General features: G+C 31.8%; 1 protein-coding gene and 1 long non-coding RNA gene across 2 annotated transcripts; one reads left to right on the forward strand and one right to left on the reverse strand.

Moving 5' to 3' along the window:
* Positions 1-13,159: 13,159 nt before the first annotated feature.
* LOC125068249 lies at positions 13,160-47,592 on the forward strand. Its single transcript, XM_047677336.1, has 9 exons — positions 13,160-13,290; positions 23,122-23,214; positions 42,335-42,409; positions 44,031-44,141; positions 44,715-44,828; positions 45,258-45,366; positions 45,926-46,013; positions 46,815-46,913; positions 47,196-47,592. Exons 1-9 carry the CDS (start codon positions 13,272-13,274, stop codon positions 47,517-47,519), a joined length of 1,032 nt encoding a protein of 343 aa, XP_047533292.1. The 5' UTR covers positions 13,160-13,271; the 3' UTR covers positions 47,520-47,592.
* Positions 44,012-46,064, reverse strand: LOC125068250. The gene is made up of 4 exons (XR_007119770.1): positions 45,907-46,064; positions 45,234-45,379; positions 44,731-44,789; positions 44,012-44,125 (listed from the first exon to the last, which is right to left on the reverse strand). It is a non-coding gene; the product is annotated as an uncharacterized LOC125068250 (long non-coding RNA).
* Positions 47,593-72,089: the final 24,497 nt, after the last annotated feature.

Consider the following 72,089-nt stretch of genomic DNA (forward strand, 5'->3'; position numbering starts at 1 on the left):
CGGATTTTATTGTGGTGTTCATTTATAAGCAGAGTGATTCAAGATAATTGCGAATTGAAAGTTTTTTAGCAGGAAAAAAGTATTTTTCTTTTTATGTCAGTTTAATCATGTCATCACCCGTGTGATGCTGAGGCGGGTAGCTAGTATTATTTTTATATTTATCAATTTCAAACCCAAAACTAAAGTATATTGTTTTGCACGAATAAATTAACTTTAATATCTCGAAAATAATATTGCTATCGGAGATATTTCTTTTCCTGTAAATATCTCACTGCTGTGTAAAATACTCGGATTGTCGAGGGCATCAATCTTCTCGAAGGATTTTATTGCACAAGGCTATTTTACTGGCGGCTTATGCCGAATGTATGTGTAACATTTTCATTCATATATTTTTTACATTTATTTCTTTATCAAAAGATATTTCCGTCCGTACTTTTCAGAATTTCATATTTGTAATATATTTATTAATCTTTCATGACATAGTTTAGTTTAAATCACTTTTAAACAAAAAAAAAATCAAGATGCATATTATTATACATAGCATTAGCATTAGCAGCCCGTAAATGTCCCACTGCTGGGATAAAGGCCTTCCTTTGAGGAGAAGGTTTGGAGCATATTCCACCACGCTGCTCCAATGCGGGTTGGCGGAATACACATGTGGCAGAATTTCGTTGAAATTAGACACATGCAGGTTTCCTCACGATGTTTTCCTTCACCGCCGAGCACGAGATGAATTATAAACACAAATTGAGCACATGAAATTTCAGTGGTGCCTGCCTGGGTTTGAACCCGAAATCATCGGTTAAGATGCACGCGTGCCATGCGCGCTAGCCACTGGGACATCTCGGCTTTTATTATACATTACACATATTAATTAGATTTTCTCGTCATCATCTCTCAGCCGAAGGACGTCCAGTTCTGGACATAGGCCTCCCCCAAAGATCGCCACAACGACCGGTCTTGTGCAGCCCGCAACCAGCGGGTATTTTTTTATTTAATTAATATTAGATGTTAAGTAACTACTAAGTACTTACATGAAATTGCACCCGCAACGTTCGGTTAACAACTATGTGTTATAGTTACCGGCCCATCTTGATTGTATCATTTCGATTTAGTTTCGTATAGTATCGGTAACCAATAAACCCCACCAAAAGTTATTGTATCCCATATTAAAACATGAATCTCTGTAGGAATTTGTATATATATATATATTTTCTAACCCTTCCCAAATAACCAATAAAAGCTTCTAATGTCCTTCATGCCATGGAAAACGAACCATCAATTTCACTAGCCATTCGTTCATTACAATCATTAACTTTATCTTTTGAGTAATAAAGTTCAAAATTGAATGCAAAACCCTTATTCGACTAATAAAATGTTTGTTTATCGAGCTAATGACCACTGAATCAATAGTAACGAAGAAATAATGTGTATTTAAATTCAATGTAGCGTGTAATTTCATTAGCTGTTCTTTTGTAATATATCTATAATATTACGTGTGTATCTTTAACACGCTTTCATTAGCCTAATCTGTAAAGGAATCGTGCAACTTGATTTCTTGGTGGTAGGGCTTTGTACAAGCCCGTCTGGATAGGTACCACCCACTCATCAGATATTATACCGCCAAACAAAAGCAGTACTTAGTATTGTTGAGTTCCGGTTTGAAGAGTGAGTGAGCCAGTGTAACTACAGGTACAAGGGACATAACATCTTAGTTCCCGAGGTTGGTGGCGCATTGGTGATGTAAGGAATGGTTAATATTTCTTACAGCGCCATTGTCTATGGGCGGTAGTGACCACTTACCATCAGGTGACCTGTTTGCTCGTCATATATCCGACCGATATCATAAAAAATATATATATCATATTTAAGACGTCTGATGAACTTTATTGACACACGTACTAATCACCAATGATTATACGACAATTTAACAATTTTGTCCTCTTATTCTAGCCAGGAACTGCGTAGAGTTTTCTAAGAGTCAGTAAATGTTATTCTATTAGATGTCCTTTTAGTTTTTTAAATCTATTTTACTACATTTTGCCATTAGACATCTATAGATAGTTTTATATTTGAACGGTGAAGGAAAACATCGTGAGGAAATCTTAATGTGTATTAACCAACTCACATTGGAGAAGCGTGGTGAAATGTGCTCTTAAAATCTTATCCTCAAATTGAGAGAGGGCCTCGCTCAGCTGTCAAACTTTTAACTTTAGCTAATACCTGTTATACGAGTAAAAAATGCTTAGGAGAGCCTAGTTTAATAATGAATATTTTGTTTTTATTATTAAACTATAAGATAAAATTCGACTTCAAACAAATAAACTGAGACAAAAGTGCATAGAATAAAATATTTATATACAAAGTTTACACTCGATCGCGGTTCGTCTCAAGGTACTACGAGTGTGTACAGCAGGCATTATCTCGTTTCTCGCTAAGACCCGAGGGCGAGAGCTTTACGTACACACTCGGTAAATCGTTTTCAAATAAACAGAAATTCAATCGAAAGGCTATTTACAGCGTGAAAGCAAGATATATATTGATTATATTGGTGGCTTCACCAGCTTATGTAGTAAAGGAAATATTTTTTATTGTTCAACGTTCGAAACACTTCATATAAATTTTATTCTTTAACATTCTATCCAAAATAATGTTGACTTTAAAATACGTAAATATAAATACAAATATATATAGATCTATTTATTCTCTCCCGCTCACATTCAATTATCGGCGTTTTAATAAAATAAACTTAATATAATCTAATTGACTCTAGTTACAATGTTTTTTTTTTAAAATAACGTATATGCTGTTAATTTGATAGGTCAAAATCACTGTATTCGCCCTTTAGCTTCTGAATTATTCAAATATTTCGTGTCCTCATAAAAATCTTATATCGATATTTCTAAAGTATCATTCAGTAATGTGAATTCCTCGACGTTTTCTCGTAAAAAGTTTTATTTGCGAATTTATGATTGAATATTTTATTACGGTGAGGTTAGTGATGTTCATTTTTTCTTTGTTTTGATATTAAAAAATATAATTGGTTTGGTTTATTTGTTTTATAAATTTATTAAGTCTAAAGTTGAGTTTATATTTATAGGGATACATAGTATAAACCATTATGTGTACAGGTCATTTTTTTATAAAGCGTAGTCGTATTTGCCTTAAATTTTAAACGCCTTCCCCTTCTTCATGATCTGTGTCTATTGATTTCTTCATATATTTTGTTCTTATAACGTACAAAAAAAAACAAGCTACACTAAGAGAAAAGAACGTACTCCACGCTATTCCAACTTTCAAAATTTGATTATTACTTTTAATCGTTTGCTGATAGCTTATATAATGTTTGAAACTATGTGATCAGATTTTGACCACAGCGGTATTCACGAACCAGACTGCCAAATAAGTCTTCATAATAAGAGTCTAGTCCAAGAGTGAGAAATAATTATTACTAAAAAATTTATCTTTCGAGCAATTAATTCTTAAGAATAATCACAAAAGAGTATTTTCTTTCGCCACTCTCGAGTGTATGGAGTACATTAACGCCATATGGCTAGCATTACTTAGAATACATAATATATTAAAGTCAAAGGGATATTCCGCTACTCTTTGTATGCGCTAAGACTCAAAAGATTCATTAACATACGAGTATATTTATTCATAGTTATTTTATCCTAACGACCTTTGAAATTTAAAGCTAAAATTACAATGATTCTACATTTAATACAAGTTATAAGAGAAACTGACTTTGCAAAATAGCATAATTACTTATTATGTCAAGTGGTTGTATAAGCGGACAAATAACTAACATTTTAGTTAGGTTTGTTACCTAATTATGAAGCATTCAGACTTCAGAGTAACATATGTTGAGGTTTTCCCGACTGGTTTATAAAGAATAATGTACTCCCGCGAAACAACGCGTTTATTAAAAACAATTTTTGGGAATTTCGAAACTTATGACAGGTTTTGTTTTGATTTCATTTCATTGTAAACTGCAAGTCATATTTGACGCCAAAATATAGAAACCTCTTTTAAATGAAATTTTTAATATCAAATAGTTTACTTCATTTGGAATGTTTACTTTTTCATTTTTATGCTTATACGGCCTTAGTACCGCTCTCTAACTGGTCAGTAACTTTTTTCCGCTCTCTAAAATTAAATCTTTATTAAAGCGTAAACATTTAGTAAATTGCAATCAAAAATCCTCTTTAATTTTTTGCACATATGGCTGGAGTCCTTCAAAATGAGACTATAACCGATCTTTTGGATGCAGCTATCGTCCCATATTCACTGGGACAAATATCGTCTTACGCTATTAATATATAAGATGAACATGTTTATTTATTTATAAGGCACTAGTAGTTCAATAGAAGACATTGGCACTGTAAGAAATTATAATCATTCCTAACATCACCAATGAGCCTCCTAATTTGGTAACTGAGAAGTTATTTCCCTTGGGCATATGTACACTGGCTAAATCATCCAACAAACACGGTGATACTAAGTAGTGCTGTGTAGCGGTAGAATATGAGTAGGTGATACCTGGGTAGGTATGGGTATCGGGACTTGCACAAATCTCTACCAAGTGATGTGTAAAAGCAAACAAGTGCACTCTTCATTGACTTTCTCCCGCTATCCGACAAGACAAAGACTGTGATACAGCATTTTTTTTAACTAAGAGCTGTTACTGAGGAATTTTGCCAAAAATCCTGATAATGTTTGGTCTAACATTAGGTCGAGGTCCAGAGTTTCAATCTAGTACAGAATTATCCACATAATGCGCAGGCAATCCTGAAATATGTATTGTTTTATAGTAAATGTATATGAAATATTTTGTTTTGAGTTAGTAGAATGTAAATCACTTCATCCTTTTCATGAATAAATTAGAAAGTTTGACGAACTTCTATCGAATTGGATTATAAAATTAATATTTTGCATTAGATGATTAGAAAATAAATCTTCGTGAGGGACGCTTGTATAATACTTGTATATCATAAATAAAATTAGCAGCCTGTAAACGTCCTGCTGCTGAATTTAAATCATCTTCTTAGTTTAAGAAGAATATAGATTTTCAAACATTAGATCCCTTCACGATATAACGCTGACGGCTTGGAGGAGTTCTCCTCGCGGGACGAAGGATATACAAATGACAGATTTTCACCTAAGACCTGGATGGGTTCACCACGATGACTTACAGCGGCTAGTGAATTATTATAAAGTATTTTGGAGCTCGAGCCGGCATAAGATCATCACGGTAGCAGGTGAAAGTGATCCCGTAGAGTACTGGTGTATTTTAGTGCCTGTTATGGTGTACTAGGGTGCACTCGCCGATGGCGAGTCCCACATACCTAAATAAAATAAAAGACATTAGATATTCTGCTGAATGCGTTTAAGACTGGCATATATTCACCTATGTCGCCACCAATATATTTATTGCTCAGATCAAAACCTTAAACTCGAGCAACAGTCAAAAGTTACAAACAAAGGTACTCAAACTTTACCTATGGAAACATAGTGCTCTAATTCGACCTTGAACTTTCTCTTCAATAAACCTTACGATCATACATTTAAATAACATTACGAACGTGTGGATTTTCAAATATCTCCAGTCACATTGATGTTATTAGTCAACGTCAAAGTACGCACAGGTGATGATATCTTACAAATTGCGAGATGGGAAGGAAACGCAAATGGATTCACATTTTTTAGGATTCCGTTTTCAGCTAAACCTCTAAATTTCTTCAAGTTCACTTATTTATAGGTAGATGATTATGTAATAATTGATTTATGACAAAATTAATTTGCTTTTTGCTTTGTAATAATATTTTGGTCTTTGTAGTATTTATATATGTATATATATTTGGTGATACGCTTTGTGCAAGCTCGACTAGATAGGTACCCACTAATCAGATATTCTACCGCCAAACAGCAGTTCTCAGTTGTTGTTCTGGTTCTAAAGACGAATGAATTAGTGTAACTACAGGAACAAGCAGCATAACCTCTTAGTTCAAAAGGTTGGCGCATTGGCTATGTGAGGAATGGTTAATATTTCTCACATCGCCATTATACATGGGCGGTAATGATCACTTACCATCAGGTGGCTCATTTGCTCGTCCGCCTACTAATATAATAAAAAAAAAAAAACAAATAAAAATATATGGACATGTATAACCTTATTATTTATGTTAAAAACGAAGTAAATATAAAGATTTAGTGTTATATTATTTACTCTTTCTATTGACAGCCAAGGTCCCCGCGCCGTAGAGCAACTTTAAAATAAATAGGTAAAGCAAACCCTCTGTTTTAGTCATTTTCTTGAAAACCAAACCTTGTTCTTTAGGTCCACTTTGATGTTACAATCTCTTATGTTTGTATAATGAATCGTTTATTGATTTTGCGTTTCTATTTTCGAGTTCTATTTCCGATACATCCGTTTGCTACAAATATTATACGTGAAATTTAAATTGATATTATTTGTTCAGTTTATGTCAATGAAGTGTTTCTTTCTCATTTTATCGCGTTACGTGGAACATCTTCGACCTTTTTATAGCAAGATATAAAGACGATTGTATCGATACAGTTTTAAATAACGTTTGAAATTAACGGGTTTTATTTTCTGAATTCATCGAAAATATCATTGAATTTTGTTGAAGCGATTCGTCTTTCGAAATACGCTATTTAACTTGAAAGTGTTTGGTAATGCAACGCGAAATGATCGTTATTACCATCACATAAAACCTAACTGCCGTACAAAATGCCATTTTGAGAATTGAATCCCTATTTCCAGTAGACATAAATATACCTGACGTGATCGGGAATGGTTATTTTATATTTGAATATACAATAGAAACAGCTGACTGAGTCTACGATTTCTATTCATAATTCTATATGAGAGAACTTGGGAAACCACATATGTTTATATATGGTTAGTATATAATATACTATGTTTATTTTATAGTATATAGTTTAGTAGGTTTATATAGACATTGTATTTTTTTTGGCTACAATGTTAAATTGGAGTGAGCATAACTAGATCTAGGTATATATTGCAATGTATGGTGTTAGCCAATACCACATACATATATTGTTCCATAACTCCATTCCATCCCATTTCCAAAGCAATTTATCTATGAACTTATATAATCATTGGACAATGACGTTGTATGAAATATTAACCATTCCTTATATCACCAATGCACCACCAACCTTGTGAACGAAGATGTTGTTTGTGCCTGTAGTTACACTGACTCACACACCCTTCAAAACGAAACACAACAATACTGAGTACTGCTTTTGAGTTTGGTGGTAGAATATCTGATGAGTGGGTGGTACCTATCCAGACGTGCTTGTACAAAGCCCTATCACCAAGTAAAGGTTGCCTATGTCCTTCCCGGGGACTCAAAATATTTTGTGTTTCATATAAATCTATTCAGCGATTAAGCGTGAAGAGAAAACAGGGTATATTTTTACATTTATGTTATTAGTATAAAAGTTTAAGAGGAGGTACATTTTCTATAAACATTTATTTAATTTAGTAAATAAGTTAGTAGTTCTTAATAATTAGTTTACAGAGGCTATAACCCGTTTTCGAAGTATTAATTCGTTCATTTAAATTCAGACTCTTCTAGTGGGAGCCATTGAAGAATGAAACGCCCGATCTCAGAAGACTTATATGGGTAGGTAGTTCTGAGAAACAAAAAATCGATTTGTAACTTTTTTTTTAACTGCTGTACTTAATGTATTGATAACTAAAACAGCTAAACTTCCAACCGCATATTACTACTATATTACTACGTACTATATTATTTTTAAATTGTAGAAATATTTTGTGATCCCTTTAATACTATATACAAACAATTCTATACATTCCAGAATTTTAAAGATGTTTTGTAGTTCCTAAATAGATTTAAGCTTATTTTTGTTTAGTTTTTTTTTTATAAATTTTATTTTTACTAAATTTTATCTCTTTCGTCCTTAGTATGTTTTAGTCAAATTAGTATGAATATTAAAAAAAAAAATAATAATTGTTAAGCAATTAGTGTAGATATAAGCGACTTGGTGTAATTACTGTAATGCTTATATTTTTCAAATAAAGATTATTATTATTATTATTATTTAAAAAAGGTAAACGATATAATAGGCGATACAATCATTTGAAAAAATACGTGTGCGTTTCGGGACGCCCCACAGAAGTGTTGTGAACTATTTAATATTGAATTTTTTTATCTTGAGTGTAGCTTAGGTTATTACTTAAATTTTATGTGTATTAATATGATTATGTAAGGTTATTTCTTAATATAATCTTTTGTTGATTATAAAATATATTTTATTTTTAATTAAAAGTAACTAATGTAGTGAATGTAATGAATGTAGAAGATAAAGGGAAGCCAGACAGCTTGCGCCCTAACGCGTTACGTAACGAAGCGGTTAGCCCCCCCATACGAAGTTATCACTTCAAAATATTCTATTTTTAATCTTAATAAACATTTTTATATTATTTATATTGAATACATATTTTTAAACTGATTTAAAGTGAAATGTCGATTTGTCTACAAATTCAACGTAGAAGCTGCTGTTTTCACTCAGCATTGTGTAAACGATTGCTATAACCATAATACTACAAAGAAAACTTCGCGTACGTAGAAACTCCGTATTCATGTAATATAGAACAGGCTAACGTTTATACAAGTGAAACAAAGAACGAACTAACATCTTCAAAAGAAAGCAAAACTGTTTTTTGTACATTTAGAAAATTCAATGTTAGATTGAAACTTTAAAGAATTTTCATTTAAGACTAATAGAACGCGATATTTTTTTGGAATACTTGTCTGCTGTATGTGTGTATGTGAAGATACTTGTTTTCGTCTACGTGTGAGGGGAACAGTTGTGGGTTTTAGGTATTAAAGTATTAATTACATTTTTGTTTATCTCCGTAAATCTAATATTATTTATAAAAAAATACAGATTTTAATATCATAATCGTTTCGTAATTTTTTTATGACATTTATATAACTAATTAGACAGATTCGCTTCGGTTTAGGGTATGTGGTCAGGTATTAGGTCGTTCCTTGGGGTTCAAGATGCTTCATACCATTTCATCAGAGTGAGATTCAGTGGTTTAGCGTGAGAGCGTGCAGGCAGGCAGACAGAGTTACTTTAGCACTTGTAGTTTTAGTATAAATGAATGTAAACAAAAACTTTGTAGTAATTGTTAACAAAATGTAAATAGATTCGTTCTAAATAAGGTTTTTTTTTTTTAGTTCTGTATATTTTTTTCTTCGTGTAAGTGTATCTGTTTGTCTACTTCTCACGTCTTAAATATGCTTGGTATTACGTTATCAATGATGGTCAAGGTAAACCATACCTTACTTTTACTGTTGGTACCTTTTTTCAAAAGCATTAGTATAGCATTTTAGCATTAGCAGCCTGTAAATTTTCCCACTGCTGGGCTAAAGGCCTCCTCTCCCTTTGAGGAGAAGGTTTGGATCATATTCCACCACGCTGCTCCAATGCGGGTTGGCTGAATACACATGTGGCAGAATTTCGTTGAAATTAGACACATGCAGGTTTCCTCACGATGTTTTCCTTCACCGCCGAGCACGAGATGAATTATAAACACAAATTAAGCACATGAAATTTCAGTGGTGCCTGCCTGGGTTTGAACCCGAAATCATCGGTTAAGATGCACGCGTTCTAACCACTGGGCCATCTCGGCTCAAAACATTTTTTCACTAATACAGATTTGTGCTATTTATGAATTTTGTCCTCACAATCGATCATATATGAAAGTTATTATTTCACATAGTATTACAAACATATATATCGGGAGTCTTTTAAAATGAAGGCAAGAAACTTAGTTAAATAATTTTATTAAATAAAAAAACAAAACATAAAAAAATTTGTTAATGTACATCAACACAAAAGACTGATTATTATGATTATAAGCAGTTGTAAGCAGCATTTGAGTTCAGTTGCCATTTGATGGAATTCAATTTAACTTATTTGCATGTTAGAAAACTTGTAAAAATGTCATGCATAAATTAATTAATTCAGCTAGTATCAGATACGCGCTGTAAATATTTTTACGGTTGACCATAAACAAACTTTATATTTAAATGCCCGTGTTTCTATCGAATTTATAATCAACAAAGTGTAATAGATTGTCGCTGTGCCAAGAGGAAACGTATTTATTGTATAGAACGTATACGTATACGTTACGGTAACATGCAAGTAATAATTAATGCTCCGTTTAAATATTCAGTTACTACTTTTTGCAACATATTAAGTGTACGTGTTTGTAAGCACGAGAATTATAAACAAAAACCACATGAAAACTCTATGGTGTTTGCTTGGGTTGGAAGTCGGGTGTTACATATTTAAATCGTAACTTTAAATAAGGAAGACGACCGACATTAAGTTCAGTACGGCGATTCTGTAATTCACTACGTATCTCATTCGTGAATTTTGACAACTGACAGTGATACGCCATTTTGATACGCGTATCCCATAAATTTTATAAGTATTATAAGTAGTTAAAATTCAAAATATACTTTATTCAAGTAGGCTTTTACAAAGTCTTTTGAATTGTCATTTAACAAACTATATTAGCGGCAAGAAACTCAGTAGTTACTCTTTTTCAACATTTAAAATACAAAGTTATGTATATTATTATATACCCTGCCTGGAAGTCAACAAGTATTAGCTCCACGCTTTTCTGTCATCTATAGAACCCTGTATTGAATAAAAACCTTTTTTATTAATGTATTTTTTACAAATGATTCGAATTTACGAATCGGCAAAGTTAAAAATAATTATATCGCAATGTCGCATTCTCACATTTCACACTCATGTTCCATGGTGAGATTCGAGTTTCTTATTACAGAATAGACTGGGCCGAAATAACAAGAATTTTTCATCTACTTATTTGTTGTCTAAAATAAAAGTTTTATATAGAACCTTATTCTATCTGTGCGAAGCCGGAAGGATAATGAAATAAAAATGGATCGCGCAATCTTTTGCGTAAGCGAGTTTCATTTAAGAACGCAACAACTCTCACTAAACTTGGACGAAATAAAAATAAATGTTGCTATTACAAAAAAAGTTAGATCAAACAATCAAAAACATTTAAATTAAAATTTTTAATTTTCATTATAATATAATAAAATAAATATTTTATGAAAATTAAAGATATTCTATACAATAAATAAACCATCGGGTGACATTGGGTACTTTTTGTTAAGCTTATTCGACACCGCTGTAGCAGTACAAATACAGCCAGTACAGATAAGACAAGACAAGGAAAAACATCTTAGTTTTACATCCCGATTATCAATTATGAATTTATTGGGCGACGATGATTCCATAAATCAAAAACAAAATGTGCTTTATTCAAGTAAGCCTTTACAAGCACTTTTGAATCGTCATTTTACAAACAATATTAAGTGAAGCTACCACCGGTTCGGATTGCAGATTCTACCGTGAAGAGCCGGCAAGAAACTCAGTAGTTACTCTTTTTTCAATATTTAGAAATACAAAGTTATGTCAGTTAAATACAATTATATATGTATATAATACATCCTGCCTTGAAGTCAACAAGTATTACGAACAAGTATCCCATTTGTCAGTCCACCAATCTTTTTTTAAAAAATAAATAGACTAACAATCTTTCATATAAAACAAGTAATCGAGATATTTCAGAAGATAATACATAATTTCAAGATATTCTACGTACGAATTCCTCTGGGTCATCTTCTCCCAAATTTATACTAAGCTAGAATATCCTTGATAAAATACGTCAGGAGTCAGTTTCCAAGCAAATTAGCATTCAAGTCAGACTCAAGTTGAAACTTGTAACCCTAAGTTCAAAGGTAGCTTTAGTGCATTTGAAACAGCGAAGTCCGTGTTCATAATGATCACATATATGTTTGTTATGCTAGATCATATTTCATAGGTGGTCAAGTTAGACTATTCGGAATATTTAGTCAAAATGTATTACTTTAAAAAACTATATCTATAACTATGAGCCGAGGTGGCCCAGTGGTTAGAACGCGTACATCTTAACCGATGATTTCGGGTTCAAACCCAGGCAGGCACCACTGAATTTTCATGTGCTTAATTTGTGTTTATAATTCATCTCGTGCTCGGCGGTAAAGGAAAACATCGCGAGGAAACCTGCATGTGTCTAATTTCAACGAAATTCTGCCAACCCGCATTGGAGCAGCGTGGTGGAATATGCTCCAAACCTCCTCCTCACAGGGAGTGGAGGCCTTTAGCCCAGCAGTGGGAAAATTTACAGTCTGCTAATGCTAACGCTAAAAAACTATATCATAAATATGGCAATCCAGTATCATCCATATATATATAAAAAATATGGTAATTCAGTATCGCGGAGAACGTATTTTTAGCAAAAACACCAATTAAACAATAATTCCTAAATTGACTAATTGGATTGCCAAAATTTGTTGTATATATTTTTAAGTGCAATTTATAAAGGAATTGTTTATGAATTTTATTCTAAATACGATAATATAAAATATATGTTTAGTAACGATATATGTCTCATAACAAATTAATGTCCTTTTAGGCTAAGGCCCCTCCTCTTTTTTTGTTGAAGGCTTTTTACATCATGCTACTCCAATGCACGTAGGAGATAGATTCTCATCCGTTACATGCTTTTCCAAGTTTTCTTTCATGGTCGAGATAAAATAAAAGTGAATTTAATTGGATTCCAATCCACAACACTCGTATAAGACTTACGTGTTCTAACCACTAGCCTATATCGACTCTTCATTGTAATCAAAATTATTTACTAAAGTAAACATTGCTCTTGTCCAACAACCTGTCAATGATAACATAAATAATATTATAATAAGTACTAGTGTATGTTTGTGTAAATGACGTTCATTAATAAGATAATCAATTCTAGCACCAAGCAACACTTTGTGAGGATAAATGACGCAATTCACGAAACACAAACAAATTGTCAGTTCCCTTTGACGATACGGTTGGCAGCGCATTGTAGAAGCAAACACGTCCATTCGCAACCGCTGATATTGCCAAAGTCCATAAATAGAGGGAATAGAACAACGTCAAATAATCTGCTCGTTTTATAGTATGAGTTGTTGACACTTTACTCAACAAAGATTAGTATTGTGTATTTCTCGGTGGCTGATCCAATGATTTTGGTAGTTATTAAGTTCGAATTTTGCGAGTGTTTTGTTTTGTTATTAAAGAATGTTCAATATTAATTAAATTAAAAATAACCAATAATTATGCATTCTATAGATGCACGTAAGTACACTCTAATGCTTATCATTAATTATTTGTTTTTATGTTTTTTATTTTGTGCATACAAAAATATGTTCATTTATGTAGTTTATTAGATTATATACTTTATTCGAGAAGAATTTTATTCAGGAAGAACGATTGAATCAAAATATTGTAATATAAATTTATTATAATGCTACCAATTTAAAGTGGTAACTTGTGAGATTGAACAGAAATGAATTCTATATGAAGATCGACAAATACTAACTCCAAGTCCTACTTTTATCGTTAGAATTTTGTACAATTTATATCTGTCTTATTTATTAATACTTTTTTATCATGAATATTAAATTAATTAATGAATATTGTATTTCTGAATCTATACTAATATTATAAATTCGAAGTAATGATGTCTGTCTGTCTGTATCTCTATATTGAATTTACTATGAAGTAATCTCGAACCTCAAGTCACGTTTTATATGTAAATAGTAGCTTATGTGCAGGATATATACTCCTTTTTATATCAAAAGCCCGACGATTAACCCCTAAGACCTAATTAAAGCCGCGGGCGATTACTAGTATATTAAAAAAATATTTTTGCTTTTTTTTTAAATTACGAAATTCTTGTACATAGAAATTAAATGCAATTCCAAAATAAATGTAGCAAAATTTTATTAAGCAAAGCTTTGTTTTAAAGAATGGTTGGATTAAAATAATCACTGAAGTCTCAGATTGTGTAATAAAATTCTTCTTGGCACAGATTTAAATGCGAAGATAACCCTATTGTTGATTTTACCATAAAAAATGTTTTAACAATAGTATTCGTTCTATAAAATCTAGTAACAATACATCAAGCGAGCGAGTTTTTATTTTGCCAACTGTTTTTTTTTTAACAAAATGTATTTATTCAAACCCAGTTAGTATCGCAAAGCTGTCTGATATGGTGCAAGAATATTTAAAATAACGAACACATTTTTTAAATATTTTAATATATAAAGTGGACGGTAGTTTATGTTATTTATGTATAGCGTTTAGTAATACATATATTTTTAAACGCATATATATATATATATATATATATATATATATATGCGTTAAATCATTAAAAAAAAATCATTGAAAAATGCTTGTTATATTTCTTATCAATAGATCAGTTGGTAGTATTCTGTAATAAGAAACTCGAATCTCACCGTAGAACACGAGTGTGAATTGTGAGAATGTAATATGCGACATATATATATATATATATATATATATAATTGGGATACTCGATAATCGAGATTTCCGTATCCCTGGTCCATCAGGAGTTTCATTTCCTCCTGCGTATGGGCCAGATATAGGGTTTTGGTTTGGTCGGATGGTATGTTGGCGTCAGTGAATCTCTCCATTTTGAGGGAATGGACGATGGGGCTTGCAGAGTAGATGTTACGGTAGACCTCGCCAATGGCGTATGCGACGTCCAGGGGGTTTCGGTGCGTACAGGATAACTCACGGGTGATGTTTGTTGTCAGGGTTGGTCGGCAGTACCTCCTTTGTTGCTTTATTTTTTTTGTTCTAGATTTTCCTATAAAACTATTTTTCATTTTTAACAAAGATTAAAGGATGCCTGTGGAAGATTATTTGAAGGAATAAACCGTCTAAGTACACCCAATTTATTATTGTGTAGTCTATTTAAATTTCCATTTATGTATTTAGCGTGCTATCAGACAATTTTCTTTCTTTCTTCAGCTATAGAGAGTGAGGAGAGCGGTCCGTAGTGTAATCCGTCTGTACAGCAAATAGTTCAAATTATCATTTTAATTTCAATATTACAAATTAACAGAAAGTTCGCCAAATTGAATAAAAATATCTATACCAATATTATAAATGCGAAATTACATTAATTTAGCAAATTTTTTAATCCACGTAAGAAGGGACGAACGATTATAATAAAAAAAAAATCTATATGTGCAGATAGTCGATTGTTTTTCTTTGTTTTAGCATTAGCAGCCCGTAAATGTCCCACTGCTGGGATAAAGGCCTCCTCTCCTTTGAGGAGAAGCTTTGGAGCATATTCCACCACGCTGCTCCAATGCGGGTTAGCGGAATACACATGTGGCAGAATTGCGTTGAAATTAGACACATGCAGGTTTCCTCACGATAATTTCCTTCACCGCCGAGCACGAGATGAATTATAAACACAAATTAAGCACATGAAATTTCAGTGGTGCCTTCCTGGGTTTGAACCCGAAATCATCGGTTAAGATGCACGCGTTCTAACCACTGGGCCATCTCGACTCTTTGTTTTATTTCTATATTTTTAATATATTATAAATAATAAAATTGGCTTTGTAATGGAACTCTTGGCTTATTATAATAATTGGCGAAGTAAGGAGCCAAATGAGTTTGAACATAATGTTATATGAACACGAATATATTTACATAAAACTACATCCTCCTATTAAATCGTGTTATGATTTGTTGTAATGATATAAATAACATATATTATATAGTTTATATTGAGCCCCGATTGTCAAGTGGGTAGATCACGTGAGTCTTAACCAAAGATTGCGGATTCAACACCACTGAGTTTTCATATGCTAAATTTGTGTGTCCTTACGGTCGCCGGTGATGGAAAACAACCCGAGGAAATTATACCACATATATTTCTACCAACCCGCATGGGAATGTCGTGGAGAAACAATCGCCAAATCTACTCCACGATAGAAATAGGAGCTTCAGTCCAGCAGAGCAGAAAGCTTACAGACCTTAATCTTACTTTTTTTTTTTTATTAATACAATCTTTGTCAGAATTTTATGCCTGCTCTTAAGATTGTTATTGAATTTGGTTCTTACTTAAAAAATCTATTATATTGCTTGTTGGTTGTAAAAAATTGTAGTTATTTTTTTTATAGCCTTACTTTTTATCCCGCCTTACCTCGCGTGTGAGGGGAGCTTAAGTATTAATTAACCAATCACCAGTATGATCCTGGACGTGACCAAGTGGGTGTAAAGTTTAATGATGCTTGACTAAGTTAAGACGTTAAAGCGTAACAAACAAACTCTTTTTCGCATTTCTAATTATAATCTGATCACATAGTTTTATTTCTAAACTTAAGACGGTCAGATTTTCTATTAAGGTACTAACTTACGACTTATATTTCCAACTGTTTGTAAGATTATTACATGAGCTTTTATTCCTTTTAGCTTGAATTGTAAAGTATATTTTGTTATATTGCTTATATTAGCTTGATAAATCCTTATCAATTGTAAAATGTCATTAATAAAGTCATCTTACTGTCATTGTATTATATAAATTATATGTGTTTGTATTATACACTTCAAAAATATATATTTTCATTTTATTTTTGGAATGCGTTTCAGTAATAATAATATTTAAACAAATATTTAACACATAGACAAAACTCTTCTTTTGGAACGAAGTGTATTTACGAGATTTACGGTAGAGTGAACGAGCAGAAATAAAAAATAATAATAATCAGAAATAAGGAAAAGGCGTTATGCACCCTTTAGCCGTTCTTTCTCTTTCTGGTTTTATCTCTGTCTCTTTCTGTTATGCATTGTTTTGTATAATGTTACTTACACTCATTTTTTGTTATTGTTTTAATTCACACGGAATTACAAATTAGCATTAGCAGCCCGTAAATGTCCCACTGCTGGGATAAAGGCCTCCTCTCCCTTTGAGGAGAAGGTTTGGAGCATATTCAACCACGCTGCTCCAATGAGGGTTGGCGGAATACACATGTGGCAGAATTTCGTTGAAATTAGACACATGCAGGTTTCCTCACGATGTTTTCCTTCACCGACGAGCACGAGATGAATTATAAAGACAAATTAAGCACATGAAAATTCAGTGGTGCCTGCCTGGGTTTGAACCCGAAATCATCGGTTAAGATGCACGCGTTCTAACCACTGGGCCATCTCGGCTCATATTCGGGCAATTACAAATAACAATTTTATTTCAGATTATATTATTCTCAAACAATGTTAATTTATTTCATTGTGCCTGTCATTTAAAACAAATTTTCAGCGAAAGCAACTTTTTTTGAACCGACTGTCCCCTGATCCCTCTTTATTTTATCATAGATATTAAACCGTGGGTATATATGTGTATATTATACATAGTTATATGCGTACTTCCAGCCTCTTACTGATCTTTTAAACTCCATCCATAAAACATTCAGCCCCAAGACTTCCCCTCCATCAACGAAGCTTCGTCCTTAGTCAGAGAATTTTCTTTTAAAGATGTTGTATAATCGAATTCAATTGTACTTTTTGAATTACTTTCGTGTTCAAAGAAACTCTCGTAAGAATGTAATGGAACACAATAATAGTGATTACTGTTGTTTGGCGGTAGAATATCTGATGAGTGGGAGGTACCTACCAAGACGGGTTTGCACAAAGCCCTACCACCAACATATTACGTGAAACTCACAAAAACATAAATAATGAACTATACATAAATCACTTGAACCATATGATTATAGTATCTGGCATATTAAGATATTATATAAATATTTAGTTGATAAATGTATAGTAAATATATTTAAATTATATGTATGTAATTTTTTGTATTACACAAACGTTATACGTTATGCAAAATTTTTACAAACGAGCCGCACCAACGAGCACTTCAAGACTGGCTGGAAATTGAAAATCCGACCTTGCTGATTTGAATGGAGTCGTTGGACCTCTTGCCGCGATTGGCCCGATTAAATTATTTTGTCCAGCTCGGTAACACTATTAAATAACGAATCGTTTTTTTTATGTCACGAGTCTTGTCCTAGATATGCGTAGATTTAATGTGTTTCTTTTTTTTTCATTTTATATTTTGTGTTCGAAAACGAACCAATGGACCATCTGATGGTTAGTCACCACTGCCAATAGATAGTGGAACCCCCTTTGCACCACCAACCTTGGCATGTGACATGTAGGTGGTACCTTCTCAAAGGGCCTTGTCTCCATACACAAAAGCCTACCACCAAGTAGAAATGTACATAATTAATAGTATTATTTTTTTAATTTCATTTTTATATTAATGACTGAATAATGCTTTTACTTTTTAACTTATAAAATTTGAGGTTTAAGAAACGAAAGTTTTGTAATTATTATAAGAGAAATGTTGATAAAATCCAAAGAAGATCGAGAAGTCTTAATAACTCAGTGTCGTGCTCATCTCTGAGCGGACTAATGCACTGGATTAAACTGCGGGGAATGTTATTAATCATTTTTTATATCAAAGTTATGTTAATTGACTCGAGTTTACTTGGGGATAGAGGTAGGGATTCAAGCTCGTCTAGGTACCACATACTTATAACATATTCTATTGTCAAACGCCAATACTTTGCAATGGTGTGTACCAGTTTGAAATGGAACCAGTTTTATTAGAGGAACACGGTACTTCATATTTATTTATCGAATTCAATTTTTTGCAGACCTGTATATCACCGTGTAGATTTACCCAAAACACAATTTAAGACTATATGGGCGTGTTAATTTGTAATGGCCGGCAACGCACCTGCAACCCCCCTGGTGTTGCAGATGTCCATGGGCGGTGGTAATCACTTTCCATCAGATGAGCCTCCTGCTCGTTTGCCCCCTTTAACATAAAAAAGCATACTATTTTAAGATATTATCGTGTAATAATTTTATTAGAAACAAAATTGTAAGAAATGGTCATGATTTTAGTATGTTCCAGCAACCCGCTCCTTTTGAGTATATTATTAATAAAGCAAATGACACAATATATACATTTTTATGAAATGTATGTATATTTACATATACCCTTATAATATTTACGCGAATATTCTAATCGTATCAGCCGTATCTTTATTCTACTTAACATTAAAGCGCGTCGCGTAATATGGTCCATTAAATGTAATTGCAAAGGATCACATTATATCTGAACAATTAAAAATATAAAAATCGTCATGAATAGATTGAATTATTTCTTATATTTTAACATCTCGCCCCCTCTCTCCACGGCTTTAGGACGACTCCGTTCTGAATATTTACAGCTTGACGACAGGTAGTGTGTATGCGTATGTATGTGTGTAAATATTTTTTGACGAAAGATATCTCAAGACCGATTCAACCGAACGAGATCCACGGCGTTTGACAGGGTTTATCGAGACTTAGATCTGATTGGATTTGGGGTCAATCGGTTGAACTGTTTCGAAGATATTCGAATAGTAAAAATTGTACTATTTTTTTATTTATTTTTTATCTTATGATATACACCGCCAATGCGTCACCAACCTTGGGAACTAAGACGTTATGTCCCTTGTGCCTGTAGTTACACTGACTCACTCACCCTTTAAACTGGAACACAACGATAATGAGTATTGCTGTTTGGCGGTAGAATATCTGACGAGTGGTTGGTATCTACCCAGACGAACTTGCACGAAGCCTTACCACCAAGTATTATTGTTATTCTTTCATATGACTTCAAAAATTCGCTCCGATTAATTTTTTATAGTAAATCTTTTTATTTTCATTTTTAAAAACTACATCGAATTCTGCAAACTTAACCAAACAATTTGTTATAAAAAATATACATATAAAAAAAATTACGAAATAAGTGTCTTTCCATCGTAATTTCTAGACTTTCCGACCAATTTATTTAGCAGAGATTGTGATTACGATTGTAGAGATGGCCTGCTGGGTCGATCGGTTTTTGGTGAAACCGAACCGTCATTTTTTTTCATATAAGTATGTTTGAACGATGTAATTGTGTATTTTGTAAATTTGTTGCAATCTAGACATCTATACAATATATAAAAATATTGTTGGTACATCAAAATTAGATTACACTTCAACATTGTTTTACCATTTATCATAAAATTATCTGTGTACATTTGTATTTTTCATGGAGAGCGTTTTTATATAATACCTTTTATTGTAACTCGTCAATAAATAACGAAACAGCATATCAACTTATTTACCGACCAACAATATTGCCGTGACAATATTGATATATACATAGACTATGTATATATCAATATATAAATATAATAGGAGAACAAACATAAAAAGAAAAATTCTTGTTTTTTCTCGCGTGGAAAGTTAAATTCGCGCCTTATTTCTACTGTCATATGCATGTGATGCCGTCCAGCCAATCTCGGTCAGGGTGGATAATCTCATGGGAGATCAGTTACACAGGATATATTTTTATAATGCACAAGTATGTGCGCAAACACAGGTGCGCTTGATATTCCGTCGTTCTCATAATCCGATGGAAAGGCAAATCGGACACAACTGGAAACAGTTCAGGTGCAGGACTAACGGCTTTACGTACTTACCGAGGCACGGGAGTGTACGAACTTCCAACATGCAGACTTTGGGCTGTTACTGAGAAATTTTTGAAAGAAAATACTTGGAGTTTAAACACAGAACCTTGTGATTTGTGGCCTTATATATAGCTAAGACCAATGAGGCTCCCAATGCATATCTTATACACATAAACCTTCGTCTTAAATCACTCTGATTGATAAAAACCGTATTAAAATCCATTGGGTTTCAAAAAACTGAGCGTACACACGACGGGAAGCGACTTTGTTTTACACTATGTACAGTTCGTTACATATGTAGTATAAATGACTGTCGTAATATAGAAAATATTATTAACAAAATCACCGAATATTCTAAAAGTACATTCGTACTAATTGGACCAAATCCTAGGAGTTTTGAATCAAAACGAAGCTTATTGTTACAATAGTTAATTTGTAAATTAAAATTAAAATCAGTCAGGCATTCAGCGCACTATGTCTAGACGTATAATAATAAAAGTTTATACGTTCCTTATCAAAGGAGACGAGTTAATATATTAAGTTACGATGTCTGTTGCATTTTCTTCTTAGAAATTATCTATAATTTGCTTATACATATATAAGCTATAGATTTAAAAAGATTTAATAAAATGTATGCAAGATACATTCAAAAATTAAATAATTTATCAGTATATATGTTACTGTAAATGCTCGAACTAAGGTAAATCTTAAGATTTTCCAGTAAAACCTATGATTTACCGACATGAGTTGGTAAATGTAAGTATTTATTATAAAGGGACGACTTTTTCAGACAATTACCATTCCAACCTAACCTAACCTAACATGTAAATCCTAAGAACGATGATCGATGACGATCCTAAGAACACTTTACCAAGTGAATGATGGTAAAAGTTCGGATCCCAAGTTTTATGGACATCTACCAGTCATAATCGGTAAAACTTAGGTTTTACTGGATAATCTTAAGATTTACCGTAGTTCGAGCTTTTACAGTAACATATATATATGCTATCGCTTTCGCTTCGATCTGTAATTCACCTGTAAGTCCTAATTACCCGCGTTCGATTGTTTTTTTCTATAATTTATAAAAAAATAAAACTCAAAACTAAATTATATAATGCCGTTAAAGATTCAATTATAAATTAAGTATGGAAGTTGAAGAAACGAGTCGAGTTATGTTTATGTAAGTTCAACTTTAGTAAGTTCGGACACGCGATCTTAACTAACTGCATCAGATACGCTGTTAGACGATACCTACCCTGACAATAATATATTTTCTATACATAATAAAACTGCAACAGTGGCTAGTTTCCAAAACGGTGGTAGAGTTAAAACATTGACGATTCAAACACGCTTTATCATAAAGCTTACTCGAACAAAATACATTTATTTTGATTAAATTTGAATGCAAATTAAATAATTCTTTCTGTTGTATTTTGAAATAATTATTGTCTCTTCGTCTTTATAAGGATCGGCCAGAAATTAAGGTAGCAATTTGGGAAAGAAAGCCTACTTGGTGGTAGGGTTTTCTGGGTAGGTAACAGTCTTCACATAGTCTACCGCCAAGCAGCAGTACTTAAAATTACTGTGTTCCAGTTTAAAGGGTCAGTATAGGGAATTGTGCTTAACTCCCAAGGTTGGTTGCACATTGGCGATTTAAGGAATGGTTAATATTTCTAACAGCGTTAATATTCATGGACCATTAGCTCGTCCGTCTACTTATACCGTAAAAAAATACACAAGCGATTGCTGCTGCAATTCTTAAGATGAAAGCAATGCAACCAAGATTTATGACGTAAAACATCAAGCAGTTACAGCAAATAGCGTCATAACCTGCACAAATTAGCGCCTCTTCTGAAAAATTGAGCTCCAGCAATTTTGTTATTATTTCCTTTATATTTTTTAAAATTTTCCACTTCAATATAGCACGTTACCTTAGGAATTGAGAAATTATAAGCTCTTTTGTTTTGTTTATCTATACTAATATTATAAATGCGAAAGTAACTCTGCCTGTCCGTCTGTCACTCTTTCACGGTCACAACACTGAAACAAATTTGATAAAATTTTATATCAAACGAGCTTGATCTCCAAGGAAGCACATAGGATATTTTTTTCTACCTAATTATCATTATAAAAATATTTAATTTAAAAAGAAAATCAAACTTCGTCTACAAATTAGATCAAAGCATAAACTTTAATAATATGTTTTGCTATTCAATTATCGTCCGCCATTTTAAATTTCTGTTGTCGTTGTTGTCATAATATATTTTAATATCCTGAATACTACAAATATATAACTAATTATTAAAATTAATTACACTTTAATTGACATTCAGATAAATGATTAGAATTTAAAAACCATTCATTACGCATAATATAACATACAAAAAACCTAAGATACTAATTTTAGGCAAATTTCTGAAATTAAATTTTGGTACCATTTCTAAACGAACTCTTAATTAAATTCCTACAAACACATAAGACGTATTAATATATTAAAAACGTTAACGTTTAATGTAGAAGGAATTTTTAAATCTATTTTATCTGAGATCATTAATTTTCATTGCAGATGGCGAAGGATGGGTTAAAAGGAAAGAAATTCTACGTGCAAGAAAAGGATCGAAATACGGAATTAGGAAAGAGAGAGCAAGACGAGAAATCGGTAAGTAGAATCTGTCGTTAATAATATTTTGCTAAGGAACTGATACAGCTAAAACTTTAAAGGTTAGAATAACTGATGAGTCATAAAAAAGAATGAAAAACATTAAAGTTAAAAAAATATGTAACATATCACCAATTAGAAGCAATGCTACCAGACGGATTAATCAGACCCCTACACGTCCAATTAGAAGAGTTATTTCGCCCAGTTGTGGGTATTTTTAGGATTATTATCCGGAACGTCGTTAAAATATCTATTACGACTTATTTTTAAAAGAGTACGAAAGAGTATGAACTCAACTGTGATTGATAAAATAAATAGAAATACTGTTTCATAATCATAAATAAAATCTTATATATTTGATTCGTTTGTAAAATTAACGTAAATACCAAATTCGTGTTTTCGTGTCAATTTTTGAATTCAGTTTGTGGTTTAAACACAACACAGTCAAACAAGGCAAATATTTGCAATGACCAAAAATCACTACATATTATAAAATTAATTCATCCGCCGTTATATGCGGTTAACTCAAAAACTAATCAACGGGATTATATTCGGTTTTCACAAATGAACGGTAATTCATGATTTATTAAAATTTTGTGTAAATTGTAAAAAAATATAATTGTGGTGATGAAAAAAATATGCCGATCAAAAATTTACACCATCAACTTATCAATAAGCACTTAAAATTAATAACTGATATAGTTAACATTCAAAGTGATACGTCTTAAAAGTTATAAACAACAATTGACCTTCAGAAATACAAACCAAGCTAACCTATATAAAATCAAATTTTAATAATTAAAATATTAATTGAAATTAAGACATAACAAAGATAAAATAAGGAATGTAAATGAAAATTAAAAAAAAGAAACATATAATATGTATGTATAGTGATGTAAACGTTCTATGTGGAGTGTTATTCTAACCGTGCGAAACCGGGAGCCGTGTCTGGTAGTTAGTATTAGTAGAAATCTGGTAGGTTTCGGATTAATCACGTTCAGACAAACAGACAGACATGAACTTGTTTATAATATAAAGTGATTGACATAACAAATATAAATGTAAACTGAGTTTGTGACAAAACAACTTAGAATTAAATGCATCAAGAAAAATACTTCTCATACCAACCACACTGAACACACGATAAAAACAATTCAAATCAAATGCATTTTATTCAAGTAAACTTTACAGTAAAGCGTTTTGGAGTCGTTAATATTTAAACACCCCCGTTTCGAAAACTTGCCTCTAGCGAGAAGAAACGGCAAGAAAATCGCATAGTTGCTCCTTTTAAATAAACACATTTACAATGGAGCTGCATAACAATTGTTGTTCAATCAGTCCTGTGATGTAATCCGAGCCTAAATCGAGTCGTTTTTTTCTAAACAAGGTATAATAATTATATTATATTTTCAAATGTAGATTGTGGCAGTCGTTGTACTAAGCCTAACATTACGATAAAAATAATAGTTAAAACAATACACGATCGTTAAAGGTGGCAAGTTCGTTGCAAGGCTTTAAGTATTAAAACGTATTATATCGTATGCTGAAACAGTACATATTGAATCCTATTAAGTGTAGCGTGTACAGCTGTGAACGTCTAAATGACTTTAGTTTTAGTTTATAATGATTATTTATATACGTACTAGAAAATGGACCGCTTGTTAGTTAGTGGTTCTAAACCGTAGTAGACATTAGCGCTTTAATAAATGTTGACCATTCCCTATATCGTCAATGTGTCCCTAACTTTGGGACATATGAACTTATGTTCTTTGGCTAACTTAATCTTCAAACTGGAATACCACAATTACGATTTTTGCAGTAGAATAAGTGAGTGGGTAGTATCTAGTAGGGGCCTTCACAAAGCCCTACCACCAAGTCACAAGCCTACTTTTTAATTTAGTAACACCCTATAACGTCACATTCCGAAACAATAAACATCGTCGTCGGACTTCTAATGCAGATAGATACTTATATTTATACAAATTATATCGTATACATGTAATACCATATTGCGATAAAAAAAATATCCTCAAACTTAAATTGAGATGCTGTCTGGTAATAAAAACATACATACACACTGATATTAATAAAAAAAAAAATACAAATTAAAGATAAGATACACCAAAAGACGCGACAGGGATCATTTTTCTGTGGAGCTACAAATGTAACATATATAATAAAAGATTTGGTCTTGCATCGCTCGTGTTAAGCACCACTCCAATTAACCATCTGGTTGAACTAACGATATTATACTTAAAGTAAAGGTTTGCGTCTTATATAATGAATGTCGATAAAATTTAAATCGTAACACATTGATAAATATTTTGTTGGAATATTATGTATATTGTAAATATAAAAATTAAATATATACATATATTTCGCTTTCTAAGTATTAAAGCAAAAGAGAGCATCCTGTAGTCATGGCACGAATCTTTTTGTTATGTTGAAAATTCCGACGATATTCTCGTTAATGAAGCAGGTACTACGATACTATGTCCTGCCTGTACGAATTTCGCCGAGCCGTTGAACGCTAACAATGTATATAAGATATATTTATTACACGATACGATGTTCAGCCTAGCATATAACCCTCTATTATTCATGAAGATAACATTGTCGTAAACTTTGTTTTCTTTATACAACAGTCAATACTTTTAAATTTTGTAAAATTGTTATTTTTTTCATTAAATTCATAAACGCAAATGAAAATGAAAAAAAATATAAAATAAATAAATATTCATTTACAATGACGTATTAAACTTAAGTAGAAAATTTAAAAAAAAATACACCTTTTCTTCAACCTGAATTCAAAAATCGTAAATCGTCACGTAGAACTGACATAACAATTCGTAAATTGTGGTTCACTCGTGCGCTTACTAAATATGAAGTCAAAATAAAAAATTCAAAGGGACCGTGAGTGAATTTTTAAGTTAGGTTAGGTTAGGTTAGTATAACAAATAAATATATAAAAATGTATTTTATTCAAGTAAACATTACAATAAAGCATTTTTGAATCGTCAATATATAAAATCCACCAACGTTTCGGTGAGCAACTAACGAGAAATCAGTGGTGGTCAGCCCAGGGAGGGCTTGAACCAGAAATCATTGCTTAATATTGGTGCATCCGTTCTAACCACTAGGCCAACAGCTCTTTTTTTTAAATACGGTGCCGGCACGGATATGCTGGCATAAACAAGCAGAGAATTTCTTCTCTAATTCCTAATTATATCTACGCGTCGTTTAAACACTTGAGCCATGGAATAGTAGTGCCAAATTATAGTTTAAATATATAAAACCCTGTGATATTACTTCCACTGGTGTGGTGTGTCAGGAGAAATATTATCTCGAGTAAAAGCTTATATATCAACGGTTATATAATATAAATACGAATAATTATAATTAATAAATTATGACAATAAAAAACTCGTAAAATAAAAATAATTAATATTTTTAGAAAAATTAAATTTAAACTATATATTATATTTCGTATTGCGATATATAATATGCGTAAATATATTGTGGCAAAAATGGAAAGAATTCAATTACAAATGTACTTACACACACGACGCTTTTAATCTATTTTGACGTAACATCATTACTCAATCAAAAATAGTGACGAGGCATCTATTTTGATACACGAACACTAATACTTTGCACATTAATCACGATATCACTATCATACTTAATATCACATTGAATTATAGTCGTGATATATCGTGATCGCGCATGTAAAGCCGCTGAAGAGCTTTGTAAATATCGCGCCAATAAATCCTTATAGAGAATACGCTTATGCTAGATCTCGCGCAATTATATACGCTCTTTGTTATATTGGATATTTATTTGTTATTTTTCAATCAAATATTGATAAAAATCCCGCTGGTTCTGTTGCCTGTTCTTCTCGGGACAGTGTATTTTCTTTTTCGAACCAATGGTAATGTTTAATTCGACAATCATATATTAAAATTGACTTGATTTAAAATTTTAATTAACCAATAAGATTTTTTTTCTATTGAAACTACACTACAAAACAAAAGTGTGGTCGATGTTACTAGAAAGTCTACATATTTACGAAATTCCTCTAGAAGTTTCACGTACGCACGGCACGTTTGATTCGGTTTCCCGGATTATTTTGACGCGAATAAATACTACGTTTTTACTGTTTATATTTATCAATTTATGATTTTTATGCATGAATCGTGCAGCTAAGCCTATTAAGTAATAAATATTTTTTAATTTTATTCCTAACACGTATATACGCGGTCTTGATATTACGTTAACTGTGTGTGATTAAATGTATTGGTCATTAAACAACTTTTAATTATTTTGTATTTTTATCTTCCGTTGCATCGTCTGACAGTCGTGCTATTCGCGCGGAACATCCGCAGTTCGCGCCACTAGTCGCCTCTGTGACATGCTTGGTGCATTTGTTTTAATCGCAAGACGCATCGCATTCGAACCGCACGATCTGCAATGAAATTCCTTTGACAAGGCTGTTAAATAAAATAAAAATAAATTAAATTGCGAGCAGAACTTTAATACCAATTTATATCTTACGCCTGCGCCTTGATGGAGCTTGGAGCCGAGATGGCCCAGTGGCTAGAACGCGTGTATCTTAACAGATGATTGCGGATTGAAAACCAGGGGGTTTTTAATCCGCGATCATCTGTTACCAAAGGCTCTTTATTATTTAAAATTCTTCATCTTTAAATACGAAGGCCACGAAGCCACCTCAAAGTTATACAGGTATTACGACTTTGAAATATGCAGAAAAATATGAAGTTAAATATTAGATCATGAGGCCTAAAACTTCATAAAGACTATTTAAACTTTAACAATATCGCACTGTCTGCCGAGAAAACTTTAAATATTAATTTTATATTTAGATGGTAGACATTATCATTTAAAATAACCCTGAGTACAAAACTTATCATATAAGACACATGCACACACGTATGCCAACATATAACCCACTACACGAATATATTTAACGAAATTGTTAGATAAACACTGTTGTCGTAAATAAATATAACTTTATTTATATAAGGATTTTTAATATTAAAGCCTTAACTATATGTATATAAATAAGATTTAAAAATAGTTACGTTTCATGATCGCGTGAAGTTGTGGCAAGAATGCTAGCAACATTTCCCTGTTGAATCAAAATTCCGATCCTCTAGGCAAAATATTATTTTTATATCACCAGTCGAGGCATTAAGACGAGGTGTTATTTATTTAACGAAGTTTTTTGCATTGCTACTACAATGTGCTTAAACAAAAATCTTGCAACACTAAGAGACAATGAATGTTCATATCAATTGATCTCCGACGGAGAACACCGCTGTGCTTTGAGTTTGTGCTCACGTGTGTTTGTGTGCACGTGTTGTAAGTAGGTGGACTCTTTCGTTTTACATGGTCTCTCTTGTACAAAGAGTTCAGGTAGGCTTATACGACACGGTTCTCTTAATGGTACAATAAAAAGAGATCTTACCAATAAAGACGTTCCTAGTCTTATTGAGCTCTTAGGAATTAGTCACAACTAATGTCAGACCATACACCTGATGGACTGTCATTCGCTGGGAACGAGGATGGGCCCTAGAGTGGAACTCTACATGCATTGACACGCTGACTCCATCAAATATCAGAGTGAACCAATGTTAAATTAACTTTATTCGACCAAATTTGGTAGCTTTTTTCAAGTTTAACCCCCGAGCAAGGATATAGTATTTTTTATTCCTACCACCTGACGTGCAATCCCTAAAACGGGAGTGAAGTCGAGGTTGTCAACTAGTATTTTGTTTATGAAATTGTATCATTAAGGTTAATATGATACAGTTTTTTCTATATTCTTTAAAACTAATAACAAATCTTGTATGAAGTTTATTTTTAAAATAAAACATGATCTTCAATTAAATTATCTCTAAGGCAAAAAAATCCTAGAAAATTCGTAGATGTAATGTGTGTGACAGCAGTTGTTTGCCAATTTTTACGTTCTACTCTATATATGTATCTTTTATCTACTTATAGTATCGTAAAGCTTTGTTGAAAGATTTGTGCAATGATGACATACAGACGTTGAGTGAAATCATGCCAAGTTAAGCTACGTTTATTTGATGTGACTGAGTGTAGAACTCCTTATTACAATAACATGAAGAAAGGTTGGTGATATAAACATTAAAATATGATCTTAAATCGTTTTATCCAATGGAATCATGAGGGTTCTATTTTTCTTCAGAGGATCGGAATTCCCATTCAACAGGGAATTGCTGCTAGCATTCTTGCCACCATTCCGTGCCGTCAAGATTTGTATATTAACTATTTTTGGCCTTAATTGTATTCAATTAAAGCCTTAATGTTAATAATTCTTATGTAAATAAAATATACATATATTCATAAATTACCTTTAAGACATTGATAATTGTTGATAATAAATATTATTAACCGAAATTTCGTTGTTGTAACGCGCGTGACAGCTTTGTTTCAACAGATCTCAATTAATCTTGTCACTAGCGAATTGAATTACACATTTGTTACTTGCCAACTTCATTTTCGAACAGTTGAATCTGTCTTACTTCCATCGAATTAACAATACGTCTTCTTCTACTGATGTAATATCTTGGTACAGATAAAAATACGCAATGGACACGAATATCTTTGACGAATAAGATGTATCGAATACCCAATATAGCCCAATATATTGGGTATTTTTAATAATCAAATGGTGAAAATGACAAGTTTAATTCGCAAACATAATTTTATTATCAATAAAATAGTACAGTATACAAGTGTGCATCTTCATAAGAATCATTACATAGTATAAAACAAAGTCGCTTACCGCTGTCTGTCTGTGAATGTTTAGATCTTTTAAATTACGATATTACCGATTTAAAACTCAGGGACATAGCGATGTGTATTGTATTAGACTGAAAAACTGTGAACGTTGTAAGACATTCTGTAGTATATTTAGTATAAGCAATGCACCCGTGCGAAGGCGGGATGGGTGTCTAGTAGCTAATATTTTTGTTTAATCTCCATACTAATACGTTCGTGCCCTTGTCTTACTTGATTGCAACCGATACGACTTGGGAACCTTCAAGAAAAGAGCGTACTTATTTCTTAAAGGCCGGCAACGCACCTGTAACCCCCCTGGTGTTGCAGATGTCCATGGGCGGTGGTAGTCGCTTTCCATCAGGTGAGCCTCCTGCTCGTTTGCCCCCTATACCATAAAAAAAAATAAAAAAAAAAGCATTAACTATAACTATAGATAATATACGAAAATTTCCTATACGGATACAATTACTTGGAGAGCTCCACTGATCAAATTCGCTCCTTCCGGCTCCAGCGAGTGCTTTCGCGGTCCAGTTTCAGGCACGTATTGCCATTTCGATATTGTAATCCCTTATCTAAAATATCAGGTTTGAATCGGGCGCCACTAATCATGTCTATTTTTTCTGTTTATCCTCAACCTCAAGCAGTGGTAAGATATCGTGAGAAAACAAGCGTTTTCAGATGATTTTGCATCGTATATATTGACGCATAGTGTATCAACTAAGTTTTGGAGGGACAGTACCTAATATATACGAATATTATAAGTGCTTAGATAACTCTCTCTATAACGTTTTTACATCGAAAATGAAATTTTATAATAAGCACGGTAACAGCGTAACGGTAATTATAGGTACATAACATTTTAGTTTCCAATATTGGAGGCCCATTGAGATTAATGGCCCAGTGGTTAGAACGCGTGCATCTTAACCGATGATTTCGGGTTCAAACCCAGGCAGGCACCACTGAAATTTCATGTGCTTAATTTGTGTTTATAATTCATCTCGTGCTCGGCGGTGAAGGAAAACATCGTGAGGAAACCTGCATGTGTCTAATTTCAACGAAATTCAGCCACATGTGTATTCCGCCAACCCGCATTGGAGCAGCGTGGTGGAATATGCTCCAAACCTTCTCCTCAAAGGAGAGGAGGCCTTTATCCCAGCAGTGGGACATTTACGGGCTGCTTATGTTATGTTTATGTTATGTGAGATTAATTAAGACATTTTCTGCCTCACACAACCACTCTGTGGAACCAGCTTTCGCCGGCAGTTTTTCGACTTGGGAACCTTCAAGCCCCCCGGTGTTGCAAATTTCCATAGGCAGTGGTATTCACTTTCCATCAGCTGCCATCCAGCCTCCTGCTCGTTTGCCCACTATAACATAAAAAAATATATGTAATAAATGCACATATTCTAACAGCGCGAATAATGATGATGGTGGCCACCAACTTTCTCCTCAAGGGAGGGGAGGCCCAGCAGTGGGAAATTTACAGGCTGCTAATGTAAAAAAATGCAGACAAACAAAAGAAGAATGCGTTTCGTAAAATCTACAATCGTGTTTTATAATTTTAATAAGGAAATTTATTGCAAATAAGCATAAAATTACAAGTTTGAAAATTGCAAAAAAATGGAAAATACAAGAATGAAATTAATTTTGTCAATATGAAAATATGACTTTTATTTTAATAATTAATAAATAAAGTGAATTATTAAAATACGATATCTAATTTGTAAGTGTATGATATAAAAAGTTACAGTAAATAAAAACAATACTACGTATAATTATTTATAAATTCCTAAATATATAGTAAAACTAAATCTAACGGATGAATAACCGTTACTAACCTCATCTATAATAGGAGAATGTAGACATTCAGATTGATTATAGTTAAGGGATTTTTTATTACTTTTTCTGCAGATATATATTCCAATCAACAAAAGACGAAAAACGAAGTAGTATTCGCGGCCGCCGGTCATTATTACACGAACGTTGACGGATTACACAATCCTATATTCCTACTATATACATATAATTGACACTTACAACATTAACAGCCTGTAAAGTTCCCACCGCTGGGCTAAGACCTTGTCTCCCTTTGAGGAGAAGGTTTGGAGCATATTCCACCACTCTGCTCCGATGCGGTTTGGTGGATACACATGTGGCAGAATTTCGTTAAAATTAGACACATGCAGGTTTCCTCACGATGTTTTCCTTCACCGCCGAGCACGAGATGAATTACAAACACAAATTAAGTACATGAAAATTCAGTGCTTGCCTAGGTTTGACCCCGCAATCATCGGTTAAGATGCATGCGTTCTAATCACTGGGCCGTCTCAAGCTCAACTGACACTTTTTCAGTCAGTTGACAACTTATTACATTTCAAATCGTGTAGCAGTCTGGAATCTGGAAGATGTTATTATTGACATTTGACACTCGTGCCTCGAAAGGTACGTAAAGCTGTTGTTCCTACATCTAAACTATTTTCGGTCGTGTCAGTGTTTCTTTTTTAAACGTTCGTGAAAGTTGCTGCCGTGGCTCAAATCGATCAAGAGGACACCATTAGAAAGTTAGTCCGGTTATACCTTTATTCTTAGATTTATACTAAAATTATAAATGGTTCGATTTGAAAAATTCTTTCAGTATTACATAGGTTATTTATTGAAAAGCTATAACGTCACGACTAATAGAAGCAGATCAATGAAAAGTCTTGTAAAAACGGAATAAAAAGCTTTCACGTACGACAGTTATTTATTAAATTTTGGCGAAAGTCATGTCTCAATCATCATTATATACGTAATTAATGTACATATATATTTCATCTTATAAATACTAGATGGCGTTATGTCAAAAAATACAATATTTATAAAATTGCTCCGCAACAAAATAATGATCAATCCTTGCTAAATGAATTACCTACAGGATTACCTACTTTCTAAATCAATTTACCTAGAGAATAAGATTATGAGTCTTATTAATAAATCATATATTTTTACCAAACATTCAGAAGTTTATGATAAAAGTGGAAAGTACCTAAAACAGCTGCTAAACATACTTAGACTTTACAAATATTTTCAAATTCTACGTGAACTAAGTCACGAGCAAAAGCTATTTATTCGTATATGAAGAAAAAGTTTCACAGTACCAAGGAACTAGAACAAACGTGCCAACTTAATTATCTTGGTGTGCGTGTTAGCTACGCTTGTCGCTCGTCAAACACCATACTACTTTATTAGTGTTCGTGTACTTTGTGACCAACCTTTAACCACATTTTTTTTGAAGCGTTCTCACTTTGATAAAATCTATCTATAATTAAAACGTATATTTGACATGAAAGCATCTATTTAGATTGTCAGTTGACACATTGTCAGTTCTTGAACTAGAACAGCTGGAATATTTCGAATTTTGGCACACGGCTGACAGAGACGTGAGAAGACGCTTTTACTTTGCAGTAGGCAGATTACAGGTGGCTGTCTGGCTGAAACGAATGTATGAATATAGTTTAGTATATACAATACCTTTGTTCTGAAACTTAATTGAACTTTAATTAAATAACTACTTCATAGTTAGTACAATACATTTTTCTAATAATATACATTGATTTGGACAGTTATTTTGATGGCTATGATCATTAATTATTCTGCCTAACGAATTTACTGTCATAAAAATAAATAGCCTAATAGTGTAATGGACGACGACCTTAAATGCGTACCTACTGAATAATGACGTATTAATACGCAGACAATACGACGTTACGTTTCAAAGCCGCTTAGCTGTGCAAATAAATAAGTCGTTTACTGTGGTGACGCTTTTATCGTCGTTATAATCCATAATCAAAAACAAAATAAAATACTCATAGTAGTCCCAGAGCCAAATTTCTTGAAGATGAACTCCTTGCTGGAATAAATTGTTAATTAAAAAACATACACACACACCGCTATTACCTTTATTGTCTTAATATTTTTGTCAGTATTAAAATACTGAAAATTCACGGTTGGCAAAATAACTTGGTATTTGGATTTTCTGCAAGCTCTTCTGGGTAGTATCGTCATATTGCCGAGTGTATAGAAGAATAACTTCTTATTGTAAAATCTGAATACTTGTGTCAGTGACTACACAAGGGTCAATAATTATATATACGCTTTTAAAACAGGTTCCCAGAAATTCGTCGGAAATATTCAAGTTAGAAAAGTTAGTGAATCTTGGCGTGGTAGCGGATATTCTAAAACTGATTACTTTTTACATATTAACACACCTTGAGAATTGCCTCAAGGTCGTTTCAAATAAAATAAAGTTTCTCAGGTCTGAGGTATTTACTTCCAAGCCGGTGGTATACAATTAATAAGGGAGTGTAAGGCATCTATATGAAATAAAAATTTGATTAATGACTTTATGTCTTTATGTAATGTAGTAAACTTAGTAGCCACAAGAACATATTTGAGCGAATGGTTGATTGCAAACGGCTTAAAATGCTGTTGAAAAAAAAATTATATTTTTCGGGACGCCCGAATCGATAACTTAAAGTAATTGCTGCCGTAAGCGTAAGAGAAAGAGAAACCAGACACGCTACAGCCGTAACGCGTTACGTAACGAAGCTATTTATTCCTCCGAAATACTAAAACTTGCTTATTAGGTGTAGTTAAATAGAACAAAACTACAAGAAATACTTCGTGATTATTCATTTGAACAATATCATATATGGTATTTACTTCGATTGTCCAAGGTCAGCGTCTCACGTGACTGTGAGTCCTTGGGTCATGAATCGATTGAAATGGACTTCCAATTAATTTTATAGCGACAGTGTTCGAACGAAAACGACGGACGGTGTATTATTTATAGGACAATGTAACGAACAGTTTAGCTATGTTATAAATCTTCTAATTTATACAATAAATTCTCTTTGGTCACAAATTATGGTTGTTTGAAGTATTTAATTTAACAGTTTTTTTTTGAGAACTTTGCTTTGTTACGATGAAGTGCACTGAGTAAGGAATTTCGCGTTTTTTTTGGCCAACTTCATCCAACGATGTTTACAGTTTAAATAACATTTTTGATCAAGGTTAATGTATAGTTTTAAAATATTGATATTTTATAAATATTTTACTTGAAAATACACTAATCACATTTCTACTTGGTGGTAAGGCTTTGTGCAAGCCCGTCCGGGTAGGAACCACCCACTCATCAGATATTCTACCGCAAAACAGCAGTACTCAGTGCTGTTGTGTTGCGATTCGAAGGATGAGTGAGCCAGCAACTACAGGTATAAGGGACATAACATCTTAGTTCCCAACCTTGGGATATTCGTGATATGAGGAATGATTAATATTTCTATGGGCGGTGGTGACCACATACTTATACTAAAAAAAATATGTTTTCTCCTAATATTCCTTTTATTTCATAAACGAAAGACAGATGTTACGGAACCACAATATTAATTAGCTTTCACATTAATATCGCTGACAACATCTGTTATTAACCTTTCAACTACAAAACACATTATTTTACCCAACTATACTTAAGTTGCGTAAATTTATTAATAGAAAAATTCATTTATTAAGAGACTCCGGAAATTACCAGAAATAGTATTCATTTTAATTAAATAATATACGTATTACAACACACCTACTCGAGCCGAGGGAATTTTTCAATGGAATTGCACACACGGGTCAACAAGCCAAACCCTTAAAAGGCGTAATGGTTTAATTATTAGGTAAGTAAAAATTTACGTAAATGTTCTTCCAATGGACAGTCATTTTACAATCAAATATAATTTTATTCTTGATTGTAAAACAAAGGCAGCCTTGAAATGTCATATACTATATGTCATAGACTATACAAGGCGCAAATTCGGCCTCACGTGGAATACTGCTCTCACCTCTGGGCGGGTGCTCCCCAGTACCAGCTCCTTCCATTTGACCGTATCCAACGTAGAGCGGCTCGAATTATCGACGATCAAGCCCTTTCCGATCTGCTTGATCCTTTGGCTTTGCGTAGAGATGTTGGATCGCTCTGCATCTTCTACAGAATTTATCACGGGGAATGTTCCGAGGAATTGTTCGAATTAATCCCGGCTGCTGAATTTCACCTTCGGACATCTCGTCAAAATTCCAAATATCACCCGCACCACCTAGATGTCCGAAAATCCACAACAGCGCGATTTTTAAGACATTTTCTGCCTCGCACAACCACTCTGTGAAACCAGCTTTCGCCGGCGGTTTTTCCGAACCGATACGACTTGGGAACCTTCAAGAAAAGAGCGTACTCTTTCCTGAAAGGCCGGCAACGCACCTGCAAGCCCCCCGGTGTTGCAGATGTCCATGGGCGGTGGTAGTCACTTTCCATCAGGTGAGCCTCCTGCTCGTTTGCCACCTTATGACATAAAAAAAAAAAAAAAAAAAAAAAAAAAAAAAAAAATGTGTTAGTGATGGAAAACATTAAGATAATGTACGTAACGTAGCCTGCATAAGAGGGCAATGTAAGCTTTAAATACATTCGTATAGCATTGAAATTCGCAGGTTACATTTACAGTTACATGGGATATCTCAAATGTTATAAGGATATTAACACTACGATATATTTGATATATTTATTTAAATTCTCTATTGCACATCATATAAGTAAACATAAGAGAAACAAAAAAAATATAATATTTAACACATGGTGCGCAAGGCGGTCTTATCGCTTATACCGATATCTCACAGACAAACTTCTGTGAAAGAAATTTTGTAAGAGAAGAGGTAAGTGCTGATATGAGAGAGGAGATAATAACTATAACATTAGAATATTTATATTAAATTATAACAATAAACTAATAGTAATGTTATATATGTATAAATATTATTAGTTGTTTGAAAATATAACAAATAAATTTATATTCCTACTAAGTACATTATAAAATAATATAAATTTGTTTTTTTTTTATCTTGTTTTTAATTTATAATTATTTTATGCGTGCTGTATTTAATTAATCATTAAATAACGCTAGTTTTACGTGAAACCTACTTTTTTATCGCTACGATTTATTATAATTAATTATAAAAAACATTATAAAAAATAAAATAAAAACTAAATTATAAATTTTTCAAACGATAAATGCCTTTATTGTGTTTTAGAGAAATCGAACAATACCACAAGGCATCATATTAGCCACCTGGTGGTAAGTGGTCACCGTCTATTAGCCCATAGACATCCATGAGAAATAAGACTTACGTCGCACCTGCTTCTAATGATTAGAAGTTTACAGCTCACAACAGAAATGCATCAATAACAATAACAGTGTCGCTATTTTAATAGAAAATTTCGTACCGGTGGTAGCTTAATGTTTAAATTATTAACCTATTAAAATGATTCGAAAGCATTTGTAAAAACTCTACTTGAATAAAATATATTTTCATTCGTTTTTTAATCTAGGGATAAAATAAGTAATTAGTTAAAAGATTTTAGATCTCACAAGGTCATCTGAATAATACTAACTACTACTAAATGATGATGATGGCTTCCTGACCAATAGCATACAGCAAAACAGCTGCACAAGAAATCTTATAGTGCTTAGGTGCACAAACTCAGCTGCCCTCATTAGTCCCTTACTCTCATAGCCCGATGAGATAGCAATCGGAAACTGGAGGAAGTTTAGGTATAGGACCTTTACGCGATGAGTTCCGAGGCACGGTAGTGTTAACAATGTCAATATCCTAATTTTGGTTTGCAACTAAGTTTTGTATAACCTGTCTCAACAATAATTATATCGGCTGGAGTTTCAATCCAGGGTCTTGAAATCTACTTTGTAACCTAAGGACCATTAAGAAATAATGTGTTATATCAAATTAAACCAAACTTTATTCAAGTAAGTTTTTACAAGCAATTTTGAAACGTCATTTTACAGAATTGTTTGTAAAGCAACTGGTTCGGAATGTAGCTTCTACGGTTCTTCTCCGTTAAAAATTCTGTAGTTGTCCATTTCCAACATTTGAAACACAGAGTTGTACGAATTAAATTTAATTAATATATATGTTACTGTAAAAGCTCGAACTACGGTAAATCTTAAGATTTTTCAGTAAAACTTAAGATTTACCGAGATGAGTAGGTAAATGTAAGTATTTATTATAAAGGGACGACTTTTTCGGACTTTTCCAACCTAACATGTAAATCCTAAGATTTACCGTAGTTCGAGGTTTTACAGTAACATATATTTGCCTGAATGTCAACTATATGTGTATTAGCCATATGTTTTTTATCAGTATAACCTTGTGCTGAATAATACGTACTCGGCTCTATTGAAATGTTGTACGATGTTAGAATATCCTATTAATTACGATACTTAGCGTGCTGTCTACTTCCCAACCTCCGCGAAGTTTAAATTTGTAGATAGTTCCGGAGATCTTGTATCATAGACTAGTTAATTAACTCTATGATATTTGCAAGTTGAATCTGAACACAAGAATGTTTTGAATGTAATTGCATACTGAGTAATTTAATTAATTGAATTCAATGTTAAATATTAAATATGTAAATGAGGACAAATTGCTTGATGTCTATTGATAAAAAAGAAATAGTAAATCAACATAATACAAATAGTTGATAATAATAGAAAATCCTTGGTGGTAGGGCTTTGTGCAAGCCCGTCTGGGTAGGTACCACCCACTCATCAGATATTCTACCGCCAAACAGCAGTACTCAGTATTATTGTGTTCCGGTTTGAAGAGTGAGTGAGCCAGTGTCACTGCAGGCACAAGGGAAGTAACATCTTAGTTCCCAAGGTTGGTGGCGCATTGGTGATGTAAGGAATGGTTAATATTTCTTACAACGCCATTGTCTATGGTGTACTTAACATCAGGTGGCCCATTAACATAACGATATATAAAAAAAAGAAAATAAATTTTATAGTGTTTTTTTTCTAGATATTATTCAATTTTAAAGTTTTTAATATGTCGGTGTATAAATTTCGATTAAAAATAAAATCTGTAAGCGGTATTCGTTACATGAAAACAGAAAATCATTCGAGCTTTATACTTTTATTTATTATTTCGAACAGATTTTTTGAAATAAATAAATTATGCCTGTATTGTAATTTGTAAGAAAAATAATCTGAACAATTACGCTAAAGATTAAAAATATCACAAAACCTATTTTAAATTTTAAATTAAATTGATTATTTTTTTTTATTTAATATTGTTAACAAACCTGTAAAAGACACTTAATAAACGAATTTAACAAAGCTAGTTCATTCACCTAAACAACTGGAATATAAAAGGAGCCATACAACATAGCTAATGTCTGAAATGGATGGAATTCATGGAATTCATGGATAAAGCGTTAAAAGAGGGAATATTTCGGTAGTTTTAAAATTGTTTATTTCAGTATTTGAAGCCTAAGCTAAGCTGGAGGTGACTTCACTTAATATATAATAGTTTTGTAAAAAATCAATTCAAAAGTGCTTCCCTACTTAAATAAAGTACATATCGAAGCCGAGATGGCCCAGTGTTTAGAACGCGCGCATCTTAACTGATGATTGCGGTTTCAAGCCCAGGCAAGCACTACTGAATTTTCATGTGCTTAATTTGTGTTTATAATTTATCTCCTGCTCGGCGGTGAAGGAAAACATCGTGAGGAAACCTGCATGTGTCTAATTTCACATTTCACGAAATTCTGCCACATGTGTATTCAACCAACCCGCATTGAAGCAGCGTGGTTAAATATGCTCCAAACCTTCTCCTCAAAGGGAGAGGAGGCCTTAACCCAGCAGTGGGAGATTTACAAGCTGTTAATAATGATAATGATGATTTTAAACAAATTGCAATATTTATTACTCACATATTTTGTCACACAATTGTACTTTGATTAGCATCAAAGTGATTCTTGTGTGTACAAATTTTAACCTCATCGGTTCGGGCGAAAATCTTAAAATAATTTGCAAGACAACGCATGCTCATAGATCAGTTTGATATGTATTGGAATACTAAGCTATACTTACTTCTATCTCTATCCTTACCCATCCATTTTAATAATGAATTTGCGTTAATCTAGTAAACGTGTATTTAATGTTTATAATGGACAAATATATTAAAATGAAAAGAAACAGACAAAAAAAAATAAAGAGTAAAAACACAAGGGGACAATTTGATAACTATTCCAAAACAAGAATACAAAACTTCTCCTTTTAAACGCTGTTTGTAAAACACAATGATAAAAGTTATAAATGAGTCACGGCCTTGTTCAAGACTTCAGTTGTTAACAAAGTTTTAATTACGTTCATACTTTAGGACTTTTTAGCATCGTTCGATTACATCTTTATAAAATCTGTAAATAAATAATAAACTACCGAAAAAATATCTAATATCTTTTTAAACTGATCGTTAATCCTAAATATATTTTAAAACGAATTAAAAAAGCTTTCGAATAAATTAATGTTAGTAAAAGTATTTTATATTTTTTTTTATATACATAAAAATGTCTCACAGGGTTCAATTATGGGCCCTTTTTAATTACTTATATTTGTTATTGGTATATATAAAAATTTACAATCAACTTATTTAAAAGAATATTTCTATATTGAACTAACAATTACACGATGTCAGGTAATATGTACATTAATATGATAGCCATGCCCTCGCTCGAGAATGCTTCGTTCAATATTGAATATTAAATTAATGTCAGGAGCTCCGACATTTGGAATATTATGTGAATTTTTAAAAACAACTTTATTCAAACAAATTCCTACAAACAGAATCTTTGTTCTTCAAGTTGATTAATTATGTTAATTTAATGTAAAGCTACATCCTATTGAAAAGTGAGCTTTAACGATAATATTCGCAAATCACTAAGCTTACCCTAAGTTATTATGTATATTGCTCATTTAATAGATCGGAAGATAGTGAAAGAAAAATCCAATTGTTTTAAGTTTGGCGACCATTCAACGATATTTCTATTCAGACAAAGAACTTGTAAACCACATTTAAGACTATAAGTCGCTTCGAATAATTAAATGAGTCAACGTTCTTGGGTATTAAAAATTAATTATCAAGGAGTAATTTTCGTATTCTGACGGGATGCGGAAGGTGGCAGACCGGGAGCTTTAGTGTATATTTCGAGAGGCATATGACCAGCAATGGATTGCAATCGGCTAATGACGACGATGACGATGACTAAATAATCAGTATAATATAATATTTTAAATAATATTTATGAAATTCAGCAAAAAATATTACTTTTGTTTCAGTGTTTTGTGCAATGCAAAGATAATAACAGCTAAAAAAATGTAAACAGACAATGTTAGGTAATTTTTAGGTATATACTGCTTCAACTGCTGTTGGGGAAATGGAGGTTCATTATTTCCATCGAGTCTGTTTGAGCACGCCAAGAAGTCGAAAAGCTTAAAAATTTACTTTCAAAACGTGATCGAAGCATGTCTGCCATTTTGATATCTTAAAATATATTAGAAAAAATATAGAAAAAATTAATGGCAGACACTTACTCCGGTTCCTACTATATTTTTTATAATTTCAATGGTACCTAAATTTGATACAAATTTACGTCATTTCAGCAAAGTCTATATTTATATATCATTTTTATACTATTATTATATACATATATTTACAAAGGCAGACACATAGGTCGGTTCTAAGGCAGGTTCGGTGCAGGCAGATCACATAAAAGTTTCTTAGCTGTCCTTATGAAGGTGCATTATTTTGATACTCGCACTTTTAATTTCGGAAAAACTAATGTTTTGTTACTTCAACCGCTTTTGTTACTTCACATTTAAACAGTCAAACACAATACAAGACAACAATAAAAGTATCTCTAATTCAACAAATTATTTTCGATCATTTTACCTAACCTTGATTGCTCTTGGAATTTATATTAGAGCTAAGGGCTCAGACCTTTCCTAAACATATTATTTTAAACATTCCTTCTCTTTAACCAATGGTAAATTAGTTTTGATGTCTGAATCGTAACGTTATTTAGTATGTGTTCCAGCTTAATTAAATCAAAAATTTAACGTTTAAAATAACGTACATCAAACTTTACAAAATATTTCCCAAAAAAAAAAAAATTAAGTTTTATATTACTTTAAAATTACTTTATACACCTTTTATATTACTATTAAAACAAAATGAGTACATATAATAATAATAATAATAATTAACTTTAAAAGTACGTACGCGTACTAAAAAAAAACAATATACAAAAAATTTGACGTGTTAATGATTATTATCTATGTATATATAAATATTTAAATGGGACTTCACACTTTTTACTATAATTACTTTCAATTAAAAAAAATATATGATATTTTTTTTGCAGATAGTGCAACCGAGACGAGACCAGTGGAAACAAGTTCGCGTAAATCACCGGCGCATCCGTCTCGTATCTCCGCCGGTGAGAGTGGTAATCATTTGATGATTATTGATTTAATCAACTGACGTAGCAGAGTTTTCCAGTGATAGAGCTATCTATACTCTTCTAGGCTGCTTATATTGCTGTTGAAGGAGGGAGAGAGATATATCTGAATTTTCATGGTAGGTCAAGCGCAAGTGTAAGGGCGAAGGCGACCGTATCACCATGTGCCTCATCTTTCATCCGCGTTCCGAAAATAATAATAAAAAGGAACGTGTGTCAAGGATATACTCAAACTAGGTCACGTGAAACAGTATTGTATCGTATTATAAATTTAGTAACAAAAAATTGATAGTCAAAAAACTAACTAACTTGTAAGCGTAAATTAAAGATAGTGTTCTTTTATTTTGATTTCTTAAATTATACGTCTACGACAAAGCAAAAGATTATGTTGTGATTTTTTTTTTATAACATATGTAGGTAACCTGATGATAAGTGGTCACTGCTCATAGATATTGGCGCCGTAAGAAATTTTAACCATTTCTGACATCACCACCACCAGTCTTGTGAAGTAAGATGGTATGTCCCTTGTGCCTGTAGTTACACTGGCTCATTCACCCTGCAAACCGGAACACAACAACACTGAGTACTGCTGTTTGGCGGTAGTATACCTTCCACCAAATTCAAATGCAAAGCAACCTTTGGTGTTACAATATATTTTAATCAAACGACTTTTTAAATGTTTGCACACTTTAGAAAAGACACAATAATTGACTTCAGGTCATTTCAAATAAAAGCATAAAAACAACCTAATTTTTTTTTTCTCGATCTACGCTGAATAAATACAATTATTCAAATTCAATTTCAACTAAATCACATTATTATATTTACAAACGCGTCTATGTAGGATCTAAGCTTTTAATATTTATATATATTATGATAAGTGAGACATCAAATATTTGCAAAAAATTGTGAAAATCTTATAATAAAAAGTGCTTCAGCTTTTACAAATATTTACGAATACTCCGCTCCATATTTAAGGATAGCTTTTATCCAATATAAATAAAGATGATTGAACGATAAATCTTTTCTTTGTTGTTTATGTAGTTACACTGACTTAATCATCCTTCAAACTGAAACACATCAATACTGAGTATTAGTCCATGATAGTAATATATAATATGATAAGTGATAAGAATACTAAAAAAAAAGAAGTAATTCAAAAATAGAATCTGTTCTCATATTAACAGTTTCAATAATGAAAATCTCCGAACGTTTAATTCAAATATTATAAGAATGATTCTTGCTTTTTCATGATCGTGTTTTGTTTCTGGAACGAATTCCTTTTACGCGGCTTGCAGTAGAGTGAAATGGCAGACCTTTGCCTCTCTTTCCCTTATAAGGTTTTATGTAATATTATTTAATCTTAATTATTATTACTGTTTTAATAAAAAATTTGCCAGTATCATTTAATTTTATTCTCACTTTTAATATATTTCATAGTATCTGTTATTTAATCTATAGCGAAAACAACTTCGTTCTAAACGGGTTTCCCATGATAATAATACTGAGAATTTGATTATATATATAACTGCTTTATCAAAATAATGGTAATATAAAAAAATAGTCATATAGACAATAAGTGTTTTTAATCTTTTGCTAGAATGGAGCGGCGTGACTGGAGGACCACCAGCGGAAGTAGTCTTGCGATTACATCCTTCACCTACACCCGCTTACCCCGCACATACACGCTTCAATCTATCAACAGAAATCGGTAAGCAGACAATTTATCAATCTTTAAAATAATCTACATCAATAAGGTCTCGAAATCATTAGCAATCTGTAGTAACAATTGTTCAACGATTTCGACTATTTATAAATCGAGGTAGTATCCTTAATTGGCCTCTACGTGTGCAAACATTTGTACAGCAAGAATTGGTGAGTGTTTTCAAAATTTTCCACTTTTATTTATTAAAAACAAAATTATTCATAATAATATGAAGCGTCTAGCGCAATGGTTTACGGATCGCTAAGCCTAGCGATGTAATAAGTCGCTGGTTCGGTCCTGACCCCTTGGGCTAAAATCGCCCCACTCCTATCACAAGCATTAAGCTTAATTGGAGGGGTAAATATGAATAATAGTAATTCCTTAAAAAAAGAATTATGTAAGAGAATTTACGCTGAATTGAAAATAACATATTATACTCTCAAATTTTGGTAAGTATTTAAATTTGATATCATTGGACGAAAATGAAAGACGTAGCTGATTCCATCATCTAGAAGTTAAGAATCATCGCGAGTGACGCACATGGTCTGTATGTAGTTACATTTGTTATTGTTATTGCAGAGCGGAGTAAACTCACCGATTGTCCACCCGCTGAAGTAGTTAGCCGGCTACATCCCCCTACAAAACCAGCCCATCCTGAAATTATGATCGCCAATATGTCTTTAGCTAATATTGGTTAGTATCAACAATATTAAGTTAACGCTGACCAGTACGCAGAGCTACTCATCGATACGATTCATCATCCACATCATCATCTGTATTATTCTACTGTTGACGTAGGCATCCCCCAAGACGCGCCACTGAGCCCGATATTCGCCCTTCTCATCTATTTTCTACCGGCCACATTCCGTACATCATCAATACGATTCATCTATGAGATGTTAACTGTTCTCCTTCGCTGGTTGTCGATATTTCATTGCTAATTTCATTTTTATGGTGCAGTTTTATTACGACGTCATATAATGGCGAAATTGCAACTTTTTATCTTGCAGTAATAAAATTATATAATAGAATACTTTTCAAACATTATTCTTTATTATTCGAACATTAGAGATAACTAGATATGAAAGTGTGTTTTACCTTAATGTTTTTTTAAAATCTTAGATGGGAGTGGAGTTGTCGTCCGAGCTGAAGAGGCTTTAATCGTCGCGTTCGTATTACTGCTTTGGGTCGCCGCTATTGCGCTCTTCTTCAACCGCTGGGGCAAGATCAGGTGCGTCTATAAACTGTACGTAGATTTCTTGCTTTCACGTTTTTAAAATCGCTTTATTTATCTGTATAATGAGTATTGTAATTTTATTATTGGTTATGAGTATGATCTGTGGAATCGTATAATTTACTTACATTCACAATTTTTTTTTTAATTTTCGACGGCAAATGAAAGAATTCTTAAAAAAAAGAATTATTAGCAATTGACGTGAATTCTTACTCAGTAATGGAAAATATATCTAAAAAAATGCTTCTTGAATTTAAACATGGTAGTAGTTATTCATTAAACTTCATACCAATTAATTAATAATATATGAAATGAAATTAATGATATTCGAATGTGTCCTATTAATAAATTTTATCACTATCGGTGCAAATGTAATTGAAATATACTCGTAATTGTATATATTCATTTCAATTCATGCAAATTAATTAATAATATAAAATGAAATGAAATGTATGATATCCGAATTACTCTTATTAATGATTTTTATCATTATGAAAATATACATTATCTAATAATATCGCATAAAATATGACGTACCTTAATTATTTCTTCGTAGGATGTTAGAACCATATCAGCCAAAGTTTCAACAGCAACATCGGCAAAGTTGCGCTCTTGCGGAAAATTCTGTGTCCGTCCCGCCTCATGTAAGTTCTACTTTCTTATTCTCAACTATTTCCACAGTATATTTATTTAAATTAGACGAGTTATTATCTTCACTGAAATTACTAGACTGTTCTACTATGATCTATTATTATTTAAATGAATATGGCATTGAAGTACAACATAAGTCTGACGTTATAAATGACATTTGATGTATTATTGTGTTCATACTTATAAGGTTTGGTTATCGTTATTTTAAATTTCTTTTTAAAATTTTAAAAAGGTCATACGAGCTCCTAATTGTTTTACTGTTGGGTAAACATCGCCTTTTAAGGAGAAGGTATGGCGCTTATGTTGTTTCATAGGGGGTATATCAAATTTCGACTCATTCAGCTTACGACTCGAGATGGATCATTGTAGACACAAACTAAGCACATGGGCACAGAAACAGTAACGTTTAACGTAATTTTAACGAAATTAACGTAAATTTACTTAGGCTTTGTACAAGCCTTCTGGGTAGCTACGTCATCATATATTATATCGTAACAGGAATACTTAGTATTGTTGTGTTCCGGTTTCAAGGGTGAGTGTCGCTATAAGTACAAGAATATAACATCTTATTACCTGATATTGATAGCACATTGACGATATAAGGAATTACTATTTATTAGAGCCTAATTTTTATGAAAAGTGACGACTTACCTCATCCGGCAGACAATTTGCCAGACAAAATTCCTATATCAAATTTAAAAAAAGAATTAAAAATACCGCATGAACCAACCTATATCAAATAACAAAAACCGCATGAAACAAATGAATTAAAATTCTAATGTCTTTTACCGTAGCATCGAGCGTCCCTTTCAAGAGGTTGTGTTTCATACGACTGCGGGGGAACATTTCCATCGTATCAACCCTGTGGCTATCTGGGACATCGAACTAGACAGGTGACACGAAGTCATTATTCATTAAGCTGATAAATTGGTTTTTGATTACCAAAATTGAATAGATCAATTTTGATAACATATTACTTTACTAATATGTACCTACTTATTTATTTATTGACCAATATCCACTGGTACGATACATTACGTTATGCTAATTGTAATAGAAAAACAACGTTCTTATGACAATAAGTAACTTAGCAATTTAAAACAAAAAATTGTACCTTGATTTAATAATATAATTTATGATGTCTCGACGGAACTGACTATACCTGCGTTTTCTAGAATTCCGTCTTCGTCGGAAGCATGGGTGGGATGGCATTGATACCAGAGAGTCCACCGCGAAGATCGCGTTCCGCTGCTGATCTCCCAGCCCTCACGACCCCCTCGGACCACCCGATGCGTACCCCTAGGTCCTCAAGAGCCGCTAGTCTCCACAGCGCTGTGGACCTCAGAGTCTGTGTTCCATCACCCCGGACCTCGAGAGCTGCAAGTCTTCATTCGGCTGTTGACATGCCCCAAGGATCAGTTCAGGTCCACGTCCGAGGTTCAGCGACCAATCTGAACAGACCAAGAAGCCCGAGACGTTTAACGATCACTAATGTGTAATATCGCAAGTGAAGTCGCTTCATTGACTGAGACCAATTTTTCTTTTAATTTCGATGTAAATGTGAAATTTAGCTTTTCAATTATTTAAAATAAGTATAATTTAATTATTAATAATGTAATTATTATCAATAAAAATTAAAGTAATTAATGAACGATCTTTATGATTAAGTTTATGCGTAAGATTTACTAATCATTCTTCTAAATCTATCTATCTATCTTTAAAATTATTATTAGCGTCCTTATATATCTTCCCTCATATCTCTTCTTATGTAATTAGTAAAAAAAAATGTAAATATTAAATATTTTTATTTCAACGTAGATGTGTGGTGCTACTTATAACGTCACTATTATTTGTAATGTATCATTCCTGTATCTTGGAACGTTTTCTAGTGCTTATGTATGCTCATGATAACTGCATCGATGGTCTTAGCTATTGGGCTACAGATCTTGAGATACTGAATTCCAATCCAATGTCCGTTTCTAATTCAATGTTTGCATTTGTTTTAATGTATATGTCAACGTAAATTTGTAAATACCGTTAGATTATAATCTATCTGACGATATTGTGAACTGTCGAAAGATTATGAACCGTAACATACTACTTACAATTTATCGTATTACTTTTCGGTAGATTATAATCTATCGAAGGTAATTAAAAATTATAAAAACACTTACCTAACCTAACTGAAATATCATAAACTATGGAAATTTTTGACGATTTATTTCGAGCTAAATCACCGTTCACAATATTTCGGCAGTTTACAATCTCGCAATATGTATTACAATTTAACGGTGATTACAATTCTACGTTTATATATATAACATCAGCGAAACACAGAATTAATTTTGAAGACACTGAAGTACGTCATTAAAACTGACAGGATTATCTTAAGATAATTTTGGTCAATTTTTAAAGGTACTGAAGTAAATATCCATCAAAGGAAAGGACAGTGTCAAGATAATTTTTAGCTCAGATTCAAATTATTTCTTCCGATTTAGTGTTTCAAACATTTCTAGACTATTTAACTATCTAACTTATTGATACCTTAGTATAATTTAGCCCTGTCAAATTCGTCCTAACTTCTAGCGATTACTAAATTGCGTTTCAACATAAAGAGTTTTGTGAAATGAGATTTATATGTAGAACTATTTAGTTGTAGTTGTAAAAAGATCAGTAGCTAATATGACTCTTTTAATTTAACTTAGCTGTGTGATGTTTATACTTACATTATGATACGCACAATGGAATCGAAAATTGTTGATAATTATGATATCGTTTATCAAGGGGTGTTCCTTGATATCGACATAATTCAAAACGACGGGCCCTATCGTAGCGCAATAAGAGAAAACAAATTAGTTTATAGTAATATTTTGACCACTAACGATTCGTGAATGGCCGGTTCCTGTATTTAACGATTCTTAATGTATATTGTACGGCGAGTAAACGCGTTTCTATAAATTGTCACGTCACGAACGACTCTGAAACTTACGAAACTCTTTTTATTATATATCAGAATATATTTTTATTATTATATCAGAATTACGCGTTCTTGACAATTACACCAATAGGAAAACAAATCGTTTCTTAAATATAGGAACGCGGCGATAGCAGTTTGATACGTATGACATTTTTGTATATTTTTCTTTGTGTTTCGTGTCTCATTTGACAAAACTCTATGTTTCCTAGACCTAGCTTAGATCCTAGACATTCCCTTTCTCTATTCAACTTATTCTAAAATAATTTTATTGCCAAATAAAACAATCTTTGTAAATAAATTTGTGTAGATTTAAGTATCAAATGATATTTAGAATTATATTAACTTTAAAATTGGATTATGGTAATTAATAATTATTGACATATTGACTCTAATATCAAAAATGTCACCAATATTAACATTGACTTGGTTCAGGCCGTGCCATAAAACTAAGCTAATTAATTGCCTTGTCATATTTCTGCGTGTTATTTAAAATTTACATTCGAATCACAAACGGTGTTAAATTTGACCAAATTAAATATATTTTGTAATTATATTGTAAAATTATTATCAATATTAAATTACAAATAAATTGTGCCTAAAATATTTATTGATGTACAAACAATACAAAGAAAGATAATTATTTTCACAAAATATTTATTTAATAGTGACAGTGATATTAGAAAAAAACATTTAATTTATTGTATATTTTACGTTTAAAATTAATAATGTTATATGTTAACCTAATTAATTACACAATTATGACTCCTAACATGTTAGATATTAAATTGTTATTTTAAAATTTCATGTAAAACTTCCGATAAATAGTAATCTGTAATATGAATAATGTACTTAATCAAACATGTGTTTATTTTAATACAAATGTGTGCGTTAAGTAGTAAGCTGTGTAATATTCGAACACACACATATGTATTTATGTATACACAAAATTTGTGTCGCTGCATACTGCTATGGTTTTTGAAAAATAATTTAAAATATTCAAATAAATAATACAATATCAATGAAAAAGACATTTGCTTTCTATTATATAATTTTTTGTAGTGAAATGCATATTTAATTTTATCCAAACCCATTTTTATGATAAATCATAGCTTCCGAAAATCCAAAACACCGATACTTTTGACCTTTTCAAATTGAATATTTTTAAACATACGTAACGTAATATGGGGGATTTTTTGATACTTCATTTGTATGCCTAATATCTACACAAGTATTGAGCTCTATGCGAAATACTTTAAGCTTGCCATTATTTTCGTAAATGGAGAATTTAAGACATCAAATATTTTTAAATGTAGACAAATTTTAGTCAAAACTCAGCCGCATATACGAAGTTGCAAATAGGGCAGTTAAACCCAAAGGCTATTTCACACAACGCAGATTAAACGTCATTATGATAATATAAAATACTTACTTAATCAGGTCATTAAATTTAAATAAAAGACGATCAAAATACACCAATTAGGGTGAAACTACACTAAGTCAAAAATACAATAAATTAGCTATTACTATTATTATTAGCTCGGACTGTTTACTGCGCTTCGATTACCTTTTGAATTTCACCTTCGTTTTTCAATTTTATTGAAAGCTAGTGTTTAAATACATTTGTTAATCTAATGCTTAGCGACATATGTTTGAATGACGTATTTTAACTGTCAGAGCCGACATTAAGCTGTAGAACGTGGTCCATATACAGATTAATTAAAAAAAAAACATTAACATTGCACTTGGTTGACATCTCTTCGCCCTCTTTTCAAATGATAGAAGTTCTGTTCTATATTTAACGAGTTTCGACTTTGATCTACTTTGAAATATAACAAAAAATAGTGATATATGAAACAGATGTATTTTATGAAGTACGCACTCGCTAAGAAATTATTTTTACACATATTGGTGCACTTTATTCGGGGACTAAGTCTACTAAGACTAATCGATATATTTTCTTTTATGTTTAGTGTTTTATTAATTATTTCGTGGAAGAAAATAGTAGAGGCTAATCATTTTTATATGAACATCTTTGTTATATTATTTCGTGTGTTGAATGTAAAATATTTAAGTAGACATATTCGCAGTCGCCAAGCTTGTGTTACTGTCTAGTCATTTTCCAAAATCGAAATCAAATGTCATTAAAACTCAACTTACGAGTAGCTTAAAATCAAAATTTTTAACAATAAATATCTATTTACGTGCAATCTATTTTATTCTAGCGGCAAGATATGATGGCCGTTTTAACACATTAAAAAAGTGATGTGAAATGTAAATTTATTATCGATATAATATATTCAAATCTTTGTTTTTTTGCAAGTAATTTAATTCAAGTTTTTGTTGCAAGTAGTATCTGATTAAAAAGGTTTAATAAAAATAATATTGAATAAGTTTAAGTAATATATTCGAACGAAATCAATTTAAATCAAAAATTGGAATTAGAATGAATAACTTTATAAACACATTACAATAAACATATTTAAATAAAATAAAATAAATAATTTATAAAATAGATAAAATATTTACTGTCAATCAAAACAAATATAACACCGACTACGAGGTCGAGTGTGAGAGTTTGACGTACACGTTTACGCAAAAAAAAAAAGTTATCTTCGCGGTACCCTAATATTTGTAGTTTAGAAATCACATTCGATAAATTTTATGACTAAATGTACGTCACTATTGACAATAAAGAACAACAATTTGCTCCTTTGATGTAATTATTTATTAAATACGAAACTTCATGAGCGGGCAAACGTCAAAACGGCCATCATAGCGTGCCGATACTATAATATTATGAAATCTTTAATTGTTTGAAAGCACTGATCTCGTGTACCATTTCCCATTGTTTACCCTAAGGATTTGTTTCCAACAATTTATTTACTAAAGATACTGTTTATTTGTATAATATTTTTTTATAATAATAATGTAATATATCTGAACAAAATCAATAAATCTTTCAAAATAAATACTGTGTTTTCACTAATAATCCTTTTACCTCTCGATATTTAGGTAATACGTAATCGTATGAATAGAGCAGTTTCCCGCAGAGCAGATAGAAGGGGACGTTTCAATTCATGGATGTCATAGCAGCCGACTAAGGATTTTTTTGTTCAGGATATCGATCGAGTATTGTAAGCGTCCTTTTGCACTTGTAAAATTCGAGTAACCAACCCACTGTCATAGCGTTTGTCGTCAAACAAATGCGTGGAATAGCTACGTACTTCTTCTTTTGGTGTTCTTCTGTATAATATAAAAACACAGTGCAGTGACCTAAACTTAATAATAATGAAGGTCAGAGAAATAAATATGATATATGTGATATGAAATAAATATTCTTATATTAAAAAGAACTGCCGTTTGCTGACTGATTGCAAACGCACATCTTAAACTACGATAATTTCTATTTTTTAATTCTCATTTTTAGAACTGAGTCAATATGATGACTGTGTAGTTCTCGTAAGACTACCTTACATAAAGCAAAAACTATACTATCATCAACTTAAAACTAATTCATTCTACTATTCATATTATTGCGCACCATCTTATACATCCTTTTTGTTGCTGCGAATGTAGGATTAGTCAAAACGATGTTTTCGAATCCCAACGTTCTGTCTGGCACCTCACTTCGGACACACTCCGTTAATATGTGATACGATAAATTCAATTCATTTATAATAAAAAATAGCGGAGGCTTCAATCAATAAATAAATTTAACCAAAAAAATAAAATGGAAGAAAGACTTCAAATTTTAAAGAGATCATTATTTTTATTCACAAAGAGCGCCAACTTCTTTATTAAATTGTCTCAAAATAAAATTGTATTCCAAGTAATACAAGTATGATAGTTTCATTTCCATTTTATTTCATTTTAAAAGGCCAAATACAATGACAAAAACATGTGCTAGTACATGGAATATAATATATATTAAATCCAATATTAAAACTATTTCATAGTTTATATTTTATCCGATTCATCGGGTAACATAGTATTAACATTCGATCCCGAACATAGTGAAACCGTTCAAATATAGTTTTTAATAAATCTTTTATTTTTATTATATTTTGAAAATATTGCTTTTAAATATTAACTAGAGTTCTTGAGAAACGATATTATATCGATAATAAACTTTATACCCGGCAACTTTTCTCGCGTGCTTCGAATAGCTTTTAAACATCTGAGACCGTATAAATGATACCATGTCGTGTTATAAATATATTTTATTGTTGATTTAATTTAGATTTATATTACTGTATACGTAATTAATGTACATATATATTTCAACTTATAAATACTAGATGGCGTTATGTCAAATTGTAGATAATTCTAAATCGCGATGGCAAGATTCGCTAATTGTTTGCATATAGGATTTAGGAATTTTTTGAAAAAATATGGTTACCAGTGGCACCCAATAGTTTTATTAGTAAAACGTTAGTGTTGTGGAGCATCCTTAGGATCGACTTGAGCTGGTAGTTTAATGACAATCTAAACACACGTATAATTATGTCATTATTAAGCAATTTCAAAAAGTCAAATGTGTTTAGTATGGTATTTAAAAGGTGTTGACGTTAAAAAGTACTTTTATCTCTTATATTTTTTTCATTATATTAATGTATTTTTATATTTATGTATCTTAGTATTCTTATATTATTATAAAAATGAATAAAACTTATCAACTTAAGAAACGATCGAACTCAACGAATATTTAACTAGACTAATAATATGCACAATAAAAATTAAGAATTAAAAGTACTCTGCGAATACAAGAACGATCTGGCGATGTATACACTTGGACTAGCTTTCGTCCCCGATATCCATTAATATATACATTTTTGTCATGTACACCGGTTTTTATGGGTACGCCACTCCGAGGTTCGATTCCCGGCCGAGTCGATGAAGAAAAAGTTCATTACTATTCTATGTTGCCTTGGGTCTGGGTGTTTGTGGTGCCGTCGTTACTTCTTATTTCCATAACACAAGTGCTTTAGCTACTTACATTGGGACCAGAGTAATGTATGTGATGTTGTCCCATATTTATATTTATTTATATTTATAATTTATATAAATTTAAAGTAATATACTTAGTAAATATTAATTTAATCAAATATTATAAAGAACGATTCAAAAATACGAAGAGCCTGCATGTGTAAAGACCGAATAAAAAATTCGTAATAATCAATCATGAATGAATATGAGTTTACATTTAAACGGCTTTAATTATAAACTTTGCTTAGCAGATATTTATTAAAACGCTTCTTATCTCTTTCTTTCATTATTGATTCTAAATTCAAAAGGAAAAGATAACATTATTTAACAAATACCCCCCCAAATATTTTTTAAGAAAGCCTTACATGTTCAGCAAGGTGTCGTAATTAAGGTGACTTTAAGTCGTTCATTTTCTTTGATTATAATTGACTGAGTTAGATTTCCACGGTATTTATTTTTATATATGTTATCAAAATTCAAAGTGGATAAAACTAAAAAAAAACCCTTAGAGACCGTAACCTTGAGACTGGTTTTTATCATGCAGCCTTCGGATATGAACAACAAGTGCATATACGTCTTGAGAATGTCAACCATTCTCCAATTATTGAGGAAGAAAAGTCAGTCGAAGAAAATTTAAACAGACCGTGTTTTGGGTGTCTGCGTCAATTACAAAGGCAAACTTGATTGATTTGTTTACGTATTATTAAACGTTGAAATATTTGCTCGACAAATGTTGAATCATTTATAATGTACCGTTTTACTCTATTATTTGTACAATCTTGATATAACTGACTGCTCATTGGTCTAGTGGCTAGCTTTTAAGACCCCGAGGAGACCGTTTATGAAAACACAACGGTATTACCTTTGAGCTGGCCGTTTAGACTTAGTTACTATTTAACGGCCAAACCATTGAAACGAATTTGATGCCTAAGGAAGGACATAGGCTTTTTTATATATATCGCGATGCGATCTGTTCTTTTGGCATGTAATAGTGTTATTTTAAGTCCAGAAACTTATTAGCCCAGAGTTCAAGTTGGCAAGAATTATTTGTTAGCTTAGATAGGTCGATTGGCAGAGTTTTAGTGGACTACTCTATTTTGAAGTGGAGACGCTTGCCAAAGTCAATCAGTGCCTAATATTTTAACTGAAAACCATTTTATTGAATTTGCAAGTATGTTAAGCAATAATCATTGGTCATTTTTTTTCAATTTATACGTAATAATTGTCAAATGGACATTTTAAGAGGTTGACAGGGACCTTTATTTCATTGTCTAAATTATCGATCTATAGATCGATAATTTATACAGCCTGTTTGACAATGAATTAACCATGAATGTAACTAGATTATGTAACCAGAAGTTCAATAGTGAACTCTTCAATGACTTCAAGCTACCATATAATTTTTAAGCAAAAAAATAACAACATTTAAATGTGTAGATATTTTATTATAAGAAAGACAATTAGTCTCCTCGTCTGCCTAGATTACCTACCTCCGTGAATGTTAGGCTGCCTCGTTAGTCGAATTGCTAGATAAAAGGCGGTAGATCCCAAGGTTCTTGGTTGATTGGGATTTTCAATCGAAAAATTCTCAGAAACAACAGTCTGAAAGTTGTGTACACTCCCAAGCCTTAGAAATCACGTAAAGCAGTTGATCTCTTTTATGTCGCCTCGGATTCGCCGTCCCATCGAAGTATGAAAGTGAGGAAACACATTTGTGCACTATAGTATGTCCTGCGTATATGGCCTTGAGATTAATCTCCCTTGATCAAGACGACAAAATGATTATTATTATATTAATGATATTTTATCATACTTATTTCATATTACAAATACCTGAATATTCCAAAACATTTATCCACCTGAATACGATTTAACACCATCAATCTTTTCCCTTTTGATAATGGAGTCGAGGAGATAACAAAAATGAATACCCTCCATCCCTTGGCCCTTAATACCTATTATACTTATGTCGGATATCGTCAAATTTCCGACGTATAAAAATAATAAATGATGTGAAATAAAACTAGTTTTTAACGGATTTAATCGCGTATATTAATTATTTTAACATCCCGACGTTTCGAGCACTTTGCAGTGTTCGTGGTCACGGGCAGACTGACGAACACTGCAAAGTGCTCGAAACGTCGGGATGTTAAAATAATTAATATACGCGATTAAATCCGTTAAAAACTAGTTTTATTTCAATGTGTAATAATCGCGAAAATCTAAGACAACATTAAATGATGTGAAATTAGTTTTCGTCATCATCACGCAGGATAGATTTTGTTAAATGATTATTATTATTTTATATAATAGACGGAAAGTTGGCGAAGGAGTCATCTTATGGAAAATGACTACAACCGCCCTGGACTGGATATCTGCAACACCGAGGGGCCTTTGAAGGATGAGTAGGCGCTTTTGTTGATGATTCCCAAAAAAATATATCTTTTCAGAAAAACCACCGCCTAAAGTTGGTTCCTCGTGTGGATATGCGAGGCAGAAAATGCCTTAACAATTGGCTGTTTTTTTATATTAATTAATATTCAAATGTATAAACGAGTTACTAGATTAGATTCGGAGCCGTGATCACTTGTGTAGAATTACAAATAAAATAATGATTATAAAAAAACCTTTTTACTGTCCACTAAAATATTATTCAGTTCGCGGTTACCACAACACAAAATTACACTGACCGCTCTGCTAACCCTAATTAATTACATGATTGATGTATTTCGGCTTATTTAATAGTAATTATTCATAGCAAAGTTAACAGACTATATTATAGTTTAAAAAAATCCCATAACAGGCGTTGGCTTTATTATTTGATATGATTAATTTATTTGTCTGGCAGTCATTTAATACACGTGTAATTATCATTCATATTTATTCGATTGCCGCTATCCCATTAATTTGAAGTCAGTGGTACGTATAAACTAGGTTAGGTACCACCCACTTATCAGATATTCTATCACCAAACATTAATACTGAATTTATTGTGCTCCGGTTTGAGGGGTGAGTGAACCAGTGTACCTACAGGCACAAGGGATATAGCATTTTAGTTCCCAAGGTTACCACTTACCTTGGTGACGCTTTTGCCCAACCGCCTACAAAAAAATGGCGGCCTTGATAACACGTCCAATATCTACCCGAGAGTCAATTTCCTCTTATACTGAAATCAATACGTTTCAAGTAACCACAGGGTGATATCTTTTAATTTATTTATGAAGATTTGACGCAGGAGTGGACCATAGAAGCTTTCACATTGTATAGTCTGTAACAAAAAATATTTATAAAAATAACGTAGTCACGATTTTCCAGCGGAATAAGAATAAAATAATAATTTATATTCTTGTTTACGAGTTTCGCATATGTTGAGAATTTTCCCTTTTTTACTTAATTCGATGCTGTCCATATGCAAGTGACTGTAGTTTTTGATGTATATCTAAATTTAAAATGCCTTCTTTAATAAAAAATACTTAAAACGCTATACGAAATTTTTGATGTTTACGTATAAAACATTCCCGCTATTAAATCTGGCGAAATGGCTACCGTTTACATAGACCGGAAGATGTTTGTCGTTAGATAGGATCAGACCAGTTATTATTCATATTTTTAACGTTTCTATCTCATCCGAAGCAATTCCCAATACTTGATGCTTGGCTCATATAAAACCTATATCAAAAGGTAATAATCCTTCATACAATTCACAGTACCGTCCTAGAGTTACATTTTTATCAAAAGATCTTTAACGTATTGTGTAGGCAATTTTCCTTAATTCTCTCCAAATAGAATATCCGAAGCCCTTTCCAATCTTGGCATAGTATGGAGCATAGTATTGTTACAGCTCTTGATATATTTCGTTTTGTGATTTGTGTGATAATAATCGACTTATATATATATATATATATATATAAGTCGATTATATGTTCGATTTCTCGATTACGTTAACAAGTTAATCACTATTTATATCTCTGTAAACTCCTAGTTTATTTTTCTACTTTCCGCTCTTCTTTAAATGCGAATACGTATGAATTTATCAGAAGAACGGTTTTTTTTGTAGCGAAATCGAACAACAATATTTAAGTGAATGTATTTTTTTTTTTGACATTTTGGAGACTGTTGAAATAATATATTTTAATACTCTCTTTTGGACTATTAGACAAATATATGAAATACCGTTATACTTTTAAAGCCATTACAGAAAATATTTATCGTTTAATCATCTTTATTTATATTGGATTAAAGCAATCCTTTAATATGGGGCAGAGTATCCGTAAATATTTGTAAATGCTGAAGCACTTTTTTATTATAAGATTTACACACATATTTGCAAATATTTTATGTCTGGCTTATCATATTGTAAATAAATATAAAAGCTTTAATCCTATATGGGCCCGTTTATAAATATAATAATGTGATTTATTTGAATTTTTTTAATTTATTTGGTGAAGATACTAATCGAGAAAGAAACTTAGCAGGGTGTTTCTATTTGCTTTTATGTTTAATAGTTGAAATGACCTGGCAGCACAATTAATTAATTTCCCAAATTATTTTTGTAAAAACGTTTTATAATCGTACAAATATTTATAAGTGTATAAATAACCCGACTAGAAGAAGTTAAAATAATACCTCACTAATAGACGTACCTAGTTTATGCTTTTGCTTGGTAATTATGGTCTGTGTATAATAATTTCTAGACGAATATTCTATTATTAACTGACATACATTAAATTATTAATATCATTAGAGCTACATACAAAATTATACAATCTGATTATCTTAAAACTAAAATAAAGCTCTAGTTTTATAATTCTAAACCATAAGAACTCTTGACAGATGTCATAAAATCTTTGAAGAAATATGAGATAAAAATCTCTGAGATTAAGATTTAAGGACACTTCGCCATTTCAAGCATCACACCCGGGTTGTAACGTTAAGCTGCCCAAGGAAATGTTGTTTTAAGAAAAAGAAAAATTAAATCCAAGATTTCCGCCTGAGTTATATGAAAGTACTTACGTTGTTTCAGGAAAAATATTTACGCTTATTTGCAAATATGATGATGTATTTTTATCCAATTTTGAACAGGAGACCATTCTCAACAGAGAATTGGCAACTTGTGTGCATGGCCACAAGGATTCTCTAATGCCTCACCACAATGCGTTGGGAAAGCAATACCAAAACGGCAGGATTCAAGTGCTTCGGTGTTGACTAATTCTGGTATATTACTAAAATTATTTTTAATGCATAACTTTTAGTAGTTCAAGTCGCACATTGAATCCTCAAATCAAACTCAAACTTGTGGCAAATAAATAAATATATATAAGCATATAAATAAATTATCTCTGACTGACTGTGTATGAATGCACAACCTGAAATATGAAACAGAGGCTTGAAAGTTGAAGGTAGAACATGACATGGAGAAACAATACGAAATTCACAACATATCATTTTTTACAATTATTTTTATATTTATTTAATTTACCTTTCAAAATATAGTTTATATATATAATTACTTATATACTTTTGGCATACAGGATAAATACATATAAATACATGTATTATGATCAAAACACAGTAGGTAATAAATTTTACGGTTACGATCTGTCCGCCCATGTGTCACAGTCCATTTTCTCTGAATCTACGTGACAAAAAAAAAAAAAATTGTATTTGTTACTTATATATAGTTCAGTGAATCAATCACAAATAAAGGGCGTATAGAACGGTATTTAATTTTGATATTAATTTATGGCATTATCGGCCATAATCATATTAAAAGTGCGGACTCATTTTGAGAATAAGGTTGAGTGAATATACCAATGTATATATTTTACATTTTAAGTTCATGTCGTGTTTAGTAGAGATTTATTAATATGTATTTTTAAGCGTACAATGTACAGAACTTGATGATTTTTTTCACTAGTGGTACTAATAATACGTCTCATTTCATATTACGAGTTTGGTCGATCAATAGTCCTTGACAAAATGTCAAATGACACGTTATTTTGAACATGCGATCAGGTAAAGATGCGTGTGATATATACTAAGTGATATCGATAAAATAAGGAAGCTTTTAAAACAAATATATATAAACTAAGTACAATAAAATCTCATGACAACTGATCTACGGAGAAATACTTATTTTATAAAGTATCATTTTAGTAGCATAATAAATTGGGTTAAATAATCAAAATTCAATACCGTATTGTGCAAGCAACACTTAACAATATTTCATCCTCACGTGCCGCTAAAATTGTTATATTAAAAGCATGACATAAAATAAAAATCGTCAGTATTTTATCGAATATATCAAAATCGGATTACATGAGCGCGAAAGCGAGGGTACATTTTCAATAAAAACCGTGTAATTTATAATTTTCCAACTTATAATGTACCATTTTTTAATAATAGCTTGCAACAATCATATAGCCGAGATGGCCCAGTGGTTAGAACGGCATATTAACCATCGGTTAAATCAATCTTCTCAAGAAGGTTTACAGCTTATTCATCACGCTGTTTTAAAAGTTTTTGGACAAATATCTGGCAGATAAAGAGCCGAGATAACCCAGTGGTTAGAACGCGTGCATCTTAACCGATGATTTCGGGTTCAAACCCAGACAAACACCACTGCATTTTCATGTGCTTAATTTGTGTTTATAATTCATCTCGTGCTCGACGGTGAAGGAAAACATCGTGAGGAAACCTGCATGTGTCTAATTTTCAACGAAATTCTGCCACATGTGTATTCCACCAAGCCGCATTGGAGCAGCGTGGTGGAATATGCTCCAAACCTTCTCCTCAAAGGGAGAGGAGGCCTTAGCCCAGCAGTAGGAAAATTACAGGCTGTTAATGTAAAAAAAATATAAAACATCGATTGCAATAATTGACAAAGCTTGGCCAGACATGGAAGTGTCTCTGTGGGACTATTACGGTTAGAGGATAGTAATTGTTGCTATCAAATATTTGCTGATAACAAATCAAATATAATCGAAAAATTATAAATATATTATGAACCTGTGCATTAGCATAATACTCTATAATACTGATTTATCGACTGCGACATTTATCAATACGCAACAAATATTTGGTAGTATAAACTGGTAATTTCGTAATATTCAATGTAAAATTCATAACATTCCGAAAGTACGTCATAATATTGATTGATGATTTCTTACACAAAATCCATTAAAACTAACTTTTATATTATATAATTTGTTAAATTACTAAATAATTATATTATTTTTTATGTAAATCCAAACTACAATACAGAATATACGAGTGTTTTAAAAATAAACACTCAATTGTTTTTGTTTTATTTCTTAAATATGATTGTAACTCATAAATAAATATGCCACTCAAGTGTAGTGAGGGATCCCAGTGTGACATGCGGGCCAGTGATACCGTCGAGGTTAAATTTGACAGCCAAATTATAAATAGAAGTTTCAAACACATATTATTAAAACAATTTGGTTGACATTGACATTAAATATACACTCATTTTGTATTCCTATTGTAAATTATTTCCTAAAATAGATCGTCTATTAAAACAAGTAAAAATTATTTTATTATTATTTTTAAAATTAACTTTTGTCTGCGATCAAACTAATAGAATTATGAATATATTGAAAAAATACTGATTAATAGTCGTAGTTTAGCGAAAGAAAATAGTATCGATGGGACGATAAAACATTTTATCGATAATAAATCTATCCGTGTCTTATGTTGTTAGTTATAATAGACACATTAGTTTATAATTTGTTTCAACATATAATAATTACAGGCTCAGTACTTAAAAATATAAATAAATTATTTATGCTGTGACTTATATTGATTTTTCTTAAGCCTTGGTTTTCTATGAATGAAAAGTTATAATAGTCGTCTATGTTATTACATCTTTTTAAAGTAATAATTAATTAAAGTATTTTTTGGTTTAGAAAATACTTGTTTCTAAATGGAATCAAATAGCTAAAAACTTAAGACCCTGATGAGACTTTAAGAGATCTGTTTGTCAAATAATATTTTAATTTTTTTTTTTTAGCATTTTATGATTTTTTGCGCTTAGGGCAGTTGATAGACTTTAAAGTTTAACATTTAAATTAATATAAAACTTCCTCAAATTGTAAATTACAATTACGATCGAATTATGAAGACTATTCATAATAATCTCGTTTCTCCCAAAAAATAAATAAATACACATATGGCATCAGCTGTGCGTCAAAAGAATAAAGATCTAAATTGAGTTACATAAAGATTCTATTATCTCTCCGCAATCAAAACGTGACTTGATTTTTACATAATATAATTTATGGTGAATCTCCCAGAAGATAATGCACCGTTATTTCATTTCGCCGCGACGTGATTGCTCCGTGGAAGATTTATGACTTCCTGTTACATGGACCAGTAAGTCCCAGTCTTTTTTTTTGTCACCGAACATGTAAAATCGTCAGCGCTGTTTTTACACTGTAGAGATTTGGAAAGTTAAGAAGATTTAGAAAGGAGAAGAAAAGTTTCTTCGTGTTATCGAAAATGATTTTCTTATCTTCTTGAAAAATAAGATTAATTTTCTGCTATGAATGAGCCATTTTATTTATTTAACAGTTGTTTATCGAAAATATTCACTTCATGCCCATCTGGGAAGGTACCACCACTCCTCGTAAATTCTACCGACAAGCAGCAATAATATTATTGCATTCCGGTTTGAAGGATGAGTGTTTAACTACAGACTCAAAGGACATAACAGCTTAGTTCTTGTGGTTAGTGTCGTGGCGATATAAAGAATGGTTAAAGTTTCCTACGCTTCAATGTCTTTGAGTAGTGGTGACCACGTACCTTCAAATGACCTAATGGCAGTCCGTGTACCAATGATATAAAAAAAAAGCTATAGCGGGAAAGGATTTTTTCAGCGTCCCGGGACGCCGCTAAAGTTGGGAATCCTTATGAGCTCGGATTACCGACGAGTTTATAAAATAAAAAATACAGACAGTAAGGCAACGATTTAAAGGAGTAAAAAAAATATAACTTTTGATATTTACACTTAACATTGTTTTTCACCAAATATTAAAAAAATCACAATACCTTCAGTTTATAAAAAAAATCACTAATGTATTTATAATTCAAAAAGAAACATTAAAGATTCTATTATTTCTCAATTTCTACCAGACTTGGCGATAATGGACAATTGTATTTATTCATAATAATTCTCCTATTATTGGGATAAGACAAATCACTTCCACTTAAGATACATTTTCTAACAGATAACCAGACAGAGACGCTTCATTATAGAAACAGTTTTTCCTCAAGGTTATTTAATAGTAATGTTCATTGCTCGCTCGCTTTATTATGAATCTTTTATTGTTCATATTTTGATTTATTTTCGTTCTATTGTTATAAACACACTTGTATAATTTTTTATTTAAGGAACTCCTAATTCGAAATTTAAATTTCGTAAAATAATAAGATTAAATTAGCTGTAGATATGCGAAACGAAAACTCAGTATATTATTATGTATGTTTCCGAAAATTCGACTAAGATTTAAACTTTTCACCTATTGGGCGACCTCGGCTTATAATAGTAAAGTATATTGATAATGTCAAGTACATAACGTAAATTGTTAACGTGCATCCGTTGCGGACAGCCACCGATAACGTGTTTGTAATCTCAACTTGGCTCAGGGCTGCCCGACCCATGCCAAGTCTGCCCTTCCCGTCGTAATCAATAGCTGATAATCAATTATTTACATTCATGTACTTAAAATAGTTGGTGAAATTAATTAAGTAATTCTCTATGAGTACAATGAATTTTATATAACAATATATATGCACTGTTATACTATTTTATTAAATGCAAGAAACATTATATCTGAATTCAAAATGTATAAGCATTCATAATTATACTTAGAACGAGTGTCGCCATTGTGTGTATTCGCGGGAGCGTTGGTTTTGAAATATTATCACTATCCATTAAAAAGTTATTTTGTATTAATGTCAAGTCAAAATTCTCAAATATGATAAATAGATGTTGTGTTATGTGGTAAGCGCGAAATGGCGATATAAAATTGCTCATTTATTATTTACTTATATTATTTCCATAAAATATATTTTTGATTATGATTATATGTGAAACAAATACTTACCATCCAATGACATCAATTTACTACTTCAGTTACTTTTCTTAAATAATATAATTGTACATTATTTAACAAATGTGGTAAACAAAGAGGTTGAAAAAATAATACGTTAATATCTGATTGGATTAAAATATTTTTGTTCGATGCTAATTTTTTCCCTTTATTTAATTAATAAGTATTACAATACGGATTTGGCAAATGTACAGTATTTTCTTGGCCAATAAATTTGAAAAAAAAATATATGCATATTTTCGTTTAAATTGCGTTAAAGTTATGGTATTATAAATCTCACTTCGTTTTTAGTAACAGATGTACAAACGGTTTTATGGCAATAAATTCATGACAGGTCGGAATTAAACTTGCCAAAATATACATAAATTTTATAAAATTGTAATATCCAAACACATTCCTGTAATATGTTTCTCAGTATGTAAAATAACTAGTTGCATTAAACTTATTCATACGAACATCGTAAATGCAAATCTCTGGATAAAAGTTAGTACGAGAAGATTTTGCAAGGTAACATAATAACTATGTTATTTTATTACAAATAAAATATATAAATATAGGTTACGATGTAAACATAAGTTGATATGTTTGAAAAATACGATGGTTCGATAACCGAGTTCAAATACGGGTAAGTACTTTTTTTAATTTAATTTGTCGATAATTCATCTCGTGCTCAGCAGGGAATAATAGTCAGCCACCATCTTCTATTTTAAAAAAAATAATTCAACAATAACAAAACAGTGCTAAAAGATATGTAGCCGTTACGTACGTATATTTGGAATTAAATTGATAGTTATTGAAAGTTATAATTAAATAAAACCAATAATTAAGTTAAATAAATATAAAGTAGCAGATGTCCTTCATTAATATTTGTCTTGTCTAGTGTACATATGATTGGGCAATTAATAAAACTGTTAAACAGATCTTTTACCAAAACAAAGTATTACAATCTTCCAGTAACATAAATTATACAAAGTAATCAACCCATTAAGCAGAGTCGTAAAGTTACAGACGACATATTTTCGATTTACCTATGAATGCTAACAAAACTCAATAAAATGTAAAGTCGCTAGACAGTACATTTCGAATGAACATTTTTTGCTTCTGTTTTGGTTCTCGTACGGTAAATTTTTGTATCTTTGATTATTTACTAATGGGTCGCACGCAATATTTCGCGTTTATTCAACAGATTTTTACAAATTTCGAAACCTAGGACAGGTTTTGTCTTGGTGTAATTTCATTGTAAACTGACGACGTGTTACATTTGTTTTTTTTTTTTTTTAATACAGACATAGCTCTCTACGCGGCCAGTAATTTTTTTCTGCTCTCTAAAATTAATTCTTTGTTAAATCGTAACAATTTAGTAAATTACAATCAAGAAATCTTTTTAATTTTCTGCACACCTACAGCTGGAGCTCTTCAAAATGAGACCATATTTTTAAGTGCAGCTATCGTTCTATAATCACTGGGACAAAAATCGGCTTACGCTATTAATATTTAAGGAGATATGTCTATACACTGTCAAAGTGGAAATTAAAAAAATAAAAAATAAAATATTGGCCCAGTTAATTTATTTATTCTGTTCTCTTTTTATATATATTTAAGATTTGTAATTTTTGTACCCAATTATAAAATACATTCTATCAACAAATTGGACTGAATTGTACACATTTTGTATCCAATTAAAAAAACCGGGGTTGCCAGGTTATTAACAATTATATAAATCAATCTTCAATAATTAAATATTATATGGGATATAGCCACCGAATTCCAAATTCTTAATCAAAATGACCGCCTCGCTACCACTAGACTTCAATTGAGACACTCTTTTATAGATACGCTGTCAAATATATTTAGTTATTTGTATCTAATTGTGTATATATCATGCAGGCTTATAGGAGAACTTCATGCCGTTAGCCATCGCGGCTTCCGATTCAGTCTTACCCTCAAGGCACCCCAATAGATGATCAAAGCCCCTTAAAAATATATCGGTACGCTGTAAATTACATCTGAACAGCTGTACGGATTCCCATAAAATTTGATGTAGAAGTCTAGAATGCCTTGTTATAGTTTTCTTATTTTATTTCATATTCTAAAATATAAAATAATGTTTTTAATAATACTATCATTAGATATTTATTTTTCGTCTAACATAATGAGGTAGTATTAAGCATAAAATTTAGGCTTATTATATATTTAAATATATGTAAAAGGGCAACATAGACAATATATACTATACGTAATAACTATGCTAATATTTCATATCTATGTATCCATATTTATATCTATACTACTATATAAATCTGTAGAGTATGTCTGTACACTCATTTTTTTTTTGTCGGATTTCGTCATAAATATTCGTTGTATGGCTCACTTACATTAGATTTGTCATTTTTGAAATTTTTGTCAGTTCGACATTTTGTAAGTTAAAAGGAAGTTGGAAGTCTATCATTTTTTAAAGTAGACTCATGAAACTTTATTTTTGAATATTGATTAAAAATGAGTAGATACGTATCTAAGCGTTTCTAGGTATTTTAATTCTAAGGGGGGTGAAATAAGGGTTGAAAATGTGTATGGAAGTCCGTCATTTTTTTAAATTAGAAACATGAAACTTTATTTTTGAGATACTGATTAAAAACGAGAAGATACGTATTTAAGCGTTTCTGAATATTTTACCCCTTAGTGGGTAAAGTAAGACAGTAAATTGTATTGAAGTCCTTCATTTTTGAAGTTACAAGTATTCATCTTTATTTTTGGGCTACTGATTAGAAATGAGTAGATATTAATTTAAGCGTTTCTGGATATTCTACGCCTAAGGGTTGAAATAGGGGTTGAAATTTCATATTCATTTCATAGGTTAGTCTTGAAGAACTGAGGAATTTAATATCTAGAAGAATATCTTTGATAAAATCAGAATATCCCTTTAAGTTCAAGATAGTACAGTTCGCGCTTAAACTCTGCTTCGTCAATTAATAAAGCAAAAGGTCAAATCTTTAAAATCGCCTAAGTAGACCTAAGAGAAGACTTTTTTCGCACGGACAGTTTTAAATAGCTTGTTCGAGCTCTACGAGCAGTCTGGTGGATCTAGCCCGAACCACAAATGTGGTATTGTGGTATACAAAGAGGTCTTAAATTAACGCAATACTTTAAATTATTCTGCTGATAATATAATAAATTTCCACGCGAGCCAAGCCGCAGGCAACAGCTAGTATTACATATATTTTGAGTTTATAAATCTATATATTGAAAATATATGGTAATTGAACTTTTTCGTAATTGCTTTTAAAATAAAAAATCAAAATGAAAGTATTCTTTATTCAAGTACGCTCAAAGTACTTGTGAATCGTCATGTTACAATCTAGAATTAAATGTAAAACTACCGCCGGTTCGGAAAGTAAATTATACCGAGAATAACCGACAAGAAGATTCAGTAGTTTAGTAGTAGTACTTTAGAATAAGCGAAACCAAACGCATTATTTTCAATTGTTTTACTATGTACAAAACTATATAAATTATTTTAAAAATTGAATACATTTTCACCAGAGACGATGCTTTAATAAAATAACATATTCAGAGTTGCAACGTCATATGTGTCGGCTTATAACTTAGCCAGTACTTCCATTTAGAATAGACAGCATACAAAGAACGAAATCCAATTACTAAGATACGTTTTATTTCATTTTCCAACCCTTTGCCAACTTTATCCAGATGAATGAAACGCAGCATCAATAATTGAATGATGAGAAACGAAAGCATATTCAATTAACTTTAAATGTAAATTCTATCCTAATAACACGAATGTTTTATTGCTTTTATATCAATTGAATGATTTTACGATGCGTAAAAAGTAACATTAAAATGAGCCGTTTTAATGAAGCACATTAATTTGACATAATATAGCTCTTTTATTTCCTCATATAAAAATACTTAATTTTACTGTGAGTATAGAATTTTACAATTGTGGTCTATCTGTTTGTATTTCCGTAAATATGACGACCTCCGTGGTCGAGTAGTGTGAACACCGGTTTCATGAGTACGCCACTCCGAGGTCCCGGGTTCGATTTCCGGCCGAGTCGATGTAGAAAAAGTTCATTAGTTTTCTATGTTGTCTTGGGTCTGGGTGTATGTGGTACCGTCGTCAGTTCTGATTTTCCATAACCCAAGTGCTTAGCTACTTACATTAGGATCAGAGTAATGTATGTGATGTTGTCCAATATTTATTTATTTATTTATTAATAAATATCACCGCTCATTATGTTTGTAAATATTTACAAAATCACGATAATAACAAGTTTGACGAAGCTTGAAACTAAATTTTATTAATCTTCATTTATTAAATAAAATTTCTACTTTATAATATAATGGAATATGAATTCTACCGAAAATATTTGTACCTGTATAAATTATGGAACCACGTGGAATAGTGGCGAGAATCCTAGCAGCATTTTCACGTTGAATCACACTCCCGATTCTCTGGACGAAAAATATACCAGCTCTCCTTACCTCAGTGAATCAGTGAAGGTAAAACGATAGAGAATTTCATGATTTAGAAATATTTTTGTACTGTTATGTATTTTATATCAGCAGTGTTACAGTTTTTTTTTTTACGTTATCCATATTTATAGAAATTAAATCGAAATATTGATAAAATTTAACGTTTTACATATATAATTAAAGCAATTTAATTCATAGTAATTTTAGGTATGTTTACTATCTATCTAGAGAGTATATAGACAACGCGGTTCGGAAAGTGACATTTTCAATTAGCGTCTATCGTCACTACTGAGTTCTAACATATATAAATATACAGCAACTGCAGCATTCTGTGATTTTTGAAGTATATATCAATCTCTATACGTGATGATGATATTGACTGCCACAGCTGACCAAATCAACACCGAACACACAGAAAGGCAATTAAATACATAAAAATCACGATGTAATTGAGGGTGAAAAATGTTTGTAGACTAAATGCAACAACATTATTCTTTATTATCTTAACAATTATTCGCGAAAAAATAAATTATTACCGTCTGTTGAAATGCGTCTAAAGTGTTTATTTATATTTTACTTCCCAAAGAACTTGCGGTGAAATAAAAACCAGGCTCTTCCGTTACAGGTGTTCGAGTTTGTAATGGTGATTAGTTACGTACTTTTACGTTCCACAAATTGAGATTATGTCTGAGTGTTAAATTGCGTGGGTCGGCCTTTTTTCTCTTTCGGCTATTTTATTTCAATTAACTCGAATGCCCGGTTACGTAGCTAACCATCCTTGGGGTTTTATTGCGTTAGTTTCTTTGTATTAGGCTAAGTGAAATTTATCGAAAATCATGTAAACAACAATTAAATTTTTGTTTAATTATTACCTTTACTTGGTGGTAGGGCTTTGTATACGCCTGGCTGGGTAGATATAACCCATTCATTCGATACTCTACCTTCAAACAGTTCTCAGTATCGTTGTGATCCGGCTTGAAAGGCGAGAGAGCCAGTTTTACTACAGGCACAAGGGACACAACATATTAGTTCCTAAAGATTGTGGCGGATTGTAAGGAATAGTAAATATTTCTTACAGCGCCATTGTCGATGTGCAATGGTGACCACTTATCACCGGTCCATATATTCGTCCACCTAGCCACATTTAAAAAAAAAAAGTTAAAATTATTTACTTAAGCTTTATTGACCAACGATTTTTTTTTATGGAATTGGTTGGCGGACGAGCATATGGGCCACCTGATGGTAAGTGGTCACCACCGCCCATAGACAAAGGCTCTGTAAGAAATATTAACCATTCCTTACTTCACCTATGCGCCACCAACCTTGGCTGAACTAAGATGTTATGTCCCTTGTGCACAAAGCCCTACCACCAAGTATTTACTTAGGCATACCAATAAGTAGCTTTACAGTTACTAGTCCGAAGGCAGGCATTCCCGGTTTGGAGCTTATTCCATCATACTACTGCAATGCGGCTTGGTGAGACATGAGATGTTTTCCTTTACCAAGTACAAGATGAATTATAAATACAAATTACGCACATGAAAATCAGTAATACTTGCATGAGTTTGAACCCGCAATCGTCATTTACAACCAGCATGGAGGAGTTAATGTGAAAAAGGGGAAAGCGGCTGGGTGTACAGCACAGAAGTTAAATACTATATGAAATTATATTTATACACAAATTAATGATAATTTTTTCTACGTATTTGGAATGTATCTGATATGATAATGCTCTTTGAATAAAGTTAAACGTGTGGTTTTCAAAATCCTCTTCAAATATATGTTACTTCAAATGATAATTAATCTAAATAATAATTATAATTACACCAAATAGGTTTTATGTTGTAAGCCACTAAGTAAAATATTCATCGATCAGAAAAAATAGCTGTCCCCGTAAATCTTCTCACGATTTCACATTCAGTCCACGCTTCGCTACCAATTTGTAAGCTTATCTCTAAGCCCGCAATTTCCATGATGCATATAAAGACTTTAGAGCCATTCTATAAGAACTCGATACTCACCGAATGTCTTTGAGTATAACGACTATAACATTCAAAAGGACTACTACTCTTTTCTTATCGTGACAAGGAAGATAATAAGTAGGTTTTTAATTGAACGAGTGTGATACGAAGTGACTTTTAATAGAATAACACAGCGCAGCTACAGTTCTGTAAAAAAACTATTTCGTATCTAACTCGTAATATTTTCACAATTGAATCACGGTGATGAGCAATTTTAATACATGTATTTTTAAAATTTTATAATTATCATTATCTAATTCGCATATCACATTCTGTCATTTTACGTTCGTGTTCTTCGGTGAGTTTCGAGTTTCTTCGTACAGAATAGCTATTGTAATTTCAGTAGTTCGGGATGGCAAAATAAAATTATGTTGTACCATGATGTTTCAATCTCTCTCTATATTTTTACAATGCCCCAATCATCCAATTGTTTTCCTTATGACAGCTCAATCACTTTTAAAATAAGAAATAGTGTTACATACCAGTTTTAAATGTTATAAAATGATATCAACTAAAATTGTACAAATTATTGATCAATTAATTATAATAATAATTGTAATAATATGTAATAATAATAATGTGACATTATTAATGATATTATTAATTATGATATCCTATGACGTAGCACCGTATTGGAGGCTAGGACTAGTCTCGTAACACTATACAGCTATTTTTAGCTAAGAGTTAGTTTATAATATAAACCACCATGAGTTAATGTCCCAATATTGATCACATGATTTTTTTCGGTTAGTCTATAGTTTCGTAATTTAAAAATAATGCTTCTCTATTGAATAAAGTAATTTGTTTTGATTTAAAAATAGATAACGATTTTGTGGTTATTTTGGTAAAGATATCGATCATTTTTTTATGATATAGGACGAGCAAATAGGCCGACTGAAGCTAAGTGTTCACCACCGCCCATAGACTATGGCACTATAAAAAATATTAACCATTCCTTACTTTGCCAATAACCTTGGGAACTAAGATGTTATCTCCCTTGTGCCAGCAGTTACACTGGCTCACTCAACCTTCAAAATAAACGTCTTCAAAATTCGTCTGGAAGACGAAAATATGTCGCAAGTGTATGTGGACATTCTTTTTAATTTTTAATTCACTCATTCTTATAAATCAGGCACAGGGCCAACGGCTTTAAGTGCTTTTCAAGGTACATTTTTTCGACCAGACCTGGAATTTGTTGCCAGGACCTCGATATCTGATATGTTTAGTCTAATTATACTGCATTGTGACAGTAAGCTTATTTTATAATAAATAAAACACATTTTTCAATATTATACGTATAAACAATCGTTGTTGAGCCAATATAAAGAATAATAAACAGAAGAAGAAATATTTCAATGCTCCCTTAGTCTACGTAATCATAAAAATAAACAATTCATTTTCGAGCCCCGCAATTAGTGCTGATTGCATTCCCAAAATGCTCCAAATAATTTGCGTTTAAAA

Source organism: Vanessa atalanta, chromosome 13, assembly GCF_905147765.1.
Source record: "Vanessa atalanta chromosome 13, ilVanAtal1.2, whole genome shotgun sequence".
NCBI classification, from domain to species: Eukaryota; Metazoa; Arthropoda; class Insecta; order Lepidoptera; family Nymphalidae; genus Vanessa; species Vanessa atalanta.

Coding starts and splice junctions, on each gene's coding strand:
- LOC125068249 (XM_047677336.1), top strand. Junction 42,410..44,030: donor TCCGTCTCGTATCTCCGCCG/GTGAGAGTGGTA, acceptor ATCTTTTGCTAG/AATGGAGCGGCGTGACTGGA. Junction 44,142..44,714: donor CAATCTATCAACAGAAATCG/GTAAGCAGACAA, acceptor TTGTTATTGCAG/AGCGGAGTAAACTCACCGAT.